The following is a 54,711-nucleotide window of genomic DNA, read 5'->3' on the forward strand; positions in this document are numbered from 1 at the left end:
AGGCAGAGAGGCAGGCAGAGAGAGAGGAGGAGCAGGCTCCCTGCTGAGCAGAGAGCCCGATGCAGGGCTTGATGCGGGGCTCGATCCCAGGACCCTGGGACCATGACCCCAGCCGAAGGCAGAGGCCTTAACCCACTGAGCCACCCAGGCGCCCCAGGATGTTAACTTTTAAAGGAAGTCATGAGGACCTGGGATGCTGACCTGCATCAAAGGCCAGAATGTGGAGAGACTGGGGGGATTCGTCCAGGGGACTTCTAGAGAAAACTATTGGTGGGCTTGAAGTCCCAGCCCCTGGGAGAGAGGTGGAGGACACTTGGTCTCAACTCAGACTGAAGGGGACCCCGTGGAGAGCTGGTTGGTGTTCCATGCGGAGGTGGCCCCAGAAATGGGTCTCAGATTCCCATGTGGGAAGTCGAAAGAATGAGAGATGCCAGTGGCCCAGGGGAGGGATGGCGGCTGTGTGGGAAGGCCGCACCCCAAGATGCTATAGCAAATGGACATGAATGCTTCCCCCTATGAGAAAGCCATTGCTGGCCAGGTCTTGTCCAGGTGAGCCCCCCTGGAGGGGTAAGGAGGGGCAGGTTTAGCTCAGGGCAAAACACAAACAACGGACCAGGAGAAAATCATCATTCCCTAACTGCAAACAGGAGGTGCCTGCTCGGGTGGGTGGCTAGAGGAAGGCCGCTGAGGCGCCCACACCAAGGCTCGGGAGACAGAATCTGCCAGCAGCGGAGAGCAAGAAGCCAGCTCATGGCAGTCTCAGCATGACACAAACCATTCCTTCTCGCCTTCCCATTGTCCCCAGGTAACCCCCAATCCTACAGGTTCTGGAAGTCACGGTTAGCAAATGGACGGGGTTTGGGAAAAAATAGAACCTTGGATGTTCCTCGGTGACAGGCCTCCCACCTGGTAGTGAAGAGACACCTCAATCAAATCAACTTTGAGCTTAGAAAATGGCCAGAGACTGGAAATCCTCATTTCTGTATTGAGACAATTTGTATTGCTGGAGAGTGACCTGAAAGCCATCAAGTGGCCTGAGTTTTTATCCAGGTACGGAGAAAAACTGGTCCCACTGAATGAATATAAAAGAATAGGGGCAGATCCACAATAAGCCCACCACTGCTTCTACCTCAGAGTGTGGATAGACAATGTGCTTCCTCGGTGGGAAAAAAAAAAAATGGTGTTCAAATATCCCAAAGGGATATGGCATGATTATAAATCTTCTCCCCTCTTTTGCCTGTTCGTGGAAGCATATAATTTTGTCTCCCCAGCTCACAGCCCACGTCATCTCCACCACCCGCCTGCCCTTTTCTGGAACTGGCCTCCCCTGCCCATGAACCTAGTCACATCAAGCTGTCTTGTTCTCTGATAAAGATGGGGCACGGACCCCAGCCAGAACTGCCAGAGACCTTCCCTAGGAGTCTGACAATAGAAAAAGAGATAGAGTTTATATTCTTTCTTTCTAGGAGCTGCAGATAACAGCCTTTTCCTCTTTTTACAACCGGGAAGCGGAGGAGGATCGCAAGAGATAACCGATGGCGCAGACGCCCCGGAGAGGCACAGATGAAAGATGAGAGAAAGGCCTTATGGGCCTGGAGTCCCCTGCTCCCCTTCAGTCCCGGGGCACATTTCTCTCTGTGCCGTGCCCAGAGCCTAAAAATCAATTCCCCCTTTTTGCTAAAGCTTGTCACTGTTCAATTTCCGTAATCTGAAACCTTGTACATTCATTGATATCTTGACATTTTCTTAATTTTCTGTTTTTGCGAAAAGGCACATAGGCTTGCTTAGCTCAAATTTCCCAGGGTCCCAGGACTATTCTGATTTAGATGTAGGATCTCCATCTGCTCTCACAGGACACACAGGAAGGCACGCCGGACGTTTCATTTCCACTCTGCCACCATTTTAAAATAAAAGAACAATATTAAAGAGGGGAGAAAAATCACAAAAAGACAACTGAGGAGTGCATGTGTGTGTGTGTGTGTGTGTGTGTGCATTTGTGCGTGCGTGAGAGAGAGAGAGAGAGAGAGAGAGAGAGAAAAGCTCAGTCCTGCTCTTTCCCTGCTCATGATTAAAATCCTCATGGACTTCTTATACATTTTGGAAGAAGCTGCTGGAGCCACGGCCTCCCTTCATTACATGTCACTGCCCACTTTGAGTGGCAGTTTAGAGGAAGAGGATACAAGATATTTGATCCACCCCAATGGACCATATTGTGCTGGTTTTGTCTGACAGTTCTACTTTCAGCTCTAAGATTTGCTTGGGGTCCGTAGTTCAGTCCTTGGGACACCTGCCTCAGCCCAACCCCTGTACCCGAGGGTCACTCGGAGCAGACAGTCTGCTACGGACTGGAAGCACCAGATTTCCATGCTGGCACACGTGACTCTCCTTTCCCAACAACCATAATTCATGTTAGACCAGGATGGACATTTGACCCAAGGGGGTCAGTCGGGTTCTCCCTCCCAGACACTACAGATGGTTTGAGGCTGGAGCTCAGAGCCATCATCTAGAATCAAGGCTGGCAAGACTGTCTTTACAGGATCTGCACCACTTGCAAGAAAGCCATCTGTAGATGCAGTTAATGGGGCAACGGAGCTGAGAAGAGCTGAGAAGAGGACTCATCATCTGGTGACGTCCGTGTGTGAGTTTGCTAGGGCTACCATAGCAAAGTCCCAGAGACTGGGGGGCTTAACCACAGACACCCATATCTCACCATTCTGGAGCTGGAAGTCCTCGAGCAAGGTATTGGCAGGACTGGTTCCTCCTGAGACTTCTCTGGTGGCCTGTATGTAGGTGGCTTTCTCTTCCCTGTGTCCTCACATGGTCTTAACCTCTCTGTGTCTGGGTCCTAATCTCTTCTTATGAGGACAGTGGTCATATCAGCTTAGGACCTGCCCATATGACACTATTTTACTTTAATCACCTCTTGAAAGGCCTCCTCTCCAAACACAGTGACATTCTGAGATACTGGGGGTCAGGACTTCAACAGACGAATTTGTGGGATCTGGAGAGGGACATGATTCAGCCCATGATGCTCTGTGTCTGCTCTTCCAATATTCCTAAATATAGCTCAGCCTGGCACCTGGTTGTATTTCCCATTGGGAGGGGGGTATAAGACCACAAATTCCAACTTTTGATTTGTGATAATCTGAGTAGATTTCTACATCAAATAATTCTTGACAAAGGTAATTACTCTTCAAAAGCCAAAATTGGGGGCACCTGGGTGGCTTAGTTGGTTGAGCATCCAACTCTTGGTTTTGGCTCAGGTCATGATCTCAGGGTCCAGAGACTGAGGCCCGAAGCAGGTCGGGGGGTTCCCTACTCAGTGGGGAGTCTGCTTTCCTTTTCTTTCTGCCCCTCCTCCCTCTCTCTCTCTGAAATAAATAAATAAATCTTTTTTAGAAAATAAAGCAAAAATTTCCCTGTGATTTTCCAGAATTGTGAGAACCAGAAATGTTACCACTGAATTTCTGCATGAATTTTAAGCAAGAAACAATTTCCAGGTACCATCCAAGCTTTGTGCTGAACTCGGCTTTCTTAAAGCTGCTTCTTCTCCTTCCAATTGAAATCCATATTCAGCCTTCCGCATATTATACCAAAACCAAAATGTGGCCATCACCTTTCCTGTCATCACTAAGGCCATCTACATAGACATTTCGGAGCCACCCTGTGGTTCCCACTTTCTGAATTTTGTAATGTTACATGTACTGTTCTGAGTAGATACTGGACTTCCTCAAAAAAAAAAAAGGGGGGGGTAATTTTTTAATAGAGGAGTATAGGGGGTTTGAGGGATTTCAGAGGCGAGCCAGGAAAATGACATGGCTAGAAAGGAAGAGTAAGACACACAAGCTTCATCAGGTACCCCTTTGACTGGGATCGCATTTGGGGGGGTCCCTGAGGGCAGGTAACTGTCTAGAAGCTTCTGTACCAGAGACCCCAGGTCAACAGGGGAATGCCCAGGCAATCAGAGAAGAAGTTCAGAGAGGGGCCTTCCATGGTAAGGTGATGTCTCTGGACAGAGAGCCCCACGATCAGATCACCTTGAAGAGTATCTTGGGGTCTTCATAGCCCCAGTTTACCTGATCCATGGTTAGCAGAAATCAGGCGTACTTTCTCAAGCTATACAAAGCAGGCAGGCTTGAAATGGCTAAAAATCTGCTTATGGAGACTGTGTTTAAATCAACTGGATATACAAAAATTTACTTGGCATTATCAAGATTTTGAGCTAAAGGGTCTCTGCCTGAGGTGAAGAAATAAACCACATAGGGGCCGATACACCAAGGCCACGTTTGGCTCATTTATATAGCAAGGAGGCAGGAGACATTGGGAAGAAGAAACAGAAGGTGGACCCATCCCCTACATCTCATTCTTTCAAAAAGAAAAGCCACTGGGGCACCTGCGTAGCTCAGTTGGTTAAGCATCTGCCTTTGGCTCAGGTCATGATCCTGGAGTCCCCAGGTGAAGCTCCAGATCCAGCCCCATGTCGGGCTCCCTGCTCAGTGGGGAGTCTGGTCCTCCCTTTCCCTCTGCCCCTCACCCTGTTCCTGCATGTGCTCGCTCATTCTCTCTCTCTCTCTCTCAAAAATAAATAAATAAAATCTTTTTTAAAAAATAAAAAAAAAGAAAAGCCGTTAATTCATGAAAACAACAGACCATTGCAGAATTTCTGATTATTAAAGGAATGATCCCAATTCAGTAAACTCCCTAGGTGGAGTAACCAGCATTAGACCACCAACTTGAATATCATCCCTATTCATTTCCATTGAAGAAAGAAGCTCACATTTAAAACATCTAGACTGAAAGATGGTTGCCTTTGAAAGTACCTACTTTTTTTAAAGCATCATATGTAGGCATGCATGTATAAATTTTTTTTGACAACTCAGAGTGCAAGATTTTGATGTAGACCATGTTATAGAAGTGACCACCAGGATGATTCGATTCCCCCTCTTATCGACACCACCCGCATGCACACATATTCTAAAGATCACTTTATTAAGCAACATAAATTGCAATAATATGTTATATTATTAAATGATAAAATGGAGACAAGCCTGTTCCTCCTCTTGAGCCATTTCATGCAGATAAAAGTATTCAGGTCAAATGAAGGACAGGATCTAAAAATTTCACCTGGAAATTTTCGTGCAGGAGAAATTAACTCACTGATAAAGCATAATAAAATGAGCAGATGGCATGTCATTAAGAGAGATGTGGTTGACCTGCGGTAGTCCAGCAGGGACGCAACTTGAAGTATCAAGCCTCACCCTCGCTATCTGAGCACTCCTCATCTCCTACTGTTGCCTCTAATGGGCCGAACCCAACTGGGAGCCAGAGGGGGAGAAGCCTGTCCTGGCAGCCAAGACAGGTCACCTCCTGGGCTCAGAACCGAGGAGGGATGTTGGAGAGTGGCTCTGGGAATGTACAGCACCAAGACTGTGTCCTCTTGTCCAGGATTAGACCCTCAGGGCCTAGCACATAGCAGGCGATCGATTTAAGCATGCTGAATAAATGAGTTAATTAATTTGCTCTGATGGTGTGTCTCTTCTTCCAAAACTCCTGACCCCTCATTGGTCCCAGAACATGTGGAAGCATTGGCATCTCTCTATCTTTGTCTAGGCTGTATTATCCAGCTCAGACTGTTCTCTGCCTTTCCTCACCTGACAAGTAGGGCTGTGTCAGCCAGAGACCTAGGACTGGCAGAGTGGAAGCCAGGGCAGAAGGAAGATGGGACAGTCATGCAGGCGGGATCTCCTTACTAGGACCAGCTGGCTGGGGTGAAGTCATAGACAGATGGGCTCCTAAGCCTGGAAGGAGAGCAGCCAGTAAGCTGTTTTCTGCTAACACTTATAGCAGGAACCATTGGCTACCTACCCAACGTCCATTCCCACCTTCTTTTTTGCTAGCCAAGTGCTGACTTCACTCGTGTGCCCAGACCTCACCCAGTAGTCATGGTGACTGACCATAGCCCCAGGATCAGAGGTAACCCTTGAAGACAGACCCATTTCCTTGGTCAGCAACTGGCTTCAAAGCATATGACCTCATTCTGGCCAATGAAAGATTTGGACAATCTTCCTCAATTCTAAAAGTTCTTTCTAGAGGAAACACTGGATCTCGGCATGGAAAGGACATGAGTTGGAAGAGGTCATGAGGGGACTTGTCTTCCAGCTGCATTTGCATAGCCCTTGATATAACATTGAGAAAATTTCAAATAAGCATTTGTCAAAACGGTAGAGAGGTGGTAGGCAATCAAGTATGGGGTGGGGCCAGACACCGATCCTCAACAAATTGCCTTGGCCGTGAACTTACCTCGACTTACTACCATCGGTCTCCTACCTTGGACCTCCTGTGTCCACCAGCACAGGCTTCCTGGTCTTGAGGGCACTGCTGTCATCTTGGGCCAGACAGGGGTTCAGCTAGATTGCTTCCCATGATTCCAAGGCGGTAAGAGGCTCCACCCCAGAACTGAGTCCGAAAGGTAGAACATGGACCAGTGTTTTGGGTGACGACAATCCATCACCGAAAGTCTTATGAAGGCAGAGAAAAGAACTTCAGTTCTGACTAACACAAAGGGCAGACCAAGTTTGTACCTAGAGCCTCAGGAAACCAGAGACACCCAAAAAGATGGCCAAGGAGGAGAATTTTAAGAAAGAATTTCATACCTTCTAAAAGAAAGAAACAGGTGTTGAAATAATGAATCATAACCAAAAAAAATCAGAATTCCTTGGCCCTTCCTGTAACAGGTGACCTTTGAACAACATGGGTTTGAACTGAGCATACACACATATAAATATTGCATGTATAACATGTTTTTTTTCTGATACAGTTCAGTACTGTAAATACATCCTTTTTTCCTTATGATTTTCGTAATAACGTTTCCTTTTCTCTAGCTTATTTTATTGTAAGAAAAGAATAGGTAATACATATAACATTGCAAAATATGTGTTAATCAACTTCTTATGTTCTTAGTAAGACTTCCAGTAGAGAGTGACCTAGCAGTAGTTAAGAGTGACTCCTGGGGGAGTCAAAAGGATTTTTGGTACATGGATTTTCAACTGCGTGGGAAGGGCATTGGCACCCCTAACCCCCACATTGTTCAAGGGTCAACTCTGGTTTGCTAGGGCTCCTGCAGCAAAAGACTACAAACTGGGTGGTTTAGAACAATTGAAATATATTCTCTCCCAGTTCTGGAGATGAGAGGTGAGAAATCAGGCGGGGTCAAGCCCAGTCTGAAACCTGAAGCAGGGGGAATCCTCTGAGTCTCCCAGCTTTTGGTGTCTTGCCAGCAATCTTTGCTCTTCCTTGGCTTGCAACTTTAGCCCTTGGATCTCTGCTTCTGTCATCACGTGGCATCCCCCCCCTCTCGTGTCTGTGCCTCTTCTCTTTTTGGTATGAAGACACCAGCCATGTGGGATCAGATCCCACCCTATTCCAGCATGACCTTATCTTAATTCAACTAATTACATCTGCTACGACCCTGTTTTCAAATAAGGTCACATTCTGGGGTACTGGGAGTTAGGATTTCAACATAACATTTTGGAGCACACATTTCAACCCCTAACACCTTTCTTAAATTTATATTACATTTCATCTGCTTTGTCTTTGGCAGTACATACAGGGAAGACCCTGGTGGACAACACAGACACACTCTCCAGAGCTTAAGGCTTCCAAAGGTCTTGATCCGGCCTTGGACCTTACAGAGGTAATAACATAATGATGGCTGAGAGGCCCTGAGCATCCTTGACATGCTTTTCTTCCCTATTCTTGCAAAAGCATTTGTCACCATCTACCAAACACTTCTCTGAAGAAAGGGACAGCAGCACTCAGTTTCCCATTTCTTCCAGGGCTGACTCTATCAATTATTCCCACATTAAATTTTAAACTCTTTCTTGTCAACAAATTCTTTTTTAAAAAAAAAAGATTTTATTTATTTATTTGACAGACAGAGATCACAAGTAGGCAGAGAGGCAGGCGGGGGGTGGGAGGGTGGGAAGCAGGCTCCCCGCCAAGCAGAGAGCCCAACGTGGGATTCGATCCCAGGACCCTGAGATCATGACCTGAGCCGAAGGCAGAGGCTTAACCCACTGAGCCACCCAGGCGCCCCTCTTGTCAACAAATTCTTACACAGAATCCCTAAATATGAAACAGATGTTCTTTTTCAAGTGTAAGTATATTTTATACATTCGTATTTAAGACATTTATTCATCCTAATTGAGTAACGAGGAGGAAAAGATTATTTTGATTTTGGTTAATATATAAGTATGGAGTTGGGACTTACACAGCTGCAGATTTATCGTAAGGAATGAAGCTGAAGCTTCAGGATCCTTTGTTTGCAGGGGCCTGGGAGGGGTCCCAGCATCGTGTTCTCATAACCATGTGTCTGTAAAGTTTAGAGGAAAATTAACTTTAGTGCAATTTGTTAAGGTTGCTGCCTCTCCCTGAGCCTTCTCTCCTTCTATCACATGGCGTTTGAGTGGCCATGCCTATGGGGACATTGAACTGGGCATATTTTTTAGTTTAGGTTTAATGGGATATACTGTGTTGTTTGCAGTCACTTATATGTACAATCAATTTACTGCTAATAATTCCAAGTAGGAATTATTCTGACCACTGTGCCAACCAACGTGGGTTGTGACACAATGGAGCATCTTCAGAAGTCATATTGCAATTAGAACATGTCCTACTAGCTGGCACCAAAAATACATGGACACTGGAGAGGAAATGGCAGGTGTAGTCAAAAGGCACCTGAGGAGTATTCTTCCAGTAATCAGAGCACAAAATTGTAAGTAGAAAATTTAGTCCTCATCAGTGCCCAAGTAAAGTGAAATTCTTTCCAGTAAAGGATGCATTTAGTAGTGAAGTGTAGACGGGGCACCTGGGTGGTTTAGTCGGTTAAGCGACCAACTCTTGATTTGGGTTGAGGTCATGAGCTCATGGTGGTGGGATCAAGCCCCACTCCGTGCTTAGCAGGGAGTCTGCTTGGGATTCTCTCTCTCTCTCTCCATCTGCTCCTCCCCTACCACCCCCCAAAATAAATGGGTAAATCTTTTTTTTTAATTGTGAAGTATAAACAATTATAAACACATGATACATTTTGTTTTCTTTTTGAATGAAAATGCTGTTGATCAGAAGTCCTATGTTTGTAGGACAAAAACCTAGGGCAGAACTGTGAACAGAGAATATGTCTGGATATGAAGTCACATGAGTTTTACGTGTTCCAAACATCTGTAACAAAAAGTTAAAAATTCCAATCAACCACACTAGAGGAAAGACTGCATTTCAATTCTCGCTATAAAAGATATTACAAAATCATTTAATATAATCAAATGCATGCAGCCAACAAATGTAGTAAAAAAAAATTACAGACACGGGGCACCTGGGTGGCTCAGTGGGTTAAAGCCTCTGCCTTCGGCTCTGGTCATGATCTCAGGGTCCTGGGATTGAGCCCTGAATCGGGCTCTCTGCTTGGTGGGGAGCCTGATTCCCTTCCTCTCTCTCTGCCTGCCTCTCTGCCTACTTGTGATCTCTGTCTGTCAAATGAATAAACAAAATCTTTTAAAAAAATAATAAATTAAATAAATAAATAAAATTACAGACACGATTTGGGCAATTCATTAATGAAAATACTAAGTTTTAAAATTTTGTTTAAATTTGTTTTAAATTTTTTAAATTTGTGAATTATCATTTATTTTATCATTTGGAAAAGATATTTACTTTTTACCTAATTTTTGTTGGGAGATAACTGTCCATGGGTCTCTTGTGCTTCTACATATCTTACAAGCAAGGGCACTGATAACTTTTGTTCCCGACAATCTTTTCAGGATGTTTGTATAGCAAATGACCTTGGAAGAATGAAATCCTGGCTCCCTTCAAGACAGAGGGAAGATTTAACTGCTGACCAGTATAATAGAGACAATGACTCCCTCCTGGCCAAGGTTGGGGTTGTTGGTTTGCAGCCCCTTTAAAGACGGGTTCCCAAGCCTGAGGCTCGTCAGCTACTGTGCAAGCCCCACTCTGTGCACCCTCCACCTGGACCTAGTCTCACAACAGTTGTGGGACTTGAGGACAAAGGAACTGGGGTGAATATGATGCTCATGTTGTCCGCTGTGCTGGGAGTATTAAAGTGCTAAGGTTAGCAAGTAACATGGGTCCTTCTCTTGGTGGGAATGTAAATGGGTGTGGCCACTGTGGAAAACAGTATGGAGGTTCCTCAAAACATTGAAAACGGCACTACAGCAATTCCGCTTCTGGGTCTTTACCCCAAAAAAAAGAAAAGCACTAGCTCAAAAAGATGTATGTGCCCTGTGTTCACTGCGGCATCATTTACAATAGCCAAGACATGGAAACAAGCAAGGTGTACATCAATGGATGGATGGATGGATAAGAAATTTGTTACATACACACAATGGAAGATAATTCAGCCTTTGAAAAGAAGGAAATCCTGCCATTTGCAACAAGGATGGAGCTTAATGGTGTCATACTAAGTGAAATAAGTCATAGAAAGACAAATACTCTATGATCTCATGTTAATGTGGAATCTAAAAGAAGCGAAGTCAAAGATACAAAAAATAGATTGGTGGTTGCCAGAGGTGGGGAGGTAAGCATAGGTGAAATGGGTGAACAGGGTCAAAGAGTAGAAACTTCCATTTAGAAAATATGTAAGTCATGGTGGTTATGTACAGCATGGAAACTATAGTTAACAATACTGTGGCGTATATTTGAAAGTTGCTAGAAGACTTAAAAAAAAAAGGCGGGGGTTGGCGCCTGGGTGGCTCAGTGGGTTAAAGCCTCTGCTTTCGGCTCGGGTCATGATCCCAGGGTCCTGTGATCAAGCCCTGCATTGGGGTCTCTGGTCAGCAGGGAGAGTGCTTCCTCCTCTCTCTCTCTCCTGCCTGCCTCTCTGCCTACTTGTGATCTCTGTCTGTCCAATAAATAAACCAAATCTTTAAAAAAAAAAAAAAGTCTCATCAGACACAAAAAATTATAAGTATGTGAGTTGATGGGTGTTAACTAACCTTGTTGTGTTGATCATTTTGCAATATATGCAAATATCCAATCATTATGTTTCACACTTTGGACTAAAACAATGTTATATGTCAGTTACATAGTAAAACTTCAGGGTTGGGGGTGGGGAGTGTGTCTTGGCAATAAGGAGACTGAGACTTGCTTGCCTCTCCACGTGTCCATGCCTCTGACCCAGGAGTCTTCTGTCTTCTCACCTGTGGAACTGTGTTGAGCTAATTTGTTAGCTTGCAAGTTATGTAACATCTCAGACCTTGTTCTCAATTTCTCGATGGTTTTGCATTTGTAATTTTGAAATTTCTTTAAGAGTGACCCCCAAATTGTCAAGCCCCGCAAAACCTGGATCTACTCTGAGTTTTTAGATGATGCTTTTTTATAGCAGTTTCCAGGTCCAATAGAATGTTACTTTGACTTCTAACTTGGGGGAATATATTGAATTTGGTGTTCTTCTCTAGCTACTCCCATCTGTTGCCTTCCCTCCCTAGCTAGTACACAGCCCAGGTCTGAACGGCAGGACCACAAATTTTGTGGTCAGTTGTGATCAGTTGTCCGCATCACAAGTAATTTGTTACTGATAAAGTACATTCTTTAAAAAAGATTAGGGTTTTCAAGCTTACCTCTCTAATGCCATATTTGTAAGCATGCACTCCCAATATTTGTTAGGATTCCTTCAGCTCCATATACGAAAACCTACCTCAGAAGACTTAAACAACAAGGGAATTTATCCTCTTGCATGGTAAGTTGTCCCTAGGCCGGGTGGGGGCAGGCCGGGGCTGTCGCCATGATTGGTAAATTCAGTGCCTTCACAACCACATCTAAGTCCCAGGTTTTTTTCATCTGTCCACTCTACCATCTACAACCTGTCAGCTAGCTGTCCTCAAGACAGCAAGATGGCAGAAACTCCTATAAGCATTACACCTTTCGCACAAAAGGTCAAAGGCAAAAGAGGTACTATCTCTTCCTGGGGCCTTTTTTGGTTTTGTTTTGGGTTTGGTTCCGCCCGCACCTTGGGTCTCTTTTGAAGAGCTACAAAACCTTTCACCAGAAGCTCTGTCCTCCCAAAGATTTCCCTGCATTTCTCATTGACCAGACTTTGATCATATGCCTTTTTCTGAGCCACTTACTGGCAAGGAGAATAGAATCTGATAACTGACTGAGACAAAACAACATTCCTCTCACTGGTCCTGATGCTTGCGTAAGCTTTACCTGAAGCACATGACTTCACAGAGCAGTGTGAGTGTCTGGACAAAACTCAAGAGTTTTTTAACAAAGATGAATGATGCAATCTGATTCCCACCCTCATGATAATGAATGCTTTTGGGTACAGACAGTACTCTCTTTGTAGGCTCGGATAAGCAGAAATTTCAGTTACCACAATTTAGTTAAATAACACCATTTCCCCAACAGTTCAAATTTCCGTTACCACAGTATATTAACTATGAGTAATTGCATAGAGCGCAAACTTCACAGATAGCTCTTCAGCACACGGATTACTACAAAAATAGCAGGTGTGCATCGTAATCAGTGACCAGCATGTCTGTCATGTACACACCAGAGAACAGGATGGACTCCCACCAAAGCTTGGTAGGGTTGTCAAGACTGATGAGGTCATGCATGCACCAAGAGGCAAGTACTTGCTGCCTGACATTGCTAATCAGTAAGCGGGGTCACTACTCTCCTTCCTACAGCAGAGGAGAGAAATCCACAGCTGAGAGCGGGTCCTTGATTGTAAATGATGGAGCTGTGTTTAAAATTACAGAGATCCAATCATATTTTAAATATCATAAGAACTAGCGAACAAAGGAAAAAACTCTTATGATTGTTCTTGGAAAGCTAAGGACTCTCCTACAAATGTGAACTTCCAATTAATTTATGGGCAATGCAAGAGTTTTACAAATCAGGTCTGTAGAGTAATATCCACATGTACTACGCATTACCAAACCCAGTTCTAAATAAAGCTGAAATTCGGTGGGTTACGTGATCATTCTCAGCAAATGTGCCAGCTCCTATCATATTTAGAACCCTGTGTTCCGAGGTGCTCAAATTCACGCTGAGGAATTTGCTAAACAAATCCCTGGCAAGGAATCACAGCAGCGATTTTCTGTCCTTTCAACTAGAAGTGGCAGAACACCCTGCCTGAGTCCATAATTCCTAAACTTGTGGAGTGTCAATCTTGGACTTTCTTAGTACTGTTCGAGGTTTAACTCACTCGCTCCCCCAAAGGAGCATGCCATTTATTTATATTAAAAGTGAAACGGAATAAAAACTGCTGAACTCTGAATGAGGCAACAATCAGGGCTAAAGTAACTGATTTCGTGTGTTTCCTATGGAAAAGACAGGACATTTCTTCCTATGAAAGACAGACAGGACCCGGCAAGACGAAGAAACCTACTTCCCACGGGGAGAGGGTGGGGCCTTAGCGTGACTGGGTCTGCACGGGAGCCCCCAGTTGGCAGGGTGACGGAGAAGGCCTGGCTCGGGGACCTGCGAGCGTCCCAGCAACTCTTTGAGTTTGCAACAGTGATTTGGGGGATGTTATCTTGAGAATGTAGGTTTGAGGGAGAGATGGCTAATGAACTGCAGTCGTGCTTGGGGACTGTGTTTAGTGAAAGAAGGGAAAGGAGGAGTGAAAAAGGAGAAGGGGGAAGGATGAAGAAGAAAGAGCAGTTACAAGAGCCGACAGAAAGAAAAGACAGGGAAGGGAGGGCATCGGAAACGGAGCGGCAGAGTGCGGGAGAGCAAGGACGAGGAGCAGGCAAAGCGAAGCCGGCTGCGGCGAACGAGGAGCCCTAGGCGCGCGGTCCTCCTGCCGGCAGGGGACGCGCGAGCGCCGGGCCGCCCGCTCCGCGCAGGTCCCGCGGCCTCGCCCCGCCCCGCCCGCCCCGCGCCTGCGCTTCCTGCCCCTCCTCGTCCGGGATGCTGCTGCCGCTGCTGCGGAGTAGCTGCTTCCCTTCCTCCTCTCCCGGCGGCGGCGGCGGCAGCGGCGGCGGCGGCGGCGGTGGTGGTGTGGACGCGGGCGCGGGGAGCCGGCCGGAGGCGCAGCTGCAGCGCGGAGCCCTTGGGCCGCCGGGGCCGCTCGAGCGGACGGACACCCAGCCCGGGGCCGACCCCCGGCGCGCGGCGGAGGCCGAGGGGCCGCCGGGGCCCGGGGCGCGCGGCCCGGGAGCGGGCGGCGGCGGGCGGCGGGCCGAGCGGGAGCCGTATGCGTGCATGGATCCGGGCGCCGCGCTGCAGAGGCGGGCCGGGGGCGGCGGCGGCCTGGGCGCGGGCTCCCCGGCGCTGTCGGGCGGCCAGGCTCGCCGGAGGAAGCAGCCCCCCAGGCCGGCCGACTTCAAGCTGCAGGTCATCATCATCGGCTCCCGCGGCGTGGGCAAGACCAGCCTGATGGAGCGCTTCACCGACGATACCTTCTGCGAGGCCTGCAAGTCCACCGTGGGTAAGGGCGCCGGGGCTGGGCCGGACCCCGGCTGGGCCCCTCCGCCGCCGGCGCTGCCCTCCCGCGGTGCCCAGCGCCCTACCGGCCGCGTTTTCTTTGCGTCTGTGAGCCTCTCCCCCTCCAGCCGGGTGGCCTTGTATTGGTGGATGGGCCTCGGTGAAATTTAGGGGGTGGGGCGGCTCCAAATGGAAGTCCCTCGATCCCGTTCCTAAAGCCAGACCGAGATTTTCGTGGTAGTCTCCACGCAGACTTGTCCTTGGGGCCTCCGGGCCGTGCATCCTCCCACGGCGCAAACCCCTCACGCCCCTCCCACGTCCTGATCCGAGCTGGTTTTTGAACCAGCGTCCCCTCTCGCATTCTCCAAGGGCCGGTCATGAGACCAGGGTGATGCGTTGGTCCCGTTCAGTTTTCAGGGACAGTGTGAGAATCTCTCCACGGAAACTCCTGGCCCTTCCATTACTCACCCAAGAAAAAAAGGTGATGCGAGGTGGGGAGCAGGCGGGCAGTGTAGTGAAGTTGAAGCTCTGCGCCTGGCGAAATGGCCAAAGTGGGTCATCTATAGCGAATTCCGGTGCTTAGGCTCGCCTTGTGAGAACCAGGGCTTATTTGCTAATTTTGAACTCACTTTTCCAATGCGCCGAAATAATGAAGTTTGAAATTCCCTGCGGAGGTTCTATGGAGAATATTAAGACTAAAACTACACTAAGTTTCTCATTTTAACTGTCAATGCGGGTCAGAGGGACTTCAGCTGTACTTGTCCGTGACCTCAAATAACCCTGGGACTTGCTGAAATGGGGAGGAGTCCTCCAAAATCACCTAAGTGGGTGAAGTGCAGCAGTGAAGTAAATACAGTAACTCTCCAGGTCAGAAAGTATTTCCTCCGCAGCATCTAAAATGGAAACTGCAGAGGGGAAGTTTTTTTAATGAAGTCAGATTTAGGAGACTTGGTATGGAGCTTTGTCAGGTTGGTATGGGTAGTAGTTTTTTCCTATGGAAAACCCGCTAAAGCTGTCAAACCTAGGGGAACCACAAAGATGAGCTAATTCTTAAAAGGAAAGGGCAGTCACCTTCAGTGATAGGCAGTAAAGGATCTCCCGCAAGGAGGTCCAAGAAACATTGAGTAGTATTTAAATTTGAAATACAGAATTAAACGTATCTTCCTGTGTTCCTGTCCACCTACTTAGCCGTTGTAACCAGTGGTAGCCAAGGCAGTACAATTTGGGGAAGAATGTAACAGAACAGTACTACATTTTCAATGTCTAATTGGAAAATTAAACCCCCGAATTTTATACTTTTTTGTTTCGCCTTTGAGAAGGTTTCCCTTGGTCCTTTTTTAGAATGAACTATTTGGGAAATGCTTGGGCTCTCTGTACACTTTGTTTTTAAAATGATAACCCCTGGGACCATGATATTAAAACTGAGTAGCATTACAGTACCTGTTTTAAATATCCAGTCTTGGACCATATAGAGGATAGGGAGTTACTGAAAAATCAAATGAGGTTTACGTTGTTATTTTAGTACCTGGTGTAAATAGAGGTAAAGGCAATTTAGATGGCTGCATATTTCAAAATATATAAAAATGAGGGATAATATGACAGGACTGTGTGATGAAGAGAAATCAGCCCAGGCACTGATAGGTGGATAAATGAGAGTTTGGGCAGGGGGGTGGATAGGAGATGGGCAGAGATGTGCTTTAGAGTGGGAAAGAGAAGAGGTGAAGAAGGGTTTTCTGAGCAGGCTAAGCAGTCAGTCGTGCAAAACCACCCCCGCCCCCTTAAGAGTCAACTGCAAGTAGAGGCTTTCACTTGTACTTCTGACTGACCAGCCATAGATATCAGAGGTTCCCACAACCACCTCCTTAGGTCTGATTAATTTGCTGGAGCAGTTCATAGAACTCAGAGAAACCTTCTCCTTTGTAGATTACCAGTTAATTGTAAAAGGAGGTGATGCAGGAAGTGTTTCCGTGATCCCTGGGGATGACTCTCCCCATATACCATGTGTTCCCCAACCCTGAAGCTCTGAACCTGCCCTTTTGGGTTTTATGGAGACTTCATTACATAGGCATGGTTAAATCACTAGCCATTCATGATTGGGCTCAGTCTCCATCCCCTTTATCCTACTTGGGGCGGGGATCAAAAATTCAGACCCTCTAATCACTTAGTTGGATCTGCTGACCAGCCCCCATCTTTTAGTGACTTGGGGGTGGGCATTCCAAAAGTCACCTCATTAACATACCAAAAGACACCTTTATAATTTGCTCCCTAGAAAATTCCAAGGGTTCTAGGAGCTCTGACTGGAATGTGGACAAAGGCCAAATATATTTCCTAGTATAAATCACAGTCTCACGGCCACATTCTGGGAAAGACTCATTAGTAGACTTTAGGAATAAGGCTTCAAGACCTCGACTGCCATGCTAAGGAGCATGGACCTTATTCCATAGCAACTGGAGCTGGAACGGCCTCTGAATATAGCATTGGCATGGAGACAGTGAAACTTAATTTGGCAAGATTACATAGGATATTTATTTGGGAATGATGAAGAAACAGGAGGCAAGGAGACCAGGCAGTTTGGTTCTCTTTCCTCCTGGCAAACATAAATATATACATTTCACATATCTCCCACGCTGCTGCCATTGTGGGGTTCCTTATGTGGTTGGGTTTTTGTCTTGCTCATTTTTGTTTCTTCCAAACATAGCCTATATAGTTCTTGGCTCGCTAACTGTTGATTGTGGGAAGTTCAGAGAAAGTTGATAACCTCTGGTCTAATCCAGAGCACGAAGACCCTTCAAGAATGCTAACTAACCCCTCTTCAGTCTCTGCCTCTGAGTTGTTTGTTCCTTCTTGCAATCAGATCATTACGGAGCATCTACTGAGCGTGAGGTACTATGCTACTGACTGGAGAGCCACTGCTAAAGGGGACGTGGTCTCCAGAAGTGGCTCAGAGCCTGTGGGGAACAGGATGACCCATGTTGGTAAGAGCGGTGTTGGAGATGTGTGCAGAAGGTTCGAGGAACGCAGTGGAAGCCCCTCTGATACGGGCAGCAGGAAGATGGTTTGTTGTCTGGATGCTGTAAAGATGAATTCATTCCCCAAGTTCCTTTAGAAAAATGCTATTTAAATGTAGTGCTGGGTGTCGTGAATTGTGGTCACCTCACCTGAATGCCTCCCGGCTGAGCAGTTTAGCTCATGGCCAGTTGTCCTTCTGAGGCAGTTTTCCGAGTTTTAGTAGCAAGGTTGGATCCACATGGAGGAAGATTCTCTTCCACAGTGAACTTTCCCTGTCTGGTTTGCAGATGTGTACTGCTCATGACAGCAGAGTCTGAAAGAGACCCTGGGCACCACACCATGGCAGGGAAGTCTCTGAGCATGCGCCCACCCCCCCACCCTGGTGGGTCACTCAAGTGATGGCCTCATCTAGTTCAGAGAGAAGAGCGGCTCCAATAAGTGCCTGGTTACAGAGACTCAGATTCACTTGAACTTTCTGTAAAAGAGTGTAGTGGAAATGCCAAGGGATTTGAGAGAAAGAACTTAATTTGTAAAATGAGCAAAATGTTGGTTGGGTTTTGTTTGTTTGTTTGTTTTGTATTATCAGATCCGAAGTTGATTTGGTTTAAAATACACACAAAATCCGCCAGGCCATGAACGGCTGAAAAGACTGTATTTACTTAAAATATTTAAGTAAAAACTTTTGAAAGACTATTTAGTAATTGACCTGTTTAATGGAAATTGCCTAGGTGGAGTATTATTTTCAAGTGGGATTTTGTATCCACAGAATTGAATTAGCCTGATATAACTAGCATAATTTGACAGGTCCTTTAAAAAGTACAAGGCAGGGGCACCTGGGTGGCTCAGTGGGTTAAAGCCTCTGCCTTTGGCTCAGGCCATGGTCTCAGGGTCTTGGGATCGAGCCCCACATCGGCCTCTCTGCTCAGCAGGGAGCCTGCTTCCCTCTCTCTCTCTCTCTCTCTCTGCCTGCCTCTCTGCCTACTTGTAATCTCTGTCTGTCAAATAAATAAATAAAATCTTAAAAAAAAAAAAAAAAAAGTACAAGGCAGGCGTGCCTGGCTGGCTCAGTTGGAAGACAGCTGTGTGACTCTTGCTCTCAGGGTCCTAAGTTTGAGCCCCACGTTGGGCGTACAGATTACTTAAATAAATAAACTTAAAAAAAAAAATATAGGAGCAGTGTTTTGAAGTGTAGGAAGTGAAAACAAATTAGTTCTGTTGTAGAAATTTACTACTATCTGACATGCAAGAAAACCCGTTAAAATTTTGTATTTCTTGGCCTTTGTTTTATTTCTGAGTACTTGTTGGAAGCTAGCTGTTAACTTTGTTTGAATTAAAATGGTTTTACCAGGTAGCACCCACCTTCACCCCTGTACCAGCAGCATTGCATTCTAGAAAAAAACACTGGAGTTAGAATGAGGAACCTGGGCTTTTGATTTAAGGCTCTGTCACTAACTAGTTTGTGACTTTGGATAAGTACTTTCCTTGTCTCTGCATACAAAATATAACATTCTATTCGCAGTAGCTCCTGTTTATTGATCACTTACTATATCCCAACAAAAGGGACACTGTCTGATCCTCACAGCCATCCTGGAATTTATTCGCATTTTATAGATGAGGAAGCAAAGTTTCAGAGAGGTAAGCACCTTACCCTCTGTGACACAGCTGGTCAGGACCAGGACTATAAGTGAGTTCTTTCTGTTTGTTCCTTAGCTTACTCTGAGATTTAAAGTTACTTTGCTCTGGGGGCGCCTGGGTGGCTCAGTGGGTTAAAGCCTCTGCCTTCGGCTCAGGTCATGATCCCAGGGTCCTGGGATCGAGCCCCGCATCGGGCTCTCTGCTCTGCGGGGAGCCTGCTTCCTCCTCTCTCTCTGCCTGCCTCTCTGCCTACTTGTGATCTCTGTCTGTCAAATAAATAAATAAAATCTTTAAAAAAAAAAAAAGTTACTTTGCTCTGTGAAAATTCCATGACTCGCAATCAGACATCACAGAGTCCTTCAAGACTTAATGGAATCTGGTCCCCCTGCAGGCCTGTGAAGATAGCAAGATCGTTGACCTATGGTATCACTGAAATTAACTTTCTTTAACTGTGCCGCTATCATCACTCGTCACTTGCATTCTGGATTTTAAAATATGCCCTGAGAATTAGATTTCTTACCTAACTATTTAGACGTTCAAACATTTTCAGCGGTTTACATATTTATTAAAATTTTCCAAAATTTTATATGTATGAATAGAGGAAAAGTGGGAGTAAGGCAGTCTAGACCAGAATTCCAATTTTCCTGGGCGGTTAGGTATCCCCCGGGCAGTGGAAGCCTGGGATTGCCAGTTGTTTTATTTTGCCAACTAAAGACATTTTTGAAACTCTGCTGCTACCAACTTTTTAAAAAGAGAGGAATAAGGAAAAAAGGTGAAGTAGACAAAAAAAATTAGGAGAGACATACTATCAGAATTTAAAAGTTCTCTGACTTTAGTTGCAAGGACCTTAGCACTCTGCATTTTCCTCACTGTGCATCAGTGCGGTAGACACCCCCGCCCCCCGCCCCCGGCTGGCCCCAGGAGTAACTGCTCGAAGGTGATGGCGCTTCTGTCAGAGTCCAGAGTTAAGCCGAAGGTGCACTGGGGACCCTGCTTCATGGGCAGGAAACTTAGTGGTACAGGTAGGGGAGAGTATTTTAGCAGGAACAGGTGAACGCTAAGGCCCTGCGGAAACTGCTTTCTGTGGTTCTGGCCTCGAGTGTTAGGGGACGCGCTGGGTGAAATGCAGCCTACAAGGGTCTGGTCAGCTTTACCTCAAAGCAGTGAAACTGCCGTCAGGGGAAGCTGACTGCTTGTGCTTCGTTCTGGAAACAGGTCAGACTTTTTTGCCGGAAAACCCAGAATGAGCATCTACTACTGGATTGAAATTCTAAATCGTGTATTTTATTTTGCTCCTGTTTGCTCTTAGGCAGTCTTCCACAGTCTTCCACGCTGTGGCTGATCTGCCAAAGTGTTTTCACTTAAAAGAATTACGGAGCGTAGTCCAGAATTCCCACCCCCAAGAGCCCAAAACCGAGCGCCTCTTCAGTGCTGTCTCACTGTCCTGCCAAAATGATGTAACACGATGACTCAGGGAGATGTGAGTGTGAAAGGAACAGATGCGGATGGTTAACATTTCGTTTTTATACCAGCAGATGCTATGCATTGTCATTAGCTTGATTTATTTAATGAACTGGGTGCAAACAGAGAGGGTTGTGCTGAGTGTGTCCCTTCTTGTGAAATAGTTCGCTTTCAAAGAAAGTATGGAAATTTGGTTGCCGTCTGGTTGTTGAAGTTGAATAAAAATCTGTTTAAAGGCCTGACTTAAGTGCATTCAGCCTTTCTCTCCCTGTGCCACACGGAAGAAGAAAGGTTTCATTATGCATGCTAGAGATCGAGATTCTTAGAGATTGCCTCTCTCTCCCAGCCGAGTGGAATGGCCAGGAGCCGTCTGCTAGCAGATCTGGCTTCAGAAGGCAGAGTAGGCTCCTCTGAGAACTGTTAAGTCCACATTATTCTCCAGCCTTGAGTGCCAGATACATTGTTTTAATTAAGCATTTGTTGGAATGCGTAAAGTAAATGAAGCTTTGTGTAATGTAGTCAGTCGGTAGGTATTAGCAGAGAGGCTGTTTGTATTTATTTATGTGAGACACCGCTCCGCTAGCCATTTTGTAGGGCACAAAGCTAGTGCCTCCTTACCCGGCTTGTCCTTTTTAGAAGGGCAAGGGACAGAGTCGTGGCAGCTGCCACAATAAAACAATAAAACGTTGGGAAAGAGATAAAATGCTATGTTGCCATACTTGAACAGAGGAAGAAATTGATTATTCTCCTTTTGTCCTTTGATTGTACAGCTTTGACATTTGAAAAACCAAAACTACAGACCTAAAAAATAGTGCCCTTGATTGAATGTGATTATGATTTTCAGAAACTCCTTATCCTTTAAAACCAGAAAACACAGCACTGGCTTAACAGAACACTATATTCCATGGAAAACCTTCTCCTCCCCACCTCCCGCCCCCCCCCCCCAAAATCTGGCAGCCACCACTGTTTGGTTTCTGGGGCTTACATAATAATGTCTTCTTAGTTTGCAAAACTGAACAATAGCCCACAACTCCACCTCAGGCAGACGTGTGGTAGAAGTAGCTGATGAATAAAATTCTCGTTTTCCCACCTTCCCTTAGGATTCAAGACCCCCTGAGGCTGATCCAGGCCCCAGGTGAAGGGGTGTGCACATGCCTTCTCTCCCTCCTCAGACCCCTGCACCAGAACCTCCGGCCTGGGTGACTGTTAACATCTTTCACTTTGAATTCTCAACTTCTAAAGAAAACCACTCCACCTTCTCCTTGGCCACTACTCCTTCTAGAGAGGCCGTTCCGTCCCCTGCCCCCGCGGTGTGATAAGTGGAAGGAGTGGATCTGAGAGGTGGATGCAGGGTCCCGGGTGGGAACCCCCTCTCGCACCAGCAGTCGTGTGTCTTTAAGTGAGCAACTTAAGTTCAGTTTCCTCATTCATGGAAAGAAATAAGGAGGATTTACATGCTTTTCTTACCTCCTGGTACAGGAATAAATGGGAGTGTAATATCTTGGGTACCTGGCCTGAAAGAGGATTATTAAGGTCGGTTATGTTCCTTCTCCTAATTTATGCCATAGATGGAAAACCTCTGAAACACTCCACAAATGAATCTTTATCCTTTAGAGAGACATACTGAAATATATAGGTGAATGCGAAAATCAAAATGTAGGGGTACCTGGGTGGCTCAGTCGGTTGAGCATCTGATTCTTGGTTTTGGCTCACGTCATGATCTCAGGGTTGTGGGATCGAGCCCCATGTGGGGCTCCATGCTTTGTATGGAGCCTGCTTAAGGTTCTCTCCTTCTCCCTCTGCCTGCTTCATACACATGCTCTCTCTCTAAAATAAATAAACAGATCTTTAAGAAATAAATGTAAACATATGACCCAGGTGAAGTGCAAAATGCATTCGACAGTCTGCATTTTTATGGACCCAATCTGAGTAATAGTCAAGTTAATGTTTTGTGCATATGACGAAAATATTACTGATCCACTGTTGATCTTTTGGGGCTTGGGGTTTTTTCCCCAGATTCTCCTCCCCTCCCTCTATATTCTCTTCCTCTTAAGACCAAAGGCGAGTTAACTTTGCCTTTTCAGAAGGGTCTGTCTGTAACGGGGGAGCAGAGGAAGCCTTGCTGGTGCGGGAACTGTTGTCCAAGGCAGCCAGCAAGCCTCACTCTTCTTTTTAAAAATATTTCCCTAACAATGCAAAACTAATATAATCTAAAGATATGTTTATACCTTCCAGCTGTCTCGTCTGTGCGGCTGCACAGTGAGGTGGGAGGAGTGTAGCTTAGAGCCATCCACCAGGTTCAAATCAGTGCCCTTAATACCTACCTGCTTGGTGACTGGGCTGCTACTAGCCGCTCTGACATCACTGTTTTCTTCTGTAGAATGGGGACAATAATACCTGCCTCATAAAATTGTTAAGAGGATATACTGCAGTGAATTAATGAACATAAAACCCTTAGAATAGTACCCAAGCGCAGTAAACAACATAGAAGAGTTCTTAATATTTTTATTAGGAAGGGAACAAACTCCCTCCTGTGAAGGTCTTTCCTAAGTGTATATGCTTCGTGAAAATGCAGCCGCCTGCCTGTTCTGACGGGCTCTGTGGGGCGCACACACTCACCTCCCTCCCTGCCTCTCCTTTGACGTTGATCCCCTCAGATCATCCCTGCCTCATGCACTTCGTGGTACCCCTTTGTTGGTCCAGTCAAGTGCATGGCTCCCTCTTTGCGCTGTGTGTGTCAGGGACAGGGAGACAACTGGCTGGCGTGTCCAGCTTGGAATGAAAGAGGCACCTCTTACTGATAGGATAGAGCCTTCATGTCCTTGGCCCGGTGAGCATTTTTAATGTCAGACAGTCATTTTTCTATTTTAATAATAGTACCTTCTGCTGGGTATTTTACAGTCGTAGCACTTGGTTTCTGCATCGAATCGTCATTGAATCCTTTTCTTTACATGGTGCTTTCCTCTGGGGACTTAGGTTGTACTCTCCTCTGGTAGGTGGCATTTGGGCAGAAGACTGGCCTCACATGCCAGTGACTTGTTTTCCGATGTTAAATTTACCTCTTTCTGTGTGACTTTGACTCCTTTCTTAATTTATTTTCCCACTCTCGACTCCATGAAAACGCTGGAAATCCTCTCCCTTAGTAGAAATATCATGTCCGAAATTGGATGACGCCTTATAAAATCTGTATCCCTGGAAGAAAAGCCACTGTGTAAACTTAACATCGTTACTTTAAAGTGGCAGTAACATCATAACCACGGTTTGAATGGAGACAAATTTAATTTCAAAGTCTGTGAAATCTTTCAACCTCTTGAAAGTGTTAAGTAAAATAAACTCAGATCTTGGGGTTATAGGGGGATGGGCAAAGAAGTAAAGGGGGAGAAGTCCATTCAGCTGTCATCATAGGTGTGGATCCTGGTGTTATTTTGCTTTTATTTGTTTAGCTTTTTGCTGGAAAGGAATGTGAAGAAAGAGGCTTCTGTTTATTTTTGCCATTTTCATTTTTGTAACTTCTTATGGCCTGGCAGAGAGAACTATGGTAATGTTTTAGAAATGTTTTGCCTGAAGGGGAACTTAGAAATCTTATCAGCAGTAAATATGCCAATTCTTCATGCTATTGCTAAGGTTTATGAAAGACAAATACAAAGAAGGCCAAGTGCAAAGTTAAGCTTTGTTCTTTTACAGCTCAGGGTGGTTCTGGGTCATTTACAGAACATTTCACACCTTGCCTTTTTTTGCATGCATATGACGTTCATTATAACAAGTTTTCATTGTGGGCATGTTATAAATTTGAATCTAGATCTGCCATTCAGCTAGCATGTGAGATGACCTTAAAGCAAATTACCTTGCCCTCTCTCCACACGGGTGTCTCCCTCTGTTAAATGAGGATAATAATGCCCACTTCATTGATTGGGCCTCCACAGGATCCCGTGTCAGCACAGAGGGTCTGACAGATGTCCACTATCATTGTTGCTGGAGAAAAGTAAGATCAAGAAGACATGGTGACTCAGATAGAACCATCTGTGCCCATTGATACAGGAATTACTGCTCTGTGAATTGTGTCCTTTCTGATGAAAATATTTTTACAAAGACTTTCGTAGCATTAGTAAGCTTAAAGGTAAGCTCCTACTGCTAGAATAATTCACTTAGTGGACCACTTCCCATCTAAGTGACTGAATCAACTATTACCATAATAATCCCCTGTGATGAGGGCATGGAGGGAGAGAGTATGAGCATATTAGGACTGCCCCATCCTTTAAGGACTTACCATCAACAGTTGGAATTGTAGGAGAAATGAAACACTCTGTTCCTAGGTGACCATATGTGTCACCAGACCCTCAGAACATCTGTCTTTCCTTCCTACTAAGGTGTTCCGTGTGAGTTTTGTTGTATTGTTTTGTTTGTACTGATCAGTCCTGAATTTCCTTAAGCTTTCCAAGAAGAGTCAGCATTTCTCCTTATGTGTCCAGTGTTTGGTAGAGAAGAGGGCGTGGCTCTCATCCATCAGATTGATGGAGTTGCTGTTGCGTGTACCAGGCTGTATCCTAGACTGCGGAGAGTCAGAGACGACTGTGTCCTCGGGGAAGCACAACACAATAAAGAAGGGATAGGACAGTTCAGGTCCAAGAACAGAGTGCACACTTGGGACTTAGGGGCAGGCAGAAGGGTTCAGATGGGGAATCACCTGGAACCAAAAAGGTTTCTGGACAGACAAGGAGGCACTCTAAGAAGAGAGAACAGCAAAGAAAGGCGCTTCTTTGCCAACTGCATGGGCTGGTGATTTAGGTCAGTATGACTGAGCCCTTTGAGGGCAGGGACTGTCCCCATCAACTGATGGTAGGGCTGACGGCTTCCCCTGGTCGTTGGGTTACCTGTAGGAAACAGGGTTTTCAACAAGGGCCACAGATGGAGATGCCACTCTTTTTGCCCCTTGCCTGTTCCTAAACATCGGTCCTAGCAGCTCCTTCTCAGGCCAGCTCTGTGCTGACCGTTCCTGAAATGAATCCGCTGAATATTTGAGGCTGTGGAAGACTTACTACCTTCTCTGAAGGATATTATAACTTCTCTGACATGCAAATTCTTAAAATAGACAACACTGAAAGATTTTTTTTTCTTCATGTAAGAAGGTTTTTAGAAACATTTAGTTGTTACAAGCCATAAGCTGGAGTAAGTTCCAGTTGTTACAGGCTACTGAATGGTGGTTAAACGTGGTAAAGGATATGGCATTTGAGAGAGAGCGCTCTTTTAATGGGCTCTTTTCTTTTATGGGGTTTTAGATTTAGCCAAGGGCTGTTTTTCTGTTGTTAGTGAAGTTGTCATTAATCTCACTGAGACTAGACAGTCTTCATCTTGCCCCGGCAGATTCTTAATCCTGTTCACTGTCGGTTCACCTTCGTTTTGTTTTCCTATTAAATTAGTAATGTACTTACCGCCACATGCTGATAACATTACCGCTTATTTCCTGATTCTGATCACTGACAGCCTTAGCTTTTACTTTTATTCATTAGACTTTGTGGTTACAAAGGATTGTTCGTAAAAGTTGCCTAAGTTGTTCAAGTAGGTTGAAAAAGAGTGTCTGACATATTCAGGCTCAGAGTGATTCTTGAGAGCAAACAGCCTAATCAAAACAAAACTTCGTAAAAGTTGCCTAAGTTGTTCAAGTAGGTTGAAAAAGAGTGTCTGACATATTCAGGCTCAGAGTGATTCTTGAGAGCAAACAGCCTAATCAAAACAAAACTTGCTGGTGCTGGCTGTTTTGAGAGCTTCTTTCAACTGACCTGAAGCAGAGCTCACAAAAGAGGTATCATCTGCCAATCCTTTTAATAAAGTAGCAGCCTCTGTAACAAGTTTTAGCGAAGTTACAGCCCCCTTAGCTGAAACTTAAAAAAACAAAACAAACCAAAAACCCCACAGAGTATCTGGAAACAAAATAAAATAGGATAGTGGTCATGACAAAAATATGAATTTGATTTGTAGTTTGCCATCACAGAGTAACACGATGAGGCCCTCACTGTAGCTGATAGCAGGAGTGGCTGTTTTGTCCTTAAGCTGTGTGTGTTTAAAATCAGAACATAACAAATATCTCCGGGCTGTTTCTTGTGCCTTGCAGAAGAATATCACTTTAAGTGACGTTCTTCCCTATGGTTGAGTCATTCAGGAACTCTGAGGATACTGGTAGTCCACAAACATGCTTCCTGTTTCAAGGCTGGTTTAGAGTGTCGTTTGAGTTTGAAGAGCAAATCTGTTCCAGAACTGAAAGTGAAATGAAACTAACCAGCTTTCACTCAGTGACATTTGAAATGATGGCTTGTGTAAGAGATTCAGAATTAAAACATATTCCCTAGCTCTGTTCTCTTGTGACAGTTTATATTCCTGCCATTTCTCTTCATTGTACAGACCGAGAGCTGCACCCCCCAACCCCAGGTTGTAAACATGTCTTTCTGTATTGCATTGGTATCTGCAGTGTGTTACTAATTATAAAAGTCAGTCACATGTCTTTCGCTTCACCTCAAGAACATCATCTGACTTTGCAGTGCTGCAACAGATCCCTAAGATAGAGAGCCCGGGAGGGGGTCCTCACCCACTGGGTGGCTGCTGAGCCCTCACTGGCAGCGGTGGGCCCCTGCCCGTTAGAGGCCTGGCAGCACAGCGACCCTGGATCCCAAGAAACAGGCAGGAAGTGGTTCCTGGAGGGAGTGTTTCTAACTCTCAGATTCCATTGGCATCCCTTTGGTTTGTTTTTCTTAGTTGCGAAAATGGTGTAAAAAAAACATTGTTTTGAAATCTACAAGTTCCCAGGGCACCTGGATGGCTCATTGGGTTAAAGCCTCTGCCTTCGGCTCAGGTCATGATTTCAGGGTCCGGGGATCGAGCCCCGAATCGAGCTCTCTGCTTGGCAGGGAGCCTGCTTCCCCCTCTGCCTGCCTCTCTGCCTACTTGTAATCTGTCAAATAAATAAAAATCTTTTTTAAAAAATTTTAAAAAAAAAGAAATCTACAGTTTTCTATAACTGAGACCCGTATCAGGTAACGTATACAAATGAAAATTTGGTTTAAAAAATTACCTGAAGCTTTAAGGGCTTAATTAGAAAAGGACAGTGAGTGATACATGATGTTTTGCTCAGTGTTAAAATCTGAGGGCCTCATCTGTGAATAAAAATTAAAATAGGGTATGTTAGCCTGTATAAGTAAGTCTTTTAAAAATAATTCCTATTGCAGCTGTTGACAATGTAATAAAGAAGTCCTGTTTATATATTAACTAAATTTGTTGTGAATGCTACAGAATTTGGTAAGATAATTTCTAAATTCAGACTGAGGCTGTTTGAAATCAAGGTTGTTTCCTCCATTTCCTGTAAGCATTTCCCCCAATATATCATTCTTTTAAAACCATTCAATTGTTAATGTAATTACCAAATGCATTTTTTTAGTGGCTTTTATGCTGAACTTGTAGTAGTGATAAATCATACTACGTTTAGCAAATGCTACATAGGTAGTTCGGGGTAAAACGTGGCGTAGGTTGATTAGTTCAGTGGCCTGTGGAGGCGTAGACTGAGCGCCACAGGCATTGGTGGACTTCTGCTTTTCCTTTTGGGATTTAGTGACATCAGGTTTTTTGTTTTACTGATAACAATACAAAAGGTACAAATAGGATTCTTTTTTATGGAAAATTGCATCTTTATTTTTTGCTTCACTTTCATTTGTTTTATTTGCAGGTGTTGACTTTAAAATCAAAACTGTAGAGCTAAGAGGAAAGAAAATCAGATTACAGATCTGGTAAGTGGGGGATCCACCCCCAGTAACCACCATGTGTGTTCACAGTCTGTACGCCTGTCTAATAAAATTAACTGTCCAAGCTGGCTTGCCTCTCCTACTTTTCCTCTCCTTTGCTCATCTTTAAATAAAATGAACAGTGAGAAAATTTAGAAAAGACTACCTATTTCATCCTTCATTTGCACCTGGGGAGTGGTGAAAAAGAATGTTACTTTAATAATAGCTAACTGGGGCCTCAGTGCCTCTTTCCCAATCATTTGTATTAATAGCCAAATTGTCATCCCTAAGGTGATTACCCCAATGCTTGTCTTCACGTTTTTAAAGTGATTTTGTTTGAGAGTATGCAAAAAAAATTGCAGTCCATTGCTGACCCGGTCTGTGCGGTTTCAAGGCGGACCACCCACAGACGGTTCGGGGGCTGCCTGGGGTGGCGCGGTGTGAGCACCGCGGTGGGACACGCATGCTCCCACTGGCCGCGTGGCTCTTACCGCATGACATGAGCCCCACCTGTGCCAACTGGGAATGCATCCAGAGCCCCTCGAGAGAAGCCCCTTCTTGCAGCGTCATGGATGAGCGGCTAAGGTTGCTGTGGGGGAGCTATGGGGCACAAGGAACTGGCTGTGGGCACCCAGCAGCCCACAGGCGGCCCTAGAAGCCCACCCGCGGGGCACAGAGCCCCTCTGGCGCTGGCTTCAGCGTGGCGCCGCGGAGGGGCTCCGGGATGCCCCTGTGTTGGTCACATACGCTGCCGTGTACTCAGCCTACTAACTCCTCTGCAGGTCCACCTCAGCTCTGAGTGTTTGTCCACCATGTGTGTGTTTGCTTTCATCTGCGTTCCTTGCTCCTCATCTGTGGCATCATCGGTCACCTAATGCTTGAATGTTAGTGCCATGCCTTCATTCTCCGCCCGCGCCCCTGGGTGGGCACGGCTGCTGCAAGCCGGCACTGCTGCCCACCGGAGGGGCCTGAGGTAATGTCTTCGTTTGGTTCCCTGCCACTGTGTGACCCACCATAAGGACTGTTCGGGTGTGGGAGTGTGGGGGTTTGGGCTTTGGTTTGGTTATGAAACATTAACAGTCTTGCCTAAATACTTAATGACCAAACAAATGGATATTTCTTACTTTAGTAGCCCTTTTTTTGGAAAGTCCGCAAACTTTGTCACATTGCTGCCCATTTTTAACCTCTGGAAGGGAGAACAAAGTATCTTCCACATGAGCTGTTGTTTCTGATTGTAAGCTCTCCCAAGTAAAGACCATCTCTCAAAGGACCATCCTGGTGGTTCACCTCTGCTTAGCACCTGTGGGTGAGATCCTATCTGAAGGGCATTACTGAACAGAGGGTGATGGAGCTAATATTAGGCCGTCTGTGGAGCTTGCTTCGTGAGTGACGGCAGTGTCTAGGTGATGACATCATGGCCTGGCTAAGCAGATGTACCTTAATTACTGAATTCACACTTCAGTTTTCATCTCAGGCAGTAGTAATCTGACCTATAAAAAGTATGTTCAAATGTCCTGTGGCTCCCTGGAACTCAGCCCATGAAGACTGTCTGTGCCAGTGACATTGGCTACTTCTGGAATCTCGGGACAGTGCCTCTGAATATCTCTCTAAGAGGGCCTCACCTGTGACTCCCGCCTGTGGGGAAAAGCATGCTGGGACAGTTCCAGGAAAGGCACAGGACACTCCGAAACCATTATTTCTCTGGGATGTAAACTCATTCCCTAGCATAACTGCTCAGCTTCTCCTTGACTCTACTGAAGAATAAAACTGAGGAAAGAAATCGAGATTTAGTGACTGTATTGAAAGGTTGATTACGGGGCACCTGGGTAGCCCAGTTGGTTAAGCGACTGCCTTCAGCTCAGGTCATGATCCCGGAGTCCTGGGATCGAGTCACACATCAGGCTCCCAGCTCCACATGGAGTCTGCTTCTCCCTCTGACCTCCCTTCTCATGCTCTCTCACTCTGTCTCTTTCTCTTGCAAATAAATAAATAAAATTTTTAAAAAAGAAAGAAGGAAAGGTTGATTACACGTTTTCCACCAGGAACATTCCAGTGATTCAGTGAGGGAGGAGGACATACGTTTTCCCAAGGGGGTTTTCAGCAGTGAATAACACATCCACGAAATGCCTGCCACTTGTTAATCACACAAAACTCAAAGCCAGATTGTTGTCATCTGAAGCATTTTGTGTAGAGGATTAAATATTTCCTTCATTACTGTTAACGCAGTAGATAGAACGGAAGTATGGGGGTCGAGGCTCACTGCTTAAAGGAACACACGACTCATTGCAGAGTTAGAAGCCGCGCTCGCACCGTCGCTGTCATAGTCTGCTTTGTTGCGAGCCCGCTGTCACCACTTTGCTGTCGCAGTTGATGGCCCAGGAGGGGCCAGGAGGGCTCTTCAAAGAGCCTCAGTAGCCTTGCTCTGCTAAGAATAGCTGTGCTCTGATTTTCTAGAATGTTAGTCCATGGACATTCCCAGTTGGTTTTCACAGAGATCTGATTAGAAGAAATGCATTTTTTTTCTTGATGATTTCTGGATATAGCCGAGCTGAGGAAATATTAACCAGAGGTTCCTAAAAGTTTAAGATACCAAAAGCCCCAGATGGCATTGTCACACTTTTATGCGACATTTTATATCATTGCCATATTTTTCAGTCCCTTGATTATCTGTGGCCAGAAAAAAGGACCGTTTTCTCATCTCTGTGCTTAAAAGTGCTTTTTTGTGTGAGTGTAGCTAAAACAGTGTGTGTCAGCTAGAAGACAGCTTCATGGATTGACATTCAGATGCTATCCTGAAGATTAAACACAGGGAATTAACATGCATCATATAAGGGCCCCTCCGACCTGGCAGCACACCCGTCTTCTCTGTGGGGGGCTTTGGTTTTAGCCAGCTTTCTTATGTCGACATCAAGGCTTGCTTTTCATTCTCTGCTTGGAAGAAGTGGGGACATTTCGTGTGCAGAAATTGATTCCTGCCCTGCAAATTAATAATTACATCTTTAAGTGGATGTATTAAATACAAGTAAGAATCTCTAAATTTTCAAAGCATGGTCTTATTACAAAACTGGGGAAACAGAATTGCAGGAGTTTTTCAGTTTGCACCAAAAAGCAGAGAGAGAAATAATCACCGCATATTCCAACAGCAGCAGATGACAGTTTAGCTGACATTAGTACACTGCAGATCTCGAGAAATCCTCTCTTTATCACGACAGTGAAAACTCAGGTTTATGGAGATAAAGGGGAAATATTAGGATTCTGCATCTTCACAGAAAGATAGAAGTATGATCACTGGTGTCTTCTTAGCTAATTTTTGAGAAGTAGGAACTCAGGTGCGACTTCTGTGGTACTGGCGCATAGGAGATCTGTCATCAGTACTCGCTGAGCTGTATCTGCATTTCATTTCCCTGTTCTTTGACCATATGTGATAGGAGATAATTTAATAGGGGAAATAAGTCAAGCAAAAGAGCTTCAGAGGAATAGAAAACAAAAATTTGCATGACCCACGTATTTTGGAAATAGAGGATAGTCTCTCAAAGGGAGATGCTTTTCTATCTCAAGCATTCAGAGCTGGAAACAAATGGATGAAATTTAAGGAATTACCTTAAATGGGAGTGGCAAATTGATTAACTGTTCCTCCTTGGGTTTTTTAAACTGTACTTACTGGCTCACTTATTTGTGTTAGAATGATTGCCTCTGATTTGCGTTTTGAGGTTTGCCCTCTTCTCTGTGTCTGAATGAAAGCCAACAGAGATCGCTAATTTCTTAATGTTTCTGAGATTCCTACTGCCTCACCCAGACAACAGGTGTTTTTAACTTTATGAGAAATGCCCTTTATTCTCCCTATCATTCAACTGTTGGCTTTTTTTATTATTTATTTTTTATTCTAGAAATCTGCTGTACAACTTCATGCCTATACATAACAATATTTTACACCCAAATAAAGGAGTTAAAGGAGAGTAGGTTTCATGTCAGATCATCTTACCACAATAAATAAAAGCATTTAAAATTAGGGGCACTTGGGTGGCTCACTTGGTTAAGTGGCTGCCTTCAGCTCGGATTCAGGGTCCTGGGATCAAGTTCCGCATTGGGTTCCTTGCTCAGTGAGGAGCCTGCTTCTTCCTCTCCCTCTGCCTGGTGTTCTGCCTACTTACGCTCTCTCTGTGTCAAATAAATAAAATGTTTTTTAAAAATGATTAAATTAAAAAACCATTACCTCAGGGCGCCTAGGTGGCTCAGTGGGTTAAGCCTCTGCTTTCAGCTCCAGTCATGATCTCAGGGTCCTAGAATCGATCCCCACATCGTGCTCTGCTCAGCAAGGAGCCTGCTTCCCCCTCTCTCTCTGCCTATTTGTGATCTCTCTCTGTGTATCAAATAAATAAATAAAATCTTTTAAAAACAACAACAACAAACCGTTACCTCTAATTTCACTGTTCTTGAGCCCCCAGTGTCTAGATTCTAATTCTTTGAATGTGTGCAGAAATTAATGTCAGTTGAGTTACACTAAACAGCCAGATTAAAGTTGCTTAGAATAAAGGTTTATTCTATTAAATTGTTAAAGTACTATGCTAACCAAAAATTTCAAAGTAGAAAAAGATACAGTTTTGTTTTGTTTTTTACTTTTTAAAGAAATGAGATATTGTTTCTTAACAGTATCCAAACAGCACAGCATATTTTTTAAAGTATTAAAAATATTTGATCATGGGGTGCCTGGGTGGCTCAGTGGGTTAAGCCTCTGCCTTCGGCTCAGGTCATGATCCCAGGGTCCTGGGATCGAGCCCCACGTCGGACTCTCTGCTCTGCTGGGAGCCTGCTTCCCCTTCTCTCTCTGCCTGCCTCTCTGCCTACTTGTGATCTCTGTCTGTCCAATAAATAAATAAAATCTTAAAAAAAAATTTTGATCAGATCCTAATTTGATCAAACCATAACTTGTGATAGACTGGGAAACCATGCTCTCAAAGATTTAATTCCTTATTGATTCAAAAGTATTAATTATAGGGGGCTCCTGGGTGGCTCAGTCGCTTAAGCATCCAACTCTTGATTTTAGCTCAGATCATGATCTCAGGGGTCTGGCATCGAGCCCAGCGTCGAGCTTCACACTGGACATGGAGCCTGCTTAAGATTCCCTGTTGCCCTCTCCCTCTGCCCCTCCCCCTTCTAAATAAAAGTATTGTTGGTTTTTTAAAAAATATTTTATTTATTTATTCGATAGAGACACAGTAAGAAAGGAAACACAAGCAGGGGGAGTGGGAGAGGGAGAAGCAGGCTTCCCTCTAAGCAGAGAGCCCAATTCGGGGCTCGATTCCAGGACCCTGGGATCATGACCAGAGCCAAAGGTAGACACTTAATGACTGAGCCACCCAGGCACCCCTAAAATATGTATATTAATTATACCCCTGCCTCCCAAGGATTCCAGAAATAATTTTGATCATTGATTCCTTGTGTAAATGAAATGGTACCTGATCAGTTCCTTCTCACTAACCTTGAAGTTGCAGTGCCCATTAGTGTGGTCTTTAAGGTTTTTTAGGAATCTTGAAGAATTCAGTCCCCATTTATCCTATTCAGTTTTCCAGGTTTTGGGCATTTCAAGTTATTTTGCCTTGAAGTGGCATCAACTCCCCCATTTTGAACATGTAAACTTCGTTCGGCACCTGTTTATTGACAGCTTGCTACGGGCCAGGCACCCTGCCGGACCCTGGTAGACAGAAACAGACCAGCCTCGGCCCTCTTGGACCTTTTGGTCAGAGGAGCTGGAGATTCTTATATCTTCTGGGACAAAGCAAATGGCTTTGCTTTATGTGAAAATGAATTTACCAACAAGCTTTTTTGTGTATTTGGCATAATAATGCCATCACTAATGTGAATTAATTTGGGGGCAGACCAGTGTGAATAAAGTTGTAAATTACAACACGGTTGCTGAAGGGAAGGGTATGTTAGGGAAACTCCCACAAAGTGCAGCTCAAAGGAAGTAGTGTTTGATCAGATGCATCAGAGGGTGTTCTACCTCTCGGAAACCCACATGCTGTCATTTTGGGAGGCCTTGAATGGCCTTGCAGTGAAGAAGCCTATTTTCAGTGCCTTGTCCCCCGGCAGTGTTACTGCAGGACCCACCAGTCTCATATGCCCCCTGGGAGTGTGCTGTGAGTTCAGGGTCTTTGGGAAGAGATAAATTACATTATCTTTAGAGAAATTTGTCTCCACATCAGAAGCCCTGCTCCACTGAGCTCATTCATAAATACATGATGGTTTTCAGCAGTTTCTTGGCTTATGAGATGGAGAAAGTAATGTCTCAGCCAGCTGCTGTACACTTTTCGTGAGCTTACATCATTCTTCATGTTGAAATGATCGACTTCAGCCTGGAGAATAAATACAGCTTCTGGCTTTTAAAGTAGCAGTCAGACAATAATGAACTTTACCGTATTTGAAAACCTATTCCCTGCCCCCTTTGACCCCTTTTTTTATCTTAGAAGGATTAATACAGTAACAAGACTAATTTTATAGTACTTTTCCTTAGCGAGCAACTCTTAGTCGTCATCTCAACAAAGTCAGATATAACCATTGATGTTGGTTAAGAGAGAGTTGGGGGTGGGGGGGTGGCGCCTGGCTGGCTCCGTTGGTAGAACATGGGACTCTTGATCTCAGGGTTGTGTGTTCAAGTCCCACATGGAACACAGAGATAAGTTTATTTAAGAAAAAAAAAAAGTTTGTACAGGGGGTTACACTTTCCATCATTTTTCACATTGTTTTCTTATTTTCAAAATCTTGGTTTGAGAGAAATTGGAACTGTTTTTGTTTGAATGTAACTAACTCAGAGAAACTACCTCTCACCCCCACCCCCCACTAATACTGATGCTTATGCATGGACGGGACTAGAAGCAGCATGCAGGGGGCGGGGCAGGGTCTCCACTCCATGTTGGAAGGTGGAGCTGCTCCCTCTGGTCACTGTGTGGGAGCTGACTGTCGCTGCTGTTTCATAGGGACACAGCAGGTCAGGAGAGATTCAACAGCATTACCTCAGCTTATTACAGAAGTGCCAAGGGGATCATACTAGTATATGATATCACTAAGAAGGAGACTTTTGATGATTTGCCAAAATGGATGAAGATGATTGATAAGGTAGGTGTTGCGTTTTCCTGTGAGAACCTATATTAATCCCATAGACCAAAAAGCCATGGCCTCAAGCCTCAAGGCCCCGTGAGGTGCTCCGTTTGTGGATCTACTGAGGTGTTGAGATCTGACGCTCTCCCCCCTTTTATACTTTTGCTTTTTGCCTTTTTGTGAACAAGTGCTCTTGTTTCTCAAGTACTCTCGAGTACTTCCCATGCTTGTGCCGGAGCAGCCTCACTAGATGGGCGCTGTTCTGCTCCCATACTCCGCACAGAGATGGAGACCGAGACCCTTGAGTGACTTGGCCAAGGTCACACCATTCAGGGGCCTTTTGCTGCAGCCTGTTCCAAGTCATTGTTTAGAATGCACAAAATTAAATGAGTTATTCAAGAGAGGTTAGTCTTATAAGATTAATGATATCTTGTCATGATAGAAAATTTGGAAAATCAAGCACAAAAGTAAATTTAAAAATTTATACTTTTGCTGTTCTGAAAAATCAAACTGAATCCATGTTCCATGTGGTTTTAAAGCCTGCTTAGTTCACTGAATGTTCTGTCATGCCAGCTTTCCTGTGTCTTTGAAATTTCTTCCAAAGTATGGGTGGTTTGGGTTTTTTTTTAAATGGCTGCATTCTTTTTATGTACCTTAACTTATTTCATTCTCCATCTATTTTGTTGGACTTTCTTCAGTTGATGGTCATTTTACATATAGGGCTTTGCCTGTGATGTAAATCATTTGCTTAGGGTAGATTCTTAGAAATTACTGGTCAAAGGCTCAGAATACCTGTTACTGTATCACTCTCCAAAGCCCTGAGCCCCATGAGGACTGTCTCAGACCCCGCCTGCATCAGTCCTGCCAGGGACGGGGGGTATGTGGGGTGTGGATGAACACAATGATCGCAAACAGCAGAGTGGTTTACGTTACCTGTCAGGATACAGCAGTGCCCACCTTTGAAATGCAGCTTCTTCTAAAATTCCACAGTATGCTTCAGAAGATGCAGAACTTCTCTTAGTTGGAAATAAGTTGGACTGTGAAACTGACCGAGAAATCACCAGGCAGCAAGGTGAAAAGGTGAGAGAAATGGGGAGTAGAGGGAAACATCACTGTCCGTACTGCTGTGCGGTCTGCCCTTGGGAGACTTTTTTAAGTAGGTTTTTTTAATGATGAAATAATTATACAATCACATCCATCTCCTTTGTTTGGACTTAAAGGAGCAGGATGTTTTAAAAATCGTTTCAAAATGGGGTGGGGGGTGTCCACATCAGTATATATGGCATTATTCTCTAACCCACCATTTCCTACAGAGAAACGTTTTTTAAGCCGTAAAATTGCTTTCATGATTTGCCCTGGGGTATTGTAACCTTCCGTGGAGAATCAGTGATATTCCCATTGTAAATGTCAGGTGCATTACCGCTCTGGAAACTTGAATGTCCCCACGTCACCTCAGGGATTTTGTTCCACGTCGTTCCTCACTCACCCTGGCGGGGTTTGCCCCATGTGCCTACTTAACCACTTCGGGGGGGTCGCACACGCGAACTCTGTTAGAGCCTAAATGGGGCTTGGCAGACCTGGCCTGCCCCTCCCTTCAAGCAGGAGCCCAAACGCTGTGGTTGCCCCGGTTACAGGCCCCCTGGCCACCTTCTCCACCACGTGGCACCCCCCCCCAAAGAAATCGTGACCCTGTGTTCTTAGTTCGCACAGCAGATAACCGGAATGCGGTTCTGTGAGGCAAGTGCCAAGGACAACTTCAATGTGGACGAGATATTTCTGAAGCTTGTCGATGACATTCTGAAAAAGGTAAAATGATACCAGGCAGCTATCTCCTGTAAGACCTGTTGTTCCCTTTACAATGTCTCGGTTGAGAATGTTTGACTTAGAAAGGGAGACAGGGAACTTACTCAGAGGTGAAGAACCAGGTGAGGCGGTTGCCTTGGCCGGAGGCCTCCAGTTGTGGCAGCCGCCACGTCTGCGGGGGGCCCCACTGAGTCCAGTGTTGGTGTCCAGTAGATGTGCTGAGCCCTGAAGATGGTTTGGTGAAGTGACTGGAGCAGGTATAACAATGGGCCATGTTTATTTGACATTTCCTTTTGTTCTTTTCCCGTTTTCCCACAAGAATTAAGATACAGGCAGTGGGGACTTCCTGGAGCGTGCAGGTGTCTCAGGAGGGAGCCCCTGGGTCCTGCCTCGCCCTCCATGCTGTGCTCCCCAGCGGGGCCCAGTTCCCTTGCCTAGGCCTTTCCGTGTCACTAAGTTACAGGAAAATTGCTGGACAGCTTTGTTGAACAGTTTCTTCAAGCATCTATAGGCTTAAATTCAGAGATTTTTTAGTAAGAACTTATGTTTATGTTATTACTACATATAATCTGCTAATTCAAACAATTCAGAAGCTTCTAATAAAATGATTGTTTATATAATTGGCTAAGAGAAGTTATTTCTTCCCTTAGTGAAGATAATACCCCTGAGAATGCAGAACCATTTTTTTCCTCTGTATTAATGCATTAAATTTCCATTATTACTAGGTTCTGTGAAAATAACATGTTGAGAGAAATCAATCTGGTTTCCTTTCCTCGATCATAGGGTATGATCGAGACTGGCCAGTGTTTGTGTGTGGCAGAGAACACCCTGAATCTGGTTCTCATTGTTTTGGCTTCATACCTGAACATCTAATTAAATGATGATGATTAGAAACCTTTAGTAGAAATACTTTGCTCATCGTGTCATCTGCAGAGCTTCCAGATACATTGCAGGGTTAAATGTATTGTCTTTTCTCCTTTATCCTTAAGATGCCTCTGGATATTTTAAGGAATGAGTTGTCCAATAGCATCCTCTCATTACAACCAGAACCTGAGATCCCACCAGAACTGCCTCCACCGAGACCACACGTTCGATGCTGTTGATTTCCTACTTTGGAGACAAAGTGGAAATGATTCCTGGAAAGGGGAGAATGTTCTATTCTGCACTACAATCATTTTGACAATTTCCTTTCGCACTTTGTAATCCAAGTCACAGCTATACACTAACTTGTAAATATGCAAATATGCAATCCTGGGTAAGTTTTGGTTATAAATTACATATTTCCCTCCAAATTATTATATTTCATTCATTATCCCAGCATCTAGTGTACATATACTGGGAAACATAGTACTTCTAATATGAAGAATGGGAGAAATGAAAGGTATAATGTTTCTTGAAATAAATAATATAATTGTCCTCGTTAATTATATTATGAGGACAGAAGATATTCTGATAAGAAGAAAGAAAGTGGTGCTTTGCTTACTGTTTTAAAGAAAATTTGTAAAACTAAAGACTTTTTGGGAAAAAAATAAAGCTATCATAAGTGCTTTTTCTTTATCTACAAGACATTTACCCCAGCTGTAGCATCTCTGAAGTATGGGAGTATTTCTGCCACAAAGCAAAGCTCCATCCATAGCCATCTTTGAAGGGTATTTATTAATGTTATGTTATGGTAGAGTACTACTAGTTAGAGAGTAGGGGTTTGACTTGGTCCTGAGGCCGCAGAATCTCTCTCATGGTTTCCTAATGGACATACCCTGTGCTTTTAAGAACTACAAAGATTCAATAAAGAAAGAAGTGTTTTTGAAACTATAGAAGATTTTAAAACAACGCTGCTGTCCTAAACAAATCCTGTTTAAAGGAATTTTAAAGAGATACATTTTACTATATCAAAGAACATACATGTATTTACCTAAACATTCTATACCTTTGTAATGATAAAACTTCTCCCCTTTATGGTGAAGCTTATTCCTATGAAGCCTAGACTGTGTTCTTTTTTTTTTTTTTTTTTTTTTGGTCTGATAATGAATTTGTGAACTCTATCTTTGGTATATCTTTTATTAAACTGCACTGTTTTGTTTAGTCAAGGTAAATAAGTAATTATGTATTTGAATAACTTGGCGTGTCTTGAGTGTTGTGATATGAAAAGCATTGTGGTCTTTCTACACTAATGAAGTGCAAATAAAATTTTGTATTTATGAATGACAGTTGAGTGGCCACATTTCTTTGTGTAATTACAAACTATACATCTGACAGTATTTTTCAAAAACTTCACATCTTTTGAGCATTTTAGATGAGAAAAATACAGCATCCTCCACCATGGAAAACAGCCAGGCTGCTTCTCAAAAGGTTAAACATAGAAGAACTACAGTTTGACCCAGAAATTCCACGTCTAGGTACGTACCAAAATAAAAATAGAAGGCAGGGACCCAAACTCATACTTATAGACCAGTGTTCATAGCATTACTCACAATAGCCAGAAGGGGGAAACACACCACATGTCATCAGCAGATCAGTGGGTAGACCTAAGTGGTCTCTACATGGAACAGAATATTGTTCAACCTTAAAGGAAATTCTCACCCCGCACCACAACATGGACGAACCTTGAGGATGTTCTGCTCAATGCAATAAGCCAGGCACAGAATGACAGGATTCCGATGATATGAGGGACCTAGACGAGTCCCAATTCATAGACAAAGTGGGATGGTGGTTGCCAGGGGCTGAGAGTAGGGGGAATGAGGAGTTAAGTGTTTAATAGAGACAATCTTTTTTTTTTTTAAGATTTTATTTATTTATTTGACGGACGGGTCACAAGTAGGCAGAGAGGTAGGCTCTCTGCTGAGCAGAGAGCCCGATGGGGGCTCGATCCCAGGACCCTGGGACCATGACCTGAACCAATGGCAGAGGAAATAGCGACAATCTTAAAGTTGGGGAAGATGAAAAAGTTCTGGCAATGGATGGTGGTGGTGGTTATATGTGATGTGACTGTGCTTGGTGCCATTGAACTGTATGCTTTACGACAGCTAAATATATATTTACTTACATATACTGTCCTCAAGAAAATGTTAACATGTGTACCTTTTCCAGGCCAACGGTCAGTCACGGGTTCTGTGGATTAATTAGGTGTTACTGTCACACCTTCCCTTGTGGCTCTGCTCTGATGCAGAGGTGGGACTGGGTTCACCAGACCCTCCTCTTCCTCTTAAGCCAGATGATGGGAGAGACTTGAGGGACTGGGAAGGAGGAGGGATTTGCTTGCCACTTTCCTGTTGCCTTCAGCCCCTGCAGGAATAGCCAATGCAGGGCCTCCAGCAACCAGTGCTCTCCGCTGCACCCCCCCCCTCGCCGCACAGCACGCAGGGCAGTGCTGGGGCTGGGATAGGTGGGCGTCCTGCCTCCTGGGCCCCGGCCTGATCATCACAGCCCCTGCTGACCCCCTCCTCAGATGTCCATCTGCCCAGTGGGTCCCGCCCCTGCTCAGCATCAGCACCTGCCAGGGTGGCAGTGCCCTCAGAAGCTCAGGCCAGGCCGGTAGGGGTCCTTTCTCTGAGCTCCAAAGTTTGGGCGACACCCCCTCTTCCTTTTTGCTTCCCCCAGAGCTGACAGCAATAGTGCTTCCTTCAGCTGTCATGGGATTACCTTGGGTTCCCTCCGTTGGGTTAGCATTTTAACAATGGTGTGGCTACTGTAGTTAGTCTTACAATTTGTCTCCCTCTCTGATTTTGTCTTACTTTATTTTTCCCCTCCCTTCCCCTAGTTCCTCTGTTTTATTTCTTAAATTCCACATATGAGTGAAATCGTAGGATAATTGTCTTTTTCTGAGTTATTTCACTTAGTATAATACCCTCTAGTTCCCATCCACGCCGTTGCAAATGGTAAGAATTTTTTGATGGCTGAGTAATATTTCGTGTGTGTGTGTGTGTGTGTGTGTATTACTGCATCTATCCATTCATGGCGGGGAGGAGGGTGGGGGGGATGGGGTAGCAGGGTGATGGGCACTAAAAAGGGCCCTTGATGGAATAAGCACTGGGTGTTATTAAAACTGATGACTCACTAAACTCTACCTCTGAAACTAATAATATACTATGTATTAATTGAATGAATTTAAATTTTAAAAAGTTGACCATTAAATTAAAAAAAATTTTTTTTAAGTTTGAAAGAAAAAAATGATGTGGCTCTTTTCCTGTAATGAATCCCTGTTTAAAAATGCCTGGGGACGATTGGGTGGCTCAGTGTAGTGTCTGCCTTTGGCTCAGGTCATGATCTCAGGGTCCTGGGATCCAGTCCCACACTGGGCTCCTTGCCCATCAGGGAGCCTGCTTCTCCCTCTGCCTGCTGCTCCCCCTGCTTGTGGGCTCTTTCTCCCCCACTTCCTCCCTCCCTCCCTCTGTCTTTGACAAATAAGTAAATATCTTTTTAAAAAAAATAAATTTGGGGGGCGCCTGGGTGGCTCAGTGGGTCGGAGCCTCTGCCTTCGGCTCAGGTCGTGGTCCTGGGGTCCTGGGATCGAGCCCCGCATCCGGCTCTCTGCTCAGCAGGGAGCCTGCTTCCTCCTCTCTCTCTCTGCCTGCCTCTCTGCCTACTTGTGATCTCTGTCTGTCAAATAAATAAATAAATAAATCTTTATAAATAAATAAATAAATTTGGGGGGCACCTGGGTAGCTCAGTGGGTTAAAGCCTCTGCCTTCGGCTCAGCTCATCATCCCAGGGTCCTGGGATTGAACCCTGCATCGGGCTCTCTGCTCAGCAGGGAGCCTGCTTCCTCCTCTCTCTCTGCCTGCCTCTCTGCCTACTTGTGATCTCTGTCAAATGAATAAATATATAAATAATCTTTATAAATAAATAAATAAGTTTATTTATTTTTAAGTTTAAAAAATAAATAAAAATACCTTATTTTTTTTCTGTTTTCCTGACCGCCAGAGGGCGCGGTCTCAGGAAACAGGCTCAAAGATGCGTTTAAGAAAATAACGTTTGTTTGCCCTAGGCATTGGCAGCTACTTCAGTGATCTGTGGCCTTTTATATGAACAACTAAATCTTCCCTCTTGCGTCTGTGCCTGTCCGCTGTAGTATCAACAGAAGCACCCTTGTTCAGTGGGGTAGTTTCGGGGTTAAAGGTAGGACTTTGCAAGATGTCTTTGTGCGGTTTACAGCTCTCGGCTTTCCTTAGTTTTCCAGTATGCTCTTCCAACTTTTCCAGCTCTAGTTTTCCAGTATGCTTTTAGGGTTTTTCTCTGATCAGCAGGACTTTAGACAGTGTGATGAGGACTTCACGGTGTCCTATACTACAGTCCTCCACAGTCCTTTAGGGGTGGGTGATTCGATGTCAACTTTGTGAGCAGTTTTCTTGACTCGTGGCCCGTCTTGCCCACAGGGATGGTCCCTCATGTAAGAAGTGGAAACTCAATGTCCTCTCTCTTGGTTTTTAAAAAGGTCTCTCCTTTTGAAAAACAGCTGTAAACAACGCCATTATATTTTTGTAGCTCACTGTCCTAGATGAGTGCCCATTTGATTCTCAGAAACCGAGATGTGTAGAGAGACCGGTGTAAAATGAATTTTTAGTTGTCTGCATAAGCAGAGAAGAACAAAGTCTGAAAAAGTACAAATAAGAATCACCTGTCGCCCCAAGATCTGTAGATGTTGTTAAGACCACAAAATCCTATCACTAGTCTGTGGAGTAGACAGTTAACGAGGTTGGATTCACCTGCTTTGTGGAGAGTCAGCAGTGAATGAATTACTTCGAAGGCAGTCGGGGAATGTCGTGGTGCTTCTGTGCGTGAAAACCCTCCTCACTTCCTTCTGCCTTCTCCATCCTGGTGCTTATTTCAAGTTTGGCAGGTGCTTTTTTTTCATGGTTCAGATTTGAATATTAAAACGGAGGGTTGGTATTAGTGGATGACACAATAAAACACGAGCTTTTAGCCCAGGTTGTAAACAAAATACCTAACACTGGTTGTTGGTTTTGTTTGTTTGTTGTTGTTTGTTTGCTTGTTTTTTTTCAGGAGCAACTCTCAGGGGAGAGAGAAAATACTTGTATGGATCACCTTGATGTTATAACTGGGCCCTCAGATTGCAGGTCAGCGTGGTCAGAACGTGGTACGCAGCCCGTTACTTAGTTGCAGTACTGTAGTTGGCTGAGTTGAAATGTGTTGGGTGGTTGCTGTATGCAGAACGCTGTGCCTGGGTGCTCCAGGGTACGACAGAGAAATCAGACAGTCCCCGCCCTTGAGTCCAACTATAAGAGACAGAGGGACACCATTAAACAACGAAGAGACTCACGGGATAAAGCAGAGGAGGGAGAAGCCAAGGCCAGGATGGGAGAAGGTGGGGAGGTGGGGGGACACTCTCCCCCTTGCCCTCAAGAATGAGTTGACGATGAGGGCGCCTGGGTGCCTCCGTCGTTACGCGTCTGCCTTTCAGCTCAGGTTGTGATCGCTGGGTCCTGGGATCGAGCCCCGCATCGCACTCCCTGCTTGACAGGAAGCCTGTCTCTCCCTCTCCCACTCTCCCTGCTTGTGTTCCCTCTCCTGCTATGTCTCTCTCAGTCGAATAAATAAATAAAATCTTTAAAAAAAAAAAAAAAGAATGATTTGACTATGGACTGACTGTTGGCCAGGCAGTGTATCCAAAGAGCCAGGGAAACTTCTGGAAAAAGACTATGTAGTAAAACATGCACTGTTAGCCATTCCAATAGCTTCCTAAACACTCGGCTGCTTCTTGTAAATGTTTGGTGAAGCCTGTTTTCATGATAGAACATAATTACTGGAAATACGGTGGAACTGTCTGCATGCATACAAAAAAAAAGGAAAGCGTGTCTCATTCCAATACATTTGCAATGGTTACTGAAAAGAGTTCTGAAAAATCTGCCTTCATATTTTTAGCAAGGGGAAGCTGATGCGTCTGATCTATTTGTAGACCAGCCAGCCCTGTTCCTATGGCTTAAATCAACCCTGTGACAAACCGAGAGGGTAAACAGCCCCAATTCATCTGCTATTGGTGAAAACAACTCACCGCACATGTCCAGTAGGATGGAAAGTTCCTCACCGTGCATACCCAGCGAAAACAGCATGCGGTCCCAAAGCTGTGAGAGTTTTGTCACGGCCAATGACCCGCTGCCGGGGGCTGGGTGTTTAGATCTCGGTGGGCCACGCTTAACAACGGAATCCCTAGATTTTACTGGATTTCTTTCTTTAAAGAAATCACAGACCTTTCTGATGCTAGTCCAGATATGTTCAATAAATGCTTGTGATTAAAATAGGTTACATTCGCTTATATTGGAGAAGAACGTGGGGTTTATAAGACCAATCAGGGATGGCAGTCCTGAAGCCCTCCCGGGAAGACACTGGTCCCAGTATGTCTCAGTCCTCAGCCCTCCTCAGCTTTACCCTCTGGGTCAGCAGGTGAAGTCTAGGTTTGCCTCGGGCCCCTCAACCCATGAAAGGACCTCTGCCCTAATTTGTTGGAATGCCCTAAACTCAGAAAAGCAGTTGTTCAAGATTCAAAGCAGGAAGTTTTAATAAACGAGGCCTGTTAGTTTGGATTCCCATCAAAGCGTAATCTGTCATCCAACAAGTAGAAAGACCTGGTGACAGCTGGAGGGGGAAGGCACCCAGCACCTGAAAGTTAGAAAGAAAAGGAGAGCAGAGATGACTGGGCCAAGTTTGCATTTTCGGGCATGGCTTCTGCCAGGTTGGGACAGAGGTGCCTCACAGCCTCCTCCCACACAGAAACCCAAGGCCCAGGATGAATCCCATTCACCACCAAAGGTCCCTTTTTCCTGTGAGTTCCAGTTCTCCCTGCAGCTGGCTTGGCCCCTGGACCAAAATTAGCTCCAATCTCCCCACTGGGCAGATGCTCTTCTGTCCCCAGCTGGAGCTCCCACGTCTCTCCGAGGCTCATCTTCTTGTAGGAGCCAGTCACACTCGCTCTCTGTGTTTTCACCCCTCGAGCTCACCTCCCAGGTCACTGCCACACGGTTCTCCACAAAATGTCACCAACAGCCTGCTGGTGCTAAACCTGGTGACAGGCATCAACATGCTTGGCGTCCCTACAGCACTGAGCCCTGGGAGTGCCCCCTGATGTCACACAGTGTCCAGGTGGCCCTTCCAGAAGACCACTTCCTGAGCAACAGTAGGGCGCTGCGGTCAGGAATGTGGTCCCAAAGCCAAGTCACATGGGTTCGAATCTCAATCAGACTGCCTGCCGGCTGCATTATCATTTAGCAGATTACTTAGCTGCTGTGTGCCTCAGTTTCCGCATCTGAGAAATGGGGATAAGATTAGATGCTCGCTACTTTATAGGTTTGTTGTGAGGATTAAATAAGTGACTATCTGTGAACTTCCTAGAATTATCCTGGCACACAGCAAATACTCAGTAATTAGCTGTTACTGTCATAGCTTTTTCCTTTTTTTTTAAGATTTTATTTATTTATTTGACAGACAGAGATCACAAGTAGGCAGAGAGACAGGCAGAGAGAGAGGGGAAAGCAGGCTCCCCGCTGAGCAGAGAGCCCAATGTGGAGCTGGATCCCAGGACCCTGGGATCATGACCCGAGCTGAAGGCAGAGGCCTTAACCCACTGAGCCACCCAGGCACCTCGTCATAGTTTTTTCAAACCTTTTTTTTTTTTTTAATAATTTTAGACTGACAGAAAGTGACAAAAATGGTCCAGTTACCACATACCCTTTCCTCAGTTTCCCCTGATGACAGCATCTTCTAGAACTATAGCACAATTATCAAAACTTGAAATTGACATTTGACATTTGTACAACACCATTAACTAAGTCACAGACCTAATTCCCATTTCCCTGGTTAATTTTTGTTTTTAATCATCATGTTATCTTTCCAGAATCTCTTCTTCTTTCCTGGCTTCTATGGCCTCTAATGTCTGTGTCCTCAGAATATTTCTAAGCATTTCTCCCTTGGCTTATCTTTTAGGTCTTGTGCTCCGCAGGGAGTGGCAGGTCTTTGGGCTTCTATCCAATGGTCATTTCCTCACTTCTTTCCTTTTGTGCAGGTAGGGAATGGCTGTGTGCTTCCAGAAGCAGCCCTGGGGGCGAATCTTAGCTGGTATACACCCATCACAACTCCATTCCTTCTCCTGATGATTTTTTGGGGATGAGCATGAACATGAATTCAAGCCCACTAGGTGGTTTCCGGAAAGGCTTTTACTCTTAAAAACAGACTCACGCACAGGTTCTCTAGTGTGGATCAGTCGTCTTCAGTGAAGCTTGGCACTGCAGCAGCCATCTTGGACCCATAAAGAAAGTCTCCCTAAAGGACAGTCAAAATATCAGAGAAGACAGATGGGGAAAATGGAAAGAATACAGGCCCTTCCGTTTCAGAGCCACTGCGTTAACTGAGTCATCTTGCTATGTAAGGTGACAGCAGCTTACACCACTTTTAGTTGCAATGTTCCTTGCTACCAGCTGAAAGCGTCCTCACTAACACCCCAGGGGTCAGTCCTCAGCCCAGTTTCCAGTGTATGCTGTCACCCGTGCCGATGGCTCCAACTGCCACCTGGATACCGATGGCCTCCAAGTCTCTGGCCCAGACCCCTCATGGGCTGCAAAGGCATAGATCAGGCTACCTCCTGCCACTTCCGCCCTGGTTGGCCACAAACACCTCAAACTCAACTGACATTCATTTGAAACCAATATCACCTTCTATTCCTGAGCCAGCCCCTCTAACCTGTCCCATATTCTGTATCTCAGTGAAAGAACCACTATCTACCTAATTTCCCAGGTCTGAAACTTGCAAGCGGGTCTAGACCTCTCCCTTTTCTATCCTCTGTTTCCAGTTGGTCTTCACGCCCCATTGGACAGAGTCTTCTCTCTAGTCTGAATTATCTGCAGTCTCATGGTTCCTTGCTTGCATTCTTACAAGAGTCACTGATTTGTATACACACCCTAATAATTATTCTTCTTGTCTTAAAAAAAAAACTCTCAAGTCAAATATGACTATTTATTAAATTCCTTTTTAATTTATTAAATTCCGAACACATTCAGAAATCCCATCTTGTCTAGAATATTTTCCCCAAGTGGAGAGATTTTTCTCCCCAGCTCTACCCAAGATTCAGAGATAGCTCCTTCCATCATTCGTAGTATTATTTCATCCATTTGAGCCTCAAGGAGATTTGGAACTTGTCCAGATCTGCAGAGTTAGCAGAGGGTAGAGCTAAGACCAGGCCCCAAGTCTTTAGAGTCCTTGCAGCCTTCTCTCACAGTCTTTGAAAAGATTTAGTATCACTTTGGGTTAAATATATAGTAACTTGTTCCTTGTCTATTTGTATTAACCACTCAATGGGCAATTTACTTCCTGCCACATTTCACGGGGAAGATGGCCCAAAAAGCTTGGTTCTTAGAGTCATTATAGTTTCCTAAAAATCACTAATGTGATTATAGAACAAACCCTGCCTTTAAATATCTTTTAAAAACAAGCAAATAGGGGCGCCTGGATGGCTCAGTGGATTAAAGCCTCTGCCTTCGGCTTAGGTCATGATCCCGGGGTCCTGGGACAGAGCCCCACATCAGGCTCTCTGCTCAGCAGGGAGCCTGCTTCCCCCTCTCTCTCTGCCTGTCTCTCTGCCTACTTGTGATCTCTGTCTGTCAAATAAATAAATAAAATCTTTTAAAAATAAATAAATAAAAACAAGCAAATAGAAAACAACTATTAAGATGGTGAAATTTATTCCAACCAAATAATAATCATACTAATATAAACAGCCTAAACCTACACATTAAAAGATAGAGATTGTCATATAAAAAAGCAAGACCTAACTATATGCTGTCTACAACAAACACATTTTTAAATATGATAAAGACAAGTAAAAAGTCAAAAGATTGTAAAAGTTTATGTCATGAAAACACTAACCAAAAGAAGTTGGATTGGTTATATTAATATCAGAAAAAGTTTATTTCAGAACAAGAAACATTATCTGGAAAAAAAGAGGAGCATTATGTAATGATAAAGGAATGAATTCACCTAGAAGGCAACAATCTTCAACTTGCACGCACCTAACAACAGAGTTTCAAAATACATGAGGCAAAAATTGGTAAAACTGAAAGGAGGAAAAAAAAAAAACAGATCCACAATTGTGGTTACATTTCAATGATCAATAGGACAAGCAGACAGAAAATCAGTGAGGTTACCAAAGACCTGAACAACAGCTTGACCAAAGTGAACTCCATCCAAGAACAGAACATATATTCTTTTCAAATGCATATGAAACATTTACCAACATAGATCATAATCTGGGCCATAACACGAACTTTAATAAATTCAAAAGAAAGGAAATCAGGGCCACCTGGCTGACTCAGTTAGAAGAGAATGTGTCTCTCGATCTTGAGATCATGAGTTTAAGTTCCTTGTGGGGTGTAGAGGTTCAATTAACAAACAAACAAACTTAAAAAAAATTTTTTTTTCAACGAGATTTTGTTTAAGTAATCTCTACACCCAAAACGGGGCTTGAACTTACAAACCTAAGATCAAGAGTGGCATGCTCCACTAACTGAGCCAGCCAGGCACCCCAAACTTAAAACTTTTTTTTTTTTTAAAGATTTTATTTGTTTATTTGACAGACAGAGATCACAAGTAGGCAGAGAGGCAGGCAGAGAGAGAGGAGAAAGCAGGCTGCCCACGGAGCAAAGAGCCTGATGCGGGGCTCGATCCCAGGACCCTGGGATCATGACCTGAGCCGAAGGCAGAGGCTTTAACCCACTGAGCCACCCAGGCGCCCCTAAACTTTTTTTTTAAGAAGTAAATCATAGGGGCACCTGGGTGGGTTAAGCCTCTGCCTTTGGTTCAGGTCATGATCTCAGGGTCCTGGAATGGAGCCCTGCATCAGGCGCTCCACTCAGCAGGGAACCTGCTCCCTGCCCCCCGCCTGCCTCTCTGCCTATTTGTGACCTCCGTCTGTCAAATAAATAAAATCTTTTTTTTTAAAGAAGTAAATCATATACAGTATGTTCTCTGATCATAACTGAATTAAACTAGAACAATAACAGAAAATATCTGTAAAATCTCTAAATTGTTGGAAAATAAACAATACACTTTTAAACAACCCATGTGTCAAAAAGAAATAAAAAAAGAGGTTTAAAAGCGTTTTAAATTGGGGCACGTGGATGGCTCAGTGGGTTAAGCCTCTGCCTTCGGTTCGGGTCATGATCTCAGGGTCCTGGGATTGAGCCCCGCATTGGGCACTCTGCTCAGCAGGGAGCCTGCTTCCCCCTCTCTCTCTGTCTGCCTCTCTGCCTGCTTGTCTCTCTCTCTCTGTCAAATAAATAAATTAAATATTTTTTAAAAATTTTTAAACGTTTTAAAATGAATGAAAATGCAAATACAACATATCAAAACTTGGGGAAGGTAGCTAAAGCAGTACACAGAAGAAAATTTAAAGCATGAAGGGCTTATATTAGAAAAGAAAGGAGGTCTTAGGTAACTGATCAAAGTTCTCACTTTAAGAAACTAGGTGTGGGGGAAAAAGCAAGTTAAACTCAATGTGAGAAGAGGAAGCAAGTAATAAAGATGAGGCATAAATCAATGAAATCAAGAACATAAAAATAATAGGAAAAAAGTCAATAAACCCAAAACTGTATTCATACAACTCAACAACAATGAAAAACAGACAACCTAATTTAAAAATGGACAAAAAATAGTCATTAAGGAAAAGCAACACAAAACCACAATGAGATACCCCTTCACGCCCACGCAAATGACTGTTATGGCAAAACCAAAATAACAGATGTTGGCTAAGATATGGAGAAATTGCAAGTTTTATGCACTGCTAGTAGGAATGTAAAATGGTACAGCCTCTGTGGAAAAGGGTATGGGGATTCCTCAAAATACTAAATATGGAATTACCATATGATCCAACAATTCTACTTTTGGGTTTATGACCCAAGAAGTGAAAGCAGGGACTGAAACAGATAATTTGTACATCCATGTTTATAGCAGTATTATTGAAAATAGGCAAAAGGTGGAAGTAACCCACCCAGTGCCCACTGCTGGATGAATGAATAAACAAAATGTGGTATGTGGTATATACGTAAAATGAAATATTATTCAGCCTTAAAAAGGAGGGAGATTCTGACACATGTTACAACATAGGGGAAACTTGAAGACATTATGCTAAGTGAAATAAGCCAGTCACAAAGGACAAATACTGACATATAAATTATTCCATTCATATGGAGTCCCTAGAGTAGTCAAATTCATAGAGACAGAGAGTAGAATGAGAGTCACCAGGGCCTGGGGAAGGGGAACAGGGAGTGAATGTGCAGCGGGTACAGAGTTTCAGTTGCGGAGGATGGAAAAGTTCTGGAATTGGATGGAGGTGGCAGTTGCACAAGAGTGTGAATGTACTTGATGCCACTAAACTGTACATTTAATGACAGTAAATGTTTCATTATTAAACGAAAGGAGACTGAGACAAAGTGAAAGTTATTTAAAGCTTTATTTTATGTCAAGCATTAGAAGTCAGACTGACTGGCCAGGGGAACGAGACTGAAACAAAGTGAAAGTTATGCAAGGTTTTATTCTATGCCAAGCATTGGAAGTTAGACTGACCAGCCAGGGCTGCCTCCAAAGAGAGCGACCCCTCCCAGCCTCACAGACTAACTTTTATAGAGCAAAAGCCTGGCCACACATAGGTGGCCAATGAGACTGTAACACTGCATAGTCATGTTAGGTCACACACAGGTGGCCAACTGAATTACAATTTACCCTTTAGTAGCTGTTTGAAGTAACCTATGACTCTGGTCAGAATTGGCGCTCAAGTTTGGCACCCAAAAGGTGGGGTTTACATTCTTTGGTGGTTAAGGAGACAGTATGTGTGTTTTACTGATTGGATGTCTCCACCTGGCCTGACTCGTCCTTATATTCTGGGCTCTGTTATCAGGAACCGGCTGACCTGGCCTTGTATTCTGGGCTCTGTTATTAGGAACTGGCCGACCATATTTTACTGGTTTCCCAGACTTGCTTCTAAGTAAGTTTTTCGGGGGGGGGGGGGAGGGTCAGTTTAAGTTTTACTGCACAAACAACAAAATGGCTTTTGAACCAAGATGGAGTCGCTCTGGCTAAATAGGTCCTTACAGTTAAAATGGGAGGCACTCAGGGGACTCAGTTGGTTAAGCATCTGACTCTTGATTTTGGCTCAGGTGGAGATCTCAAGGTCGTGGGACTGATTCTCCCATGGGGCTGCATGCTAAGCACGGAGTCTGCTTGGGATTCTCTCTCTGCCCCTCTGCCCCTCCCCCCTCCTGCGTGTTCTCTCTCTTTTTAAAATAAATAAATAAATCTTTTAAAAAACAGTTAAAATGGTAAATTTATGTTATATATATTTTATCATAATAAAAATTTTAATGAAATGGGGGGGTAAATTATTTTTGAAAAGATCAACAAATTGATAAACATCTAGCCAAATTCACCAAGAAATAGAGAGAAAAGACACAAGTTATCCGTACCTGTACTGCAAGAGGAGACATCATTACAGACAGTAAAGATATTTAAAGAATAAAAATGAAGGGGCGCCTGGGTGGCTCAGTGGGTTAAGCTTCTGCCTTCGGCTCAGGTCATGATCTCAGGGTCTTGGGATTGAGCCCCGCATCAGGCTCTCTGCTTGGCGGGAAGCCTGCTTCCCCTCTCTCTGCCTGCCTCTCTGCCCACTTGTGATCTATCTCTCCCTGTCAAATAAATAAATAAAATCTTAAAAAAAAAAAGAATAAAAATGAAACACGGTGAACTATTCTATGCCTATAAATGAAACAAGTTAAATTAGAAGGAATGAATTTCTTGAAAACACAAACTGCCAAAACTCATTCGAAAGAAATTCAAAACTCATTCAAAAGAAATTTATAGGTGACCTTGCTATAGCTCACCTATAAAAAACCAACATAGAATTTCATACTTAATGGTGAAATATTGATTGTGTTCTCTCTCAAATTAGGGACAAGCCAAGGATGTTTGTTCTTTAATTAGTATCACACTAGATGTGCTAGCCTGCAATAAAGCAAGAAAAGGAATAAAAGGAAATAAATACAAATAAAATTATCTCTATTCACATATGGGATGATTGTTGACATAGAAATTCACAGATAATTTATAATAAAGTTATTAGAACTAATAATAGACTTTAGCTAGGTCACAAATACAAAGTCAATATACAAAAATCAACTGTAGGCACCTGGGTGGCTCAGTGGGTTAAGCCTCTGCCTTCTACTCAGGTCATGATCTCAGGGTCCCGGGATGGAGCCCCACATCGGGGTCTCTGCTCAGCAGGGAGACTGCTTCCCCTCTCTGTCTCTGTCTGCCTACTTGTGACCTCTCTATCAAATAAATAAGTAAAATTTTAAAAAAAATCAACTGTATTTTTATTTACTAGCAATAAAGATTTTGAGATTGAATTTTGTGATACCATTTAAATAGCACCCCTCCCCCAAAAAGCCATGAAATTCTTAGATACAAATCTAACAACATATATGCAAGATCTGTATGCTGAAAATTATAAATCTTGATCAAAGAAAAAAGATCTAAAAAAATGGAGAGATTACTGTTTTTATGGATTAGAAGTCTCAATATTATTAAGATGTCCTCTCCCCCTAGACACATCTATAGAGTTGATGCCAATCTAATAAAAATCCCTAAAGGAATTTTCGTAGAAATCAACAAGCTAATTCTAAACTTCATATGTAAAAGCAAATGAACTGGAGTTGTCAAAGCAATTTTGAAGAAGAACGAAATTAGAAGGCTCACACTACTTGATTTTAAGACTTAACTATTAATCTACAGTCATCAAGACATGGTGGAAAAGGATAGACATATAGGTCAGTGGAACAGAATTATGTCAAGAAATAGACCAACACATATATGATGAATTGATTTTCAACAAATGTAGAAAGAGGTAATTCAATGGAGGAAAGATAGGGGGTTTTCTCCCAATTGATAGTACTGGAACAATTAAATATCCTCATGCAAAAAATGAACCTCAATCTGTTCCTTTCACCTTACATAAAAACTAACTCAGAAAGGATCACAGTGGGTGGGCTAGGGGGGAAAGGATCACAGACCTAAATGTGACACTTGGAACTACAAATATTCTAGAAGAAAACAGAAGAGGAAAAGTCACTTCCTTCTCCTTCTCCCCCATGATGGATCTGAAAATACCTTACCACAGCCTATATGAGAAGAGCCAGTCGAAGTATTTAGTGATTGTCCATAAATAGAACACCAAGAACGATGGTGTATGGTATCCATTCGGTCTAGTATTTTCATTAGGCTTTTTATTTTCCACCAGAAATGAAGGCAGCCCTCCCATCTGCTAGTGATTTAAAAACATATGGATTGCTCTTAATCAGCTCCACAAATTACCCACACTCAAAGCTGTTGAAATTGAGCACAAGCTTCAAATATCTGCTGCTTGACTCTATCAAAAATTCTGAGACGCAGAGTTCGAAAGTCACACTCTCTCTTCCTTTCTTTTGTATTACTCCCCAGGTCGAGACAGCTCATAGGACAGCTGGGTAAAGAAACTCATTGTCTTGGGTGCCAGTTGGTTTGGCGACTGCCTTCAGCTCAGGTCATGATCCTAGAGTCCTGGGATCGAATCCCACACCGGGCACCCTGCCCAGCAGGGAGTCTGCTTTTCTTGCTGACCTCTCTCCTCTCATGCTCTCTCTCTCTCTCTCTCTAATAAATAAATAAATAAGAAAATTATTTTTAAAGAAAAAAAGAAACTCATCGTCTTGACCCCTACAATTGTCTTCACTTGTGCTTTGAAGTCATGCCTTCAACTAATGTAGGAAACCTCTTGTGGAATCCATTATTACCTTTAGTGAAGGGATGTTGTTGAAGACATTCTAAAGCCTGAATTTCTTTTTTCCCCCACTATATCATAGTGTGTATATTAATTAAGTCACTCAAACCCCTAGGGAAACTACTTGGACTATAAACAATGAAATATCTTAAGGGTCCTGGAATAAAAAACCTCTGAAGTGCTTTTGCAATAGTGCAAACTGTCCATGAGGAGGAGCCAGAGCACCAACGATAGAGGAAAAGAACGCCCCGAAGGTTAAAATAACATTTACAAATAGCACCATTATTTCTAAATTGGAGTCTTTGTTATTTTAATGTTTTCTACCATATATAAAAGGCATCATTTGAATAGATAGTGTGGCTTAGAAAAGGGAAGTTAATTTTTAAGATTATGCCCTACATTTTAGCAGTAGTTTGAAGAGACCTGATTCAATTTGAACTCAGGGGAATTTTCCTAAATCCAAAGCTGAGGATTTTTATGCATAAAGAAGTGTCAGAGGTGGACAGAGTATAATGGTAGTTTTAAAGATAATTCTTTCCATAGAGTCTATTGTTTGGCTTTTATCTAGGTGTCACTCAAGGAAGACAAAAAAAAAAAAAAAAAAAACCACACCTATTTTATTCTCTAAACCATTTGGCAATTTGCTTTGTAAATTGTGGCCCGGGACCAGATCGGGACTCCTGGCTGTGG

General features: G+C 44.0%; 1 protein-coding gene across 1 annotated transcript; it reads left to right on the forward strand.

Annotated features, from left to right (window-relative positions):
* Nucleotides 1-13,929: 13,929 nt before the first annotated feature.
* Nucleotides 13,930-39,421, forward strand: RAB12 (RAB12, member RAS oncogene family; the record flags this gene model as incomplete). Its single annotated transcript, XM_080820939.1, has 6 exons — nt 13,930-14,449; nt 28,262-28,322; nt 35,291-35,429; nt 36,402-36,491; nt 37,113-37,217; nt 38,204-39,421. 6 exons carry the CDS (start codon nt 13,930-13,932, stop codon nt 38,315-38,317), a joined length of 1,029 nt encoding a protein of 342 aa, XP_080677065.1. The 3' UTR covers nt 38,318-39,421.
* Nucleotides 39,422-54,711: the final 15,290 nt, after the last annotated feature.

Source organism: Martes martes, assembly GCF_963455335.1.
Source record: "Martes martes genome assembly, chromosome: 13".
Taxonomy (NCBI): Eukaryota; Metazoa; Chordata; class Mammalia; order Carnivora; family Mustelidae; genus Martes; species Martes martes.